The following is a 72,089-nucleotide window of genomic DNA, read 5'->3' on the forward strand; positions in this document are numbered from 1 at the left end:
GCAGGCTTGTGTTATTTGAATGCTTTTGCTGAGAGTTCCTGGTAAAAATTACCTTACCCCAGGGGACTCCCTGTGCCCCAGGGCCCACATAGCGTTCTGCTGAGCACACCGGGTGGGTGCTGCCGGAGGGCTGAGGCTGACTGCTTGTGTGTAGATGGGGAGCTGTGGGAAGAAACTGCGTGTAACTGGGAAGAGCTTGGAGCTTCCTGTATTTTATATTTCAAGAACCATATTATAATTGATTCTGAACACAATTCTACCTCTTCCCCAGCTTTTGTTAAAAAAGACCTCACAATTACTGTAGGGTAAAAAAATTGATCAGGTTCTGGCCACGCAGATTTTACTATGCACTTTGGGTACAGATATTCCCAAACTGCCTTGGAATCATCTCATTTAGAACAGCTTCAGCTCCTCCCTGCTACCCAGATAAATCCTTCCGAGCATTGGGTTCTTGGACACCAGGAGTATCATTAAGGATACCAGGATCTCATAGGTGGGAAAGAACACTCTGCTCTTTTTCCTTGTTTCTCCTTTCTGTGGAGTGGTGTACCACACAGGCAAGTGACTCTAGGTTATAAAGTTGTAAGACCCTAGGTTATAAGGGTCTAAGGATTTTGTGATATGCTCACTTCCTGTAGAATCACAGAATTGCAGAATCATTAAGGTTGGAAAAGACCTCTAAGATTATCTAGTCCAACCATCCACCTACCACCAATACTGCACACTAAACCATGTCCCTCAGTGCCACATCCACCCTTTCCTTAAACAACTCCAGGGACGGTGACTCCACCACCTCCCTGGGCAGCCTGTGCCAGTGCCTCACCACTCTTTCTGAGAAGAATTTTTTCCTAATATCCAACCTGAATCAAGTGGAACTTGAGGCCATTCCCTCTAGTCCTATCACTAGTTACCTGGGAGAAGAGGCTGACTCTGATCGTGCCGCAACCTCCTTTCAGGGAGTTGTAGAGAGCCATAAGGTCTCCCCTGAGCCTCGTCTCCAGACTGAACAATCCCAGCTCCTCGGCCACTCCTCATAATGCTTGTGCTACAGACACCTCACAGCTTTGTTGCCCTTCTCTGGACACGCTTCATTGTCTCAGTGTCTTTCTTGTAGTGAGGGGCCCAAAACTGAACATAGCACTCTAGGTGCAGCCTCAACAGTGCTGAACACAGAGGGACAATTACCTCCCTGCTTCTGCTGGCAATGCTATTTCTGATACCAGGCAGGATGCTGCTGGCCTTCCTGGTCACCTGGGCACACTGCTGGCTCATGTTCAGCCAAGCATGGACCAACACCCCCAGATCCTCCAAGCAGCTTCCCAGTCACTCTTCCCCAAGCCTGCAGCATTGTATGGGGGTTTTTATGACCAAAGTGTGGGACCTGTACTTATGCATAACACAGAGTTGGTGCTGTTGGATATTCCTTTATGGTTTCGGTAATCAGAAGAAAAAAAAAAAAGGAAACACAAGTTTAAAGATGACCTCTATTTCCCCTTGCTTTAGAGAGCTGATGGCCCAAGTTAAAACGCTGGAAGTAACCAGACTGATGGGAAAATATTACGTATAGGATCCAAAATTGGTGACTGTGTATTAAACAATACAATCAGCCATTGTGAAGATTTCACAGAGATGGGCATGTTGCAAAAGAAGAGCTGCTTTGGTGCTAGCCTCTAGCATAGAAATTGTTTATGAATACAAAGTACATTTAAACAAATAGTCCTATGAGCACCAGGAATACTGAATCCAATGGCTTCTTCCTGCATGAATCTTCTATTGGCTGAGAGACATCTCATGAGCTTTTCCCCTACCTCCCCTACCCTACTAAGTACTTACATCTTTCTATCTGATTATTTTCATAATGCTTATAAGAACACTTTTATTCTAACTCTCCGGCATGTTTGGCTTAATCCAGGGAAAGACAGAGAGATGTGGGGACAGAGAGGTCTAAGCATGATGTGCCTCCACGTGTCCCTAAGAAATCAGAGCTGTGGTTCAGCTGGTGGGGCCAAGGGGACACACTTATCAGACTTCATCATTCCTGTACCGTGCTGTGGCCAGCTCAGAGATATCCTGCACAGTGAGGAAAGCTAACAACATGTTCCCATCTCACTGCCACAGGAAAAGTGAACCTGTCTTTCTAGGATGAGGGAGTGCATGGAGCCAGCATTTCTGGGGTGTTTATAAGAGCCCTCAGTGTGGAGGCTTACCCAGAGACAGGTCAGTTTTTTGGGGATGTCAGGCAGTATTTCCCCCCACAGAGGTCTGACCAAGAGTCACGGTGTAGGTATTACCCACAGAGCTCAGCCCAGCTGTCCTATTGTCTGCAAGACCCTGCGCAGACTACCTTTCTGTAACGAATTCACATCACGCTTCAGCAGAGGAAAAAGAAGTAGATTTTCTTTGTTTCTTGAAGCCAATAGGAGGGGCAAGCCTACTTCAGAGGACAAATCCATTTTGTGAGCTGTCCGCAGGGTACTCCTCCAAATGCAGGAGGCTGACGAGCTACAGAGGTTCTTCATCTGCAGCAGCCCTGGAGGAGCCCTTGGAGATCCTCTGGGGGCTGTGAAGGTTGCCTAGATTTCCCAGGATGAGAACTCAGGAAGATAAGCTGGCCTTTTAATCTTATTTTTTTAATTAAAGAGGTTGATGACATAAGCTATTCTGATTACCAGTGATGAGTTGTGGGCCAATAAAAGATTGGATTCAAATCGGAGTCTCTTATAGCTCAGACCTATCTTTCTGGTCTCAGAGACAGCGTGTGCATTTTTATTTCCCACTTTCTTCAAGCGCATAAAAGCATTTCGCTCGGGAACACAGCAAATACAACGTGATGAGACCACATTGTTTCATCAGCTGGAAACCTGTGTAATCTCAAGTGGTCTCTGCTGAAGCTAGAACAGACACAGAAGACCGCAGTCACATTAGCTTGTGAATATACACATATTTTACATTGCTAGTTGAGTTTGGAAGCGGGTGCCCATCTGCAGCACAGGGGCATCTTGTTAGCAGATGTTATTTCTCGGGGAGGCTGAGCTTACTGTAATGACAGTACTTTTATGTCTTTACATATGCAAGACACTGAATGAATGGAAAGACATGGCTACTGCACTACGATCAGCAAATTGTTTTCTAGTTGAAAATACTCTATAAAGATGAGTTGGTTTTTATTTAGCAGACAGTTATACTCATGAAAACATGTGTGTGGTGGGCTGATATTGGGAATCTGTTTAAGTAAGTAGCTATTTCCTAGCATTCTAGGGAATTCATGAACGCAAAACTTACAGATAAAAATCTCACATTGTGTGGATGCATTTGTTCAGCAAAGCTGTCGGATGTCTGCTAAAAGGAAATAACACTTGTATAGCAGGTTCTCACAGATGTAGTGCATTAAAATTATTATTAAAACATTTCAAAGACATCTCCAGTAGAATGTATAGGGTGTGAGTGATGTATAGAATTATTATTTTGTGGTCAAAACACCCAAAATCAGAATGTATTTTATGTAGTTTTCCTTCCTAGGCAAGCAGTATGAGACATCTAAATTGTCCACCGTGAAGAAAAAATATCTCCAGATTCTTCTTGTGATAGCTGAATGTACTAATCCAGGGAATGTAAATACCAAAGTACCCCAAGGAAACTGAACTCATGTGGTCATTCCCAATGGAAATTTGTTCTTCCTGGTTTGGGGAGCTGTTGCCACTTTGCTGTGTCAGGCGAAACACATTCCTTCACCCATTTGGCTCAGGCTACTGAAACATTTCTTTCTGATGTCACACACTTTTGCCTCGGAGGAGACAGACTATGCCTACATCAGCAGCAGGAGCAGTTCAGGACTGCTGTCTAGTCTTTCATTCACAAGGAAACTGGAAGATGAACTCAGCGCTGGGCAGAAATTCCTCTCTGGATGAAGAGCAGCAGTTGGGGATTTTCCTGACTTAATGCTAAGCAAATGGGCTCTTTACATTGCTGAAATCTACTTTCAAAAATATAATGCAGAGCACGGTTGGCAGAACACATGCTTTGAGCTCTTAGGTTAAAACAACCTTTGGGGGACCTTCTGGGCATAGATCAGGAGATGCCTGTGACAGTCCATGTTGCCACCATTCTCATATGCTTTCTTACAGTAGTTAAAGATTTAATTGCAGCTCCTATTCATATTGGCTGAAACTTCAGAGTGCTGTTTTTTTAACTGGGAGGTGGAGGGGGACACATTGATTTGTTTTCGTTTCTGTGGTGAAGAAAGAGCTCTGAAGCTGACCCAAATGCATCCTAATGATGGAAAGAACAAAGGACACAAAGGACCACAATTTGAAAAAAGAACATTTTTGCTTAATATTTTTCATTTTTCTTTTTCTTTCTTTCTTTTTTTCTTCCTGTTTCCTTTTATATATGTATTTAAGCCAGTGAAGTGATTTTGCTCTGATTAATTATTTTGAATACTGGAGGTTCACAAACAGGGGTCAATCTAAATAAATACATAAAATAAATACAGCAACACTGATTAATACCCAAAGCATTTGTAGTCTCAGACATATGCGTAAAACAGCTCCACCCCAATTAATCAAGTCTGACTGTACTGCATAATACTTGCAATTTTTTAATTAAAACTGAGAGCTCAAACTGACCAGAGTGTGACGTGTCTGCTCTCTGAACAATTACAGCACAAGTAGAGGCCATGTGTTTTTCTAATCCCGCTACAAATTTCATACTGAACTTTGAAGGCAGTTTCAGGTGCAGCCAAATACTATCTGTTGTCTTTGCTGTACTCTTCATCAGAGGAGCATAATCTGCCTCCAAAAACATTTGTTCTGAATGGCTGCTGTTTCTGAAAGCAGACACTCTTGAAAATGAAGCTGTTGGTAGCTCCATTACCAGCGTTTTCTTACAAAAATAATTAAGTTAAGGTTTACTTGTATTTAACTAAGTGCTTGTGATCATGCTGGTGAGGTATAATATTTTTTTTGCCCACGTGCATAGAACAAATCAATAAGCTTCTTTCTTGCGACCCTGGCTTTGCTCTTGCTCCTGCCTGTATAAATCAGGGGGATCTCCAGTCACATGCGTAGTTACACCTCACTAAAATTGCAGGAGATGAGAATCGATGCCTTTGTTTGAAGTAGAAGCAGGCTTTTGTACAGGGAGAGAATAAACAAGTACTTCACGGTTGCCTTCTCTTTGTGCTGTTTTTTCTCCCTTTTTATTATTTGAACACACAAGATTTTACTCATATATTATACCAAACCAATGACTCTGTCTAGCTTCCCGTAGTAGTAGTACACTTTTTATAGGAGAGAATACTCCTTTCCTGTCTTGCTGAAGCACATATTTTCACATGATTTGCACTGATAATATAACTCCACTGAGTAGCTTGATAGAATATATCACTCTTCACAGTCTAGCAGTCCTCCTCCTTAAATAATGGAAGTGGTAGACTCCTGGTAGGCTTGATTTTAAACATTTTAAATATATATAATAGTTTGCATACTGTGCAGTGATTTGTAAAATGTGAATGCCTACAAAAACCATGGTTACCAAGCATAACATTATCTTATTTTTACTTACACAACCAGTAAAACAGCTGGAGGTCTAAAATCATGGCCTGGCATTAAATGCATTACTACATTTTAACCATGTAGGATGAGGCTGTCCTTTCAGTTGGGAGATAGGAAGAGAAAGAAAGTGTAGTGATTACTGAAAAATTAACACCTCCCATTTTAATAGACTGATTATACCAACAGGACTTAAATAGAAACCTTTCAGCTGAAGTGAATTGGAATTTTATCTGCCTATCTAAAGAGTGAGAAAAACACAAGTGGCTTTAAGCTACTTAAATCACAGTATCAATCTTTAGAGTGGAAATGAAGTATTAGTGGAAATGGAGTATTTTACTAATGGAAATTATGCCTTTTAAAAGACTCACCTGTATTACACTATTTAATTTTATTTTTTATTCCTGTACTTGAAAAGTATCCATACCAACATCTGTTCCCTAGTTTTCTTTTTCAAATCTTTTAAACATAAATAATTGTAATCAACTTGCAATGAATTAATCCATAAGCTATAAACCCTGATCATCGCAGCAGGTCTACAAAGTTTAGGACTAGGATACCTCACCTGAAGTAGTGATACCAAGCCGTGTCTTTAAATCTTCACAAAAGCTGTCTCAAAGATGAACAATTTTACTGCTGCGCTTGATACCTCAGAACTAAGAACTAAATATTTCTTCCAAAAATATGCCCCCATGGACCTTGTAGAGGTGTCCAGACTCTCCTGGGATGTAGCTTCAGTTGGAGATTTGGCTGGTGGGAGGCGAGGTACTGACGCTCTTTAGGACAAGGGAAGGTTCTTCTACGGCACCGTTTGTAAAAGGTTAAAAGGAAGAAAGCAATCTTTGCCTGGAAGTCTCAGGAATCAGCTGGGAAGGTGTTCTGTTCATCTGACCTACTGGTTGGGCCCACAATCATTTGTGAGCACTTCTATGACAGACCTATTCTTGTGGGTGGATGTCTGGAAGTGCCCTTGAGGTTCTGGTTCGAGACCCAATACCTGGAGAATTCCCAAATTTCTCAGGTTTCAGGAATCTGAGGACAATCAACAAGGCAAGGTGTCACTCCACACCTGATCAGTATGACTCCAATATCCGGTCAGTGATGCAGGTGCAGAGTGAAAACAGTCAGCACTTCCCGAATCAGCTCCGAAAGGCTCCATAGTCTTCCCCTGGGTGAGTCTCCTTTTCCAAATCTGAGCTGTACATGTGGGTGCTGCAGGGGGAATCAGTTGCACTAGGGAAGATCCTCCAGCCGCAATAAAAGTATTAAGAGGGTTGGCAAGGATTTGTTATGCTGCCTTCTTGCTTGGCTCACACTGGGGAACAGTAGCCGATTCAAGGAAAACTTGTGCTTGTGATATTAGGAGACCGAGATCTGATTCATCTGCCTGATAAAGCCTTGGACAAGGTGCAGGGGGAATAAAAAGAGTTTGATTCTTGTCTCACAACAGGAGTTTTACATTGCTGGTATTACTGGCTGTGTTTACACAGGCAGCCCAGCCAGCAATCAGGCTCTACAAAGTCCATTAAAACCAGCTTGTACCTTCCCCTGCAAAGCTTCCGTGCTGGCCTGGCTGATGTGCACCCCAAGGCAATACCCGTTGGGTGCTCCTCACCTTTCTGAGCACCAGCACCCTCCTTCCCCAGACCTGAGGTCCTCTCCTAGGGGAGGAGAGCCCTTTCTTTTTCCTAGGTAGCCAAAAAGGGAGTGACCATCATGGGGTCACCTGCCATAACTACTTCAGTGCTGTCCTGGGATGACAGTCAAGTCCATGTGGGTATAGTGGTGTGGGCAGAACCATCTTGTTTGCTTTAGGGAGGATCAGAGAAGGACACATTGTACAACCAAAAGGACGAATGTGGCCAATTAATAGTGCTGGCAAGTAATGGAGGAAAAAATTGCACTTTTATTCAAAGATGAAAATGAGCATTGTAGTAAACATGCAGACAATACACACCAAGTACAAATCTGGTTTCTGTGTGTAAATGTGTGGTCTAGTTGCAATCTTTGTGAAAGCTGTTTCAGCTTCAAATGAATGTAGTGTTTCTGAAAAAGTATAAACAAATGTGATTTGTCCGTGAAGTAAAACAATGGATGTAGTAAACAAGCAAACATGTTGTCAAGGGCTGAGTTAGAAGGATGCTAAATATTTTATCTAAGGAGGACCACAAGTGGGATTTCTGATGGTAAATGTGGACAGGGCCTGTGTTTGGTAGGTGCAGGGGTGGGTTTGTGCTCATGGAGAACACGTCAGCCCTGAATGCTCCAAAGTCAGAGGAGGGCTTCTAGCAATCTCCAGCCACATCAGTGGGGAGATGTTCAAAAGCAGGGATCATCTGCATGCCTTAAAGATGAAAAGTCTGTACTTTCCATGCAGTTCAGATGCAGTTTCACATTTTTAGCATCTGATCTTAGGACACCTTGCCTCAAAAAGAAAACGAAGCCATCTACACGCAGCAGAGCTTGGAGGGTGGCCTGACTCTCCTGCCTTTGCTATGCCTTACCAAGTTTTATTTGAGTATTGAGTACAGATTTCCCAATGCCAGGTGTTGTAAGGGAAGGCGTCCTCACATTGTTTGAGCCAAACCTGGTGCTGCCCTTGGTGATACCCGAGCAACAGTACAAAAAAAACCCATAAAGCTATTAGAGTGTGTCCAAAGGAGGGTTACAAAGGTGAAGGGTCTCGAGAGAAAGGTGTATGAGGAGCAGCTGAGGTCCTTTGCCTTGTTCAGACCAGAGCAGAAGAGCTGAGGGGAGGCCTCATGGCGGCTGCAGCTCCTCACCAGGGGAGCGGAGGGGCAGCGCTGAGCTCTGCTCTCTGTGACAGCAACAGGGCTCGAGGGAAGGGCATGGAGCTGTGTCAGGGGAGGGTCAGGTTTGGAGTTAGGAAAAGGTTCTTCACCAGAGGGTGGTTGGGCCCTGGAACAGGCTGCCCAGGGCAGTGGTCACAGCCCCAAGTGCCAGAGTTCAAGGAGTGTTTGGACAGTGCTCTCAGACATAGGGTCTGATTTTTAGTCCTGTGTGGAGCCAGGAATTGACCTGATGATCTTTGTGGGTCCCTTCTAGCTGGCAATATTCTATGATTCTAAGAATCCTATGATTCTGAGATTCTATGAACATCTTCATGCAGGCCTATGGGAGATGGCCTTTGAACAGTGAGCAAAGCACAGTATTTTGCTTTTGGAACAGAGCACGGGATTTTTTTTGGTAGCCTTTGAATTTCACCAGTGTTATTTTTGTACTTGTATTTATGCTTTTTGGGGTGGCAAAGAAGATTCTCAGCTTACTGCCCACTGCCAGCTAGCTGCTAAGCTCTTAGCCCAGTACTGGAAGGCTTGTGCAAGTTGGAAGGCCCCGTAGACTTCTTCAGGGAACCTCAGCAGTTTCTCTCCTTACCTAGTGGGGATGTGGATTTACAAACACAGTTTATGGAGTTTAGTCCAAAGGTGTATTTAAAAGCTCTGTTCACTTTTTTGTAGGTTTGCTTTCCCAAGTTTCTACAGAAGAGCTTGTAAATGCCTGGGACCAAATAGCTGTGCAGTTAATGAACTGTGCATGCAGAGGCACTGTGTCCAGCTATGAATTCACAGTTAATGGTTTAAGAAGGATGTTTGGCTTCATGTGTTTTTCATTCTTTTGCAAATAGTGATAGACTTGTCAATTAAATCCATCTTTAAAATAGATTTTACCAAACACATGTACTGCCCATTGCAATTCATTTAATGTTATCTTTTCAACATGCTTTACCAAGAGAAATATTTACTATTTCTCAAGAAATAATAAATTTGTTTATTTAGAGACCCAATATTCTACTATAATCAGTAGATTAAAAAAAAAAACAACAACTTCCTGAGTACCAGATGGCTACCAGCATAGTGTGAAACCCTCTGGACAGACTTTTCTTTTAGGGAGGGACCAGTGTAAAAATTTTCAGTCTCAAATACACACAGGGCTAGATTTTCAAAAACACATGTTGGCACCTCCCTTTCTGGATTTCAACTCAGGATGTCCAAAGTATAATTTTTAAGGGATGCTGAGCTAACATAACTCCTACTTACTCCAGCTAAATTTTTTCTTGTTCACTACTGCTGCAAATCAAGCTCTGCATTGCTAAGGGGATCAGAGAGTACTTCTTGAGCCGTTATTTCCAATATTTCCTTACTGTGGAAATAAGCGTAAGAGGTACTTGATGGCATTCACTTGCAGGTGACACAGTTCATAAAACCAAAAAAAGAAGCAAAATTCAGGTGGTGAAAATTCATCTCAGTGCGTGAGAAAGAGAGGAGGGAGAGAGTCTGTGAATGAATGCTTGACTCTTTGAAAAGGAGACAGATGGTTTGCATCTACCAGCATGAATATTGCAAGCTTCAGGTGTCTCAAAATGCTGTGAAAAGCAACATTAGAAATTAGTGGCAAATGTGTCCAAAAGTGTCCAAGAAAACAAATGGCTTTTGCCATTGCTGAAGGTAATTTGGGAAAACCTTGGGTGTATTTTTGGACATCATGAACATAATTTGTGCCTCAAATAGGACAACCTTCTTGTTATTTCCCCAGCACTAGGCCTACTTTTTTGAGAAAAATCTCTTTGCTGATTATGAGGAGCAGGAAGATAAGCTGCTTTGATTATAGCACACTACACTTCTGATCATATTTTTACTATTTATTTTCAGTATTACCGAATCGTGAGTCTCCTATGCCCCACCCCTCAAATTTCTTCCCCCCAGCCCCCCACCATTCCTTTCTATAACTTTTAATCAGATCCTTGATCTCCTCTAAGCAGGCAGCCCTTAATTACATTTTAGAGACACAGCAGTGCAGCACAAGCTGATCAAAACAGCTATGGGAAAGTATCTGCTTTGGAGGAAGTATTACTGGTGAGGATAATTTTGTGGCTAAATGGAGTTTTCCTTCATCTGCATTAACACAGCATCTTCTGTTTGCTCTCAGCCAGTTTCTGCGTGTACAAATGTGCTGCATTTCCTCCTAGACATATTCATTTCTGCTGTGGCTTTCCGTGTATTCAGATTCATGAGCCGATGTTCAAATGTGGATGTCTACTGCTAAGACTTTGAAGATCATAGAAGAATCCAACTTTCACTGAAAAATCTCAGTGAGGTCATTTAAATCAGTGAATATATAGTCTATGGGACACAGGACAAAACTTTCACCAAAATAGTTCACAGATCTTAACTTTGACTTCCTGAAAATCAGAGGGACCCATTGACTCTCCTTTGAGACAAAGGAAATACCAAGAGTTGGCCTTGCAAGAAGCTCTGATTTGTTCCTGATACTGCTTTTAAGTATTGCCAGGACCTGACTTATGGTTAGATGGGCTCTTACACCAGTTCATTCTGGTTAGTCTTGGAAACCTCTCTGACCTGAGCTCAGGGCCAAGCTAGAGGTAGCACTGGATTGTATTTGCTGTCTTATGAACCTGTCTCAGAAGACATGCAGAGCATGTTTGTAAGCACCTTCACAACAAACAATATAAAGTATGATCATCCTCTCCAATCAGGTTTACTATGGCATAAGTCTGTTTACTTGCATGGGTTTTTTGTAATTTACGGCAATTCAAGAGAACAAACTGCAAGACTCTAAGGGTTAAGGGTTCATGAGAGAATGTGGAAAAAATTGCTTATGTTGAGTCAGAGGAGTGTGACTTTGGAGCAAATGTTTGCAAACATCCTTTCTTAGCAAAACAGATTTTTTTCTGCCTCTGGAATCACTTTCAATAGCAAAACAGTGATATGTGAAGAAATACACTCCATAATTTGTGTTTATTAAAATTTTCTTCTCACATTACTTTTATGCTTCTGTTGTTAGATCCTTTATTGGATGCTAATGGATGTTATTAAGCTCACAAGGGAACTGGGACACTTTTTCACTAACTTATCTAAACCTCTGAATTCTACCATTCCTGTTTTGTTCTCATGATGCTCACTTCTTACAGTTCTTTTTCACTTTTTATCATGTAGCATTGCAATGACATCAAATTAGTAATGAAAAATGAAACCACAGGGGTCCACTGTATTGCAAGTAATGACTGATAAGTCTTTTCACTTGCCAGTGTTATGTTATAATGTCATAACTTTCCACTATATCCAGTAATATTTTTCATTATTGCACCATCCACTGTACAGAATTGTAAAGGCTTGTTTAGATTCCAAACATGTTTTCCTTAAGTAAATCCATATCTAATAACAACAGTTATATTCTCTGTTTCTTGCTCTGTAGTGAAAGGTGGAGCACTGTTTTCTCTTAGACCTCATATCGGCTTTACAGGTGCTCAAAGATGTCATCAACAGATATTAAAGGTGATACACCACAAAATAAAAGAGGCCAAGGTGCAGTACTGCTTGGGGAATACAAAAGCTTTAGGTTTGTGCTGTGGCACTAAGGGGATGAACTGTGAATTTACCATTAAGGAATGGATGGAGTGTGTGGGGGTCAGTGGCTTTTGAGCTGAAATCCTCCTCAGGTGAGTGTGTGGAGGCTACCCCCCAGGTGATTATGTTTCTCTTGCACAACTGCCTCCCATCTCACTCCATCAGCTGCTCTAGCTAAGGCACAACCTTAGCTTGCTTCTCCCCTGTGTTTAAGCTCTGTACGTTCGTGGTTTGCAGATTGGTGTAGGACTGTTTCTTTTGTTGTTGCCTTTGCCTGCCTGGATGTCCTTTCTTTTGGTGGCTTGCAGCAGAACTGAGACCAGAGAGGTTGTTTCTTTGGCTGAGTGCTGCAGAGAAGATGCTTTGCTGTGCCACGTGTTGCTTTGTTTTACTGCGCACCTTGCTCTCTAGTGTAAAATGCTCTGCTGCCTTTCCCTTCCTTGTAGCATCTCTGGGAGACATCACTGTGGTGATTTTAGCATGTGTTCTCATCCTGAATGCATCGCTTATGGAAGTGAATGTAGTCCATGCTCTTATCAGTCTGGAGGAAGTTTAACTATTATTGGAGAGAGTCCACAAACTGCTCAGAGCCTCTAAAGTCTCAGGGACTCCTTCCTGATCACAGCTGTACACCGTGGGACTGTTTGGTGGAGCAGACGGTGTCCTTAAACGGTGGGCTTCTTGGAGCTTTGAAGATATGGGGTGAGTAACTTCAGTTTCTTGTACTTTAATCACTTGAATGTTTTAGTGAGGGTAATGTGTGAAGACTGCATGTTTACTGTTTTAAGAATGAACTTGTGCTTTTTTAGCTTGGAGGAGAGAAGGCTCTCGGGAGACCTCATTACAGCCTTCCAGTACTTGAAGGGAGCTTACAAGCAGGAGGGGGAACAACATTTTATATGGTCTGATAGCGATAGGACAAGAGGAAATGGCTTTAAATTAGAAGAGTGGAGATTTAGGTTAGATATTAGGAGGAAATATTTTAGTGAGAGGGCAGTGAGGCCCTAGCACAGGCTGCCCAGAAAAGCTGTGGGCGCCCCATTCCTGGAGGTGTTCAGGGCCAGGCTGGATGGGGCCCTGGGCAGCCTGAGCTGGTGTGTGGTGTTCCTGCCTGCAACAGGGGTTGGAACTGGATGGGCTTTAGGGTCCCCTCCAACCTGAGCCATCCTATGAACTGAGGGTAATGTAAAATATGGGTGCAGAACCTCCTGCCTTCCCCAAAGGGGACATGGGGGAGGGATGATTTTCCTGAGAACTTACCAAGTTATAGAAATGTGTTCAGTGGGTGGAGGCAACTGAAAAAAGTTATGTGCTTAGCATATTCACTGCCAAACACTTGTTTTTCTGATAATCTCCATTCACCCTTAACCAAACTGTTTCCTTGTGAACAGAAAAACTCTGGAGGTACTTTAGAGGTATTTCTGTGGCCCGGCAAGACTGTCCCTTGTGGGTCCTCTCTTGAGGGCCTGTTCCTCCCTCTGTATGGGATAACTTGTGGGTGGCAGTGGTGGTGATGTGACTGGTGACATTAGGCCTGAGTCTTTATTTCAGTGTGGACACCTCAGGGACACAAAAAGCATGTTGGAGGGATGGGAGAACCCAGACACAGCCTCTTGCCTTCACTTGCTATCCTGTTTCACCCATGCCTCCTTTCTCTTGGTCTGCCACTGTTCCTTGTGCCTTATTTTGCAAATGGACAGGTAGAATCAAAGGGAAACTGTTAATGGCTTCTAATTCAAATTGTAAAGGCTTCTGCTTAATGTACAGGGGCACAAGGACACGACTGTAGTTTACATAAGTACCTGCCATTGCTTATGGTTATGTAAAGTAGGGATGAATCCCTAAACCTGGGATCAAAAGCCTCCTACACATGAATGTGTCCATTAAGGGGGGAAAGAAAACAAGGCAGAGCTGTGCCAGTGAGAGCACGGATCGCTTCACATTCTGGTTTGTGGGAGAGCTGGAAGCAAAGACAAACAGTGGCAGTGCATGTTATTTCTTAAACACCAGGTCAGCACTTAAACTAATGATAGAAAGTGTTCCCCTCTTCTCCTCCATGCATCCACACACATTATGCACAGAAAAATCTACTTAACAGCAAAGAGATGCCAGGCAAACCCCCCCCCCCCCCTTTTTTTTTTTTTTTTTGAATGCCTTCAGACAGTTTGGGATTGAAATTGCTGTGCTCAGAAAAAGTCCTCGTTGGGCTCGCTGCAGCAGGGGTCAATTTCTTGTTTAATTCAGAGTGGTGGCATGGGAGGCAGCCTGATACAAAGGGTTGGTCCTGCGCTGAATGTGGACCAGACTGAGAGCTATGGGAGGCAATTTTACTGCACGCAGATAGTTCTTCCTCGCGCAAAGAACATGGTTAGTAAGAGGGAAGTGCAAATCCTTCCCAGGAAAGTGTTGTCTTTGCTCTGAGCACTGTGCACGTGCCCAGCTCTGTGATCTGGGCAGTTGTTGCCAGTATGTCTTGTAGAGCACTTGTGGACAGAGAGTCTGCTGTTGCACTTTGTGATCTCAGATAATTTGTTTATGGCCCTATAAACCCACATAGGGGATGCAGGATGTGCTGGTAGCTTACTCCTACAGTGCTAGAAGTCACAGATTGCAGGTGGGTCTTCCCATTCTCACTGCTTCCTGCTTGTCCCCAATGTGCCTTCAGCCCCCTCTATTCCTTAATTTCCTGGCCTATGCAAAGCTCCCCCAGAAGTATGTTTCCTTCTACATCTCCTACCATGGACATCAGCTTTGGGAAAGCAAGGATGCGTGCCTGTGTGTTTGCTGCTGGGGCTAGAAGCCATCCAGCTCACTAAACTTTCTAGTGTGGACCCTCTAAATGGCATTTATACACAGTAAAATTCCTTATTACAAATTAGGATTTTAATTCTAAGCTTGGCTTGATAGAATGTAATTTAAAGCCATTTAGGATGGCTTAGCCTTCAAAGCAAACTCAAGATTGTTTAATTAGTCATGCAAGCCACTGAACGCTAACCATAACACAAAACAACTAAAGTATTTATTAGCTTTAGAGCTGAGTTAAGCTTTCTCTGTTCCAAACTTTCAATAAAGTGCATTCAGTGTTAAGCAAGTCTTGTTTTTTTTAATCTTCCAATGCTCAGTAAATTTTATCTGTGAATAAAAGCGTAGCCCAAGTGTTGCAAGACATAGAACAAAGAGTAAATTTAGCCAGCTCTCCAGCATTAGAGGAAATAGTGGCTGTAGCAGTGCTTGACATGTTCTGAGACTCTTCTGCCTTATTTTTTTAACTCCAAAACAAGTGCAAAGCTGTCCAGACTTTGTGTTATAGCTTCTGATTTTTCCCATTTTCTAAGCTTTCTGAAGCAAAATGTGCTAAGAAACAAAGTCCCAGCAATTAGTCCTATAAAGGCCATGAAATGCAGCAAGCAAATAGTGAATAAATCTCTCCATGATTCCTTAAGAAGGTGCTGGCGTGGGCAATGCTAGAATTTGGAGGCTTAAGTCAGAAATGTTTTTGATACAGCCAATACATAACCAAGTCAGTGTTAACAAACTTCTTATTGCTTGCTTATAAGTATTTGTACTTGGATCTAGGTGCACTGACCTGAGAGCAGGAGTGGTATTCAGAACTGGGTTATCTCCAGTCCCTGGAAGAAATGTCCCAGCCCTCTGACTTTGGGGCTGGGATGCAACCTCTTTTGTACATGGAGTAAGGTTTTTAGGGTGGTGAGGCACTGGCACAGGTTGCCCAGAGAGGTGGTGGATGCCCCATCCCCAGAGACATTCAAGGTCAGGCTGGACAGGGCTCTGAGCAACCTGTTGTACATGTAGGTGTTTCTGTTCATTGCAGGGGAGTTGGACCAGATGGCCTTTAGGGGTCTCTTCCAGTTCAAAGGGTTCTATGAAATTGTAGCTCTTACACTGTTCAAATATTTTGTAACTGACTGGGGAAAAAATAAGGCTTTTTGTTTTACAGTTTTTGATTTTTCTTCAATGCCTCAGTCATTCTCTTGATCACAGCCTTCAGCTCTTTTACAGGTGAATTGTTTCCTACATCCTGTTGGTATTTACAATGAATTGTGTTCACACCACCAGTAGCAATGGCAGGAAGTAAACTGCGCTCTGCCATAAAAATCAAGCTTAAAACAACAAATATCCCTTAACAAATTAGCTAAGCTGTATTTTAACTTTTTTTTTCTCTCTCCAGGATTGTGATAAAATAGACATAAGACAGCTGTTACAGGTGTTTTTCCCTGCTTTCATAAGTGACTTCCCCTAACTCCCTTCTGCAGATTGTGCTGTATATTGCCTGTGGAGGTCTTTGGGGAAATAGAGACCTGAGGTGGTGAGCTTGTGGCCAAGGGCAGTGGCAAAGGAGGTGGTGTGGGACCAGGAGCCATTTAAGTGTTTTGTTTGCACGCTTCTGCACCGTTGGTGGTAGGCTTTCACTAGGAATTGAAAAACAGCTGTCTTGGTTTTCACAGCAAGGTTAGGAGTTCTCAGGGGCCATGCTCTGAGGTTGGGTTTCCTGGTATTTTGCTTGGATGTTTTAGACTATATGCTCAGTATTCATTTGCAGCAGGATTTCCAGGGCTCTCTGCATCCTGCAGCTGAGTGGTTAAAAGCCCTGACGCTCCTCACCTCATTTGGGGCTTCTAGAGCCTTTGGGTTGTGAAATAAGCCTTGGTTGAAGTAGAGACTTCCTGATGAGGTTGCCCAAGCCTCTGGCAGCACCAAGTGCCTGGACACGAAGCACCCTGCCCAAGGTCACTGCTAGGACCATTTCTGTGACAGGGCAGAGCTTACCCAGGCCTGTCACATCCCATGGAAATAGCCCCATTTGGTGAGATGAAGTTTCCCAATGCAGATGTTTGGAAAATCCACTGTTGTCTCTGCCTCAAAGGGAGAACAGCAAAAACTAAGGTTTGGGAGGCTGTTGGGTATCTTTTGATTAGATGCTACTATATAAGGACAGAATGTTATAATTCTATTTCTTGTTGATTTCCTGTCATGTGAAACGTTTGTTTCTGTGGTGAAAGAAACTCTTGCACGTTATCACTCTTTAAGCTGCTCTGCCCTAAGGCTTTGGGAATTTAACTTCTTCCCTTTTCAAAGGTTTTTTTTTTTTTTAAGCTTGAAACTTCAGGGGGGAGGGGGAACCCTTTCCAAACCTGCCCCCACTCCCTCAGGTGATGTTCTTCTGAAGTGTAAATGCTCAATTATGCAAAGATAAGAACATGAGAAACTTTGGAAAGCAAAAAAAGGTTACCTTGATTAATGAGCAAAGCTGTGTTAATAATGGATTTTTAATCTCATGGCCAAACCAAAGGAGGAGTGGGGGAAGGGAAATAATCTAATCTAATTGGAAACAGTACTTGTGCAAAGCCAGTGTAACACCAGGAACAGAAAAAATAAAATGCAGATGGCTGAGAGACCCCTTGTTTCTCTTCTGTCCCTTTCCCACCCTTCTTGTAGGGAGAGGGACTCAGTACTAACAGGTGTGCCCAAGGATGTGATGCAGTCAGTGCTGGGTGGGAGGCTGCAGAGATGTTGCACACTGTTGTTATCCTATTCCCCTGGTGGATTGGGTCAGGGCTGCTCCTCCAGCACCCACAGCCTGCTTTTGTTCCATGATCCAGACAAGCTGCCCCACAGGCTGCATCTTGCTCAGTGGAGGTGCCAAAAGGGCTGAGGGAATTATTTTGGAAGGAGTGATTTTAGGGGATGGAAGAGGCACCTGGGTCTCCAAAACTTTTTCTCCTGTGCCATCCACCACACTCGACACACTTTTGTAGTCATACCTATGTATCTTTAAACAGGAAAACGTAGGTGCCCCAATTAAAAGTGGTCAACTCAAACACTAGTGACTGCTTCTTAAACACTTCAGAAATAAATGTTTGGACTTCTTTAACATCATTTTCCTAATCATGCTTGTTTCATTTCTAGTAGAACAATCCAAACTCTGTTATCTTGATAGTGGAATTAAACCTACTTCTCAATATAAAATTACCTGAAAGCTGCTAGATAAGCCTAGCAGGTAAAATGATTTAGGTCACGAAAAGCAATAAAGCAAGCTTGTTTATAGGGTTTTTGTAGTCAAGATAACATAGATCGTGCACTCAGCACAGAGTATGAGATACTTTGAGAGGCTGGTGTTTGGGCTGGTACCATCTATCCTGCTATCTGCTTCAGGTCTGAGCAGATTAAGGATGTGACTGTGTTCTGGGACGTTGATGCTGGGCAGTTCTTCCAGGACGGCAGCAAGCAGTGTTCAGTATCTCCTTCTTCCCTGGCTATGCTTCATGGATGGTTTTACCTTTTGTAGAGGGTCTATTCCTCACTCATCTTTCTGCCTTTCTGTTTCTCTTTTCCAATTATCTCATTCTGCTGTAGTGTGTATGAATCTCACCTGTTGTTTCTCTGCCTTACAACTGGTGTCCTGCATCGTTTTGTTGGTCTGTGTGTTTCATGTTCCATGTAAATTATATTTTGTGTTGCGAGTGGAGGAGATCTGCTTGCAGAAAGACCATGATGTTCATTTTTGAACCACAAGTATCTGCAAGTGCCTGACTCTTCATGGGCAACTGTTCATTAATTCATATCAGCTTGATGTCTTTTGATTTTTTTAAAACCTCTTTCTGTTTAATTAAAATGGATACAAACTTTCCCAAGCTTCAGAAAGCTGCATCCATTATCGTATGTAAAGTCATCTGTGATAAGGAGCATGCGTTTATGCCCAGCTCAGCTACTCAAGCCTAACAACATTCAGTGTAGTACAGCAGTGGCTCAAAATACCATGTGCATCTTTTGACACGTCTGCTGCAGGTCCTGCTGTCCCATGGCATGTCTTGTTCCGTGGTTATCCCCTGTCACTAGCTTTGCATATTTGAAATTTCTTAAGAGGGAAAATCACTCATGTTAGAGTTCTGTGGTTTTTTTTTTTTAAATCAATTTCTTAATGTGTGCAAACAAACCACTCACCTCTCTGGGCAGAGAACCTGGTGGTTATCACTCACTTGATTGCATATCAGTGAGTTGATTAAGTGAAGCTGATTTTGATGCTCAGGCCTAGAGAAACAAAGATAATTGTACCTTGAAGCAGCCTATTGACCACAAGGCACAGAGACTTCAATCCAGAAGAGATACTTAACTGAAATTCCCTCTGAATGCTGCAGCAATAGAGACCACGAGGTTGAATCTATCTGGAAGTATATAGAAAACATGCTGAAAAACACAGAGCTCTCCAAATAGTGCAACAGCCCTAAGTTATTCACAACAGGGCGTAACATAATTTAAATAACGTTTTGGGGTGTTTAGTGTGTAAATTGATTTTATCCTGTGTCTGCGTCATTTCTGAGAATTGTTTTGGGAGAAACTTGGGAGTTTTGAAAATATTACCCTCCGAGTCTCAAGGTAACTGTGACAGGGGTACTGATCTGGACTCAGCTGAGTGCTGAGTTCTTTGCATTTGTTCTTTCTTTCTTTTTCTCCTTTTACAACAGCTTACCCCTCCCCCCCCCCCCCCCCCCCCAACACACACACAAAAGTCTGTCTTAAATTCCTGCCCTGAAAAACCCGATCCCTTCTGTTAAATGCTATGTGGGTTTTCTTGTGCTCAAGTGCTTTGCATGTGCTCGTGCTGTGGCTGGGACAGCTGTGCAGCGGGAGCTGTGCTCCAGCCATAAGGCTCCCTGTCAGGCAGCTACCTGCCAGAACTTGAAACTCTATTTATGTCCTAGTAAAGCATGAATAATATAAAGGTGTCAACACTTCTTTAATTTTTTTTTGGCTATGCCAAGGTGCAGTTGTTTTATAGTTCCATATGAAGAGCACTCACAAAGCATTCAATAGGGGGACTCTCTAATGGACTCTTACTGCTTTGCATAGGAGAAACGCAAATTCACGAAGGAGGAACTTGGACACATACAGCAATAATTGAACTAAATGTGTGTTCAGCATTTATTGAGCTTCAAGGTGGGAAAGAGCAAGCCCGCCAGCCCTGCCTTATGGCCTTGGTTTCCTATGAAATCAAAATAGTGTGGTTCCTCTGGAAGCATCTCTTAGTGGCAACAGAAAGCTAAAATAATGTGTAGAGGAAACTTATCAGTGTGATGGAAGTGAACTGAGAATAAGATAAATGTTTTCAGGTATTCGTGTACTCTGAAATAATGCACGTTCCTCTGAATGAATAGGCAGCAAGTCAACCAAATTATTCTATATCAAAATATTAATAAAATAATTTTATATAAATTATATATGACTTCATAGTCTTTAGAAAGCCATAGCTTGAATAAAGAATGTCAGCAGAGCTTGAATAGGCATAGCAATAGGCCCTTCATAGCACTCTGGCTATGAAGATGATCAGAGGGCTTGGAGCGCTTCCCCTGTAAGGACGGCCTGAGATATGTGGGGCTCTTCAGCCTGGGGAAGAGAAGGCTATGGGGGGACCTTAGAGCGGCCTTCCAGTACCTGAAGGGGGCCTACAGGAAAGCTGGGGAGGGACTTTTTATAAGGGCATATAGCGACAGGATGAGGGGAAATGGTTTTAAACTGGAAGAGGGTAGGTTTAGACTAGATATTAGGAAGAAATTATTTACCGTGCGGGTGGTGAGACACTGGAAGAGGTTGCCCAAGTGATGTTGTAGATGCCCTCACCCTAGAGGTGTTCAAGGCCAGGCTGGATGGGGCTTTGAGCAGCCTGGTCTAGTGGGAGGTGTCCCTGCATATGGCCATTCTATGATAATATACAGTTTAGAAAACCATGGTTAAAAGCAGTAAATGTCTCTTGTACAACACAGTCCACTTTCCTGGAGTGGGATCATCTCTCTGGAGAGGCGAAACTGAAGTCCTGATCAGCAGTGATACTGTTCGGGCTTTCCCTGCAGTGCCAACTATGAGCTCTACCTGTCCTTTGATGACATCCACTGGTTAAGGCTTTCTTTACCTTATTAAACTGCTGCAGCTCTTCATTACATGATTAGAGATATAGGGCTTATATCCTTTCATGAACACTGAGATTCTCCAAGATGTGTGATACTATTTGTAGTCCCATGGTGGTTGGTTATTAGCTGTAATTATTTAATGAATTAAGTGGTGGTCAGCTAAAAGTACTGAAATGATAGTTCATCAACAGCAGAGCAGTGGTGAACAAGACGGTGAATGTAATTTGTTACAGCCAGAGATCTAGTAGATAGCGGGCCACTGGAATTTCGCTCATTTGCCTGCCTCCTCCCAGCAAGGTTTTGATGTTCTGATGCCCTTTTGTCATGCATGATAGTATCTTGAAAGTAGAGATCATGTATGGCCTTACTGGTGAATCAAACTGCTATGGGTTTCTTTTCTGAGCACAAGGATGCATGTCTGACAGCCTGAGGCATGTGAGTAGTTCTGGTGCTGGAAGTGAAGGACAGGGGCTGGGCTTGTGTGTGAGCCCCCCTCTGACCTTGTAAAACCAAGCCCGCAGAACCAGCTTTTAAACAAATCTGGAGAAAGCTGGTTCCTTAGGCCTTTGCAGTATGCATGGGCTCAGGACAGAGCGGTTTAGTGGAAGAGTAGGTAAGCTGTGAGCTGGATGGGCTAAAGTAGGTGACTCCGATGCTCCATCTGCCCTTGCTTCCATCTCTCAGGCATGGGGTGAAAATGTGTAAATGTAAAGGATATTATAATCTGAACGTGGTGCATGGGAATTCATGTATTGATGGTATGCTTAGGAATTTTGGTTTCCAATTAAAAGGCAGCTTTAGGAAGTGATACTATGAGCTTGTCTTTTTTTTTTTTTTATTTTTGGCTAATCTACAGGCATGTTTGAGGCCTGAAAAATTAGACTTCATAGCTAATCTGTGAAGACTTGTTTCCTCCAAGTCTTTTGTGTTGGTAAACTATAGGAACGTTCTTTTGTACCCATATCTAAAGATGATTTGCACTAAATCAGTTTTTGTTCTGAGATATGATAATGTTATCATAAAACTTCTAAAGAAAATACATTTTTCAGGAGTATCTTTAAAATTTAAATGAGTACTAACTTATTATTAGCCCACAAAGTTGCTAATGAATTAACTGTTTGGTCAAGAATTCCTTGCTCATATATTATATTCTAGATTCCAGTGGTAACAACAGGAGATGTTAGCACTCTTTATAACTGTGTTGCATTAAGTAATTTTTCAGCCAAGCTAGAGAACTAATTTCTAGTGAAAGTGGAGTCAAAATGGACCTTTGAAATTACAGTGAATAGAATTCCTCCTGAAGAGGAAATACATGGGTACAGGGAATGCATCTGAAGCACTGTCTCAGTGTTGGTTACATGGGAGGAAAATCCATACTGCTGTTTTCACCAAATTATTGCTAGCCAAATTTGGAAAGTTCAGTATTGTTGTATGACATTTCTTTTCTATATAAGATTTTTTTTTTTACATAATCCTTTGTGCACTACTGCATAAGTACCACTTGGCAGGTTGTTGGATTCATCCTATATTAATTAGTCAGTACTTCAAGATGCACTCTGATCCAAATCTAGTAAACTGACTATAAACTTGCACAACTTCAACTGTGTGAGTGGATCCAGTTATAGGACTTCAAGTTATTCCTGATTAGATCAAGGCCAATTTCACTCCTGATTAACTCTAAGCAGTAAAAACAAGATAATAGATGAAAAGGCTTTCAAAGTAAATACTGAACTTTGCTACTGTGTAGAGGTATGAAACCTGAGGTGTATGGAAAGTAATGCTGTACTGTTCCCTTACCTGTGGCTGGCTAGTCCATTTGCCCTTGCATGGGCTCGGAGGTAAATTTCCCTTAGTTTTATACCAGGAACCTAGGTTAAACAGCACATTGCTAGCATGAGGTGCTGGGTTGGAGCAGAGAATAGTGAGGTTAAATGATGCTGGAATGCAGCACTAGTGTAGACTTATGACTTGGTTAAGGATAATAAGAAGGAACAGGAAACTGCTGGACAACCCTCGTCCAGCAAGGTAAAACTTGTTTGAGATCCTAGAAAAAGTCTTCCTTGGAACCAGTTGTCTTGGGGTTTCTCATCACTTGTAGTTTGCTGTTCTTCAGCTGAGGCAACTTCCAAGGTTGTTCCTCATGGTAGGTTTTCCTCTGTTGTCAGGAGCCAGTGATGGGGAAGTGTTCAATGAACTGCTGGCAGTTTGGTTTTTAGACTCGTGTCTTGTGGTGTTGCACACCTCAGGTAAGGTATGATGATGAGAGTGTCAGAGGGACATTAGTTGAATGAGGCTGATTGGTCAGGGCTGAGAGTCGGGGGTGTTTGGATCTTTGAGCATTTTCTGTTGTCTGAGGAGGTCTAAGGCTGTACTGAACGTTTGTTTCTATGTTAAGAGAATAATGGCAGGATTAATGAAGGACTACGAAGGAATATATGCAGTAGAGGTGTAGGATGCATGTTTGATATTTGGGTGGGAAGCCGGGAGTGTTGGAAGTGGGGAGTAGGTGCTAAAACAAAGGATGGTTAAAGAGGAACAGTGAAGAAAAATACTGCTAAACCTAAATATTGTAAGGTTTTTTTTTTTTAAGAAAAAATGCGTGTACAGAATACTTACTTGTTTGTCACTAAGCATTGTATACAGATCTGCCATCCCATTTAAGAGGTCTACTTTTTTCCCATTTTATAACGGGTAGAGCCTAACTAAAACTGTCATTCTGGACTTAAAGTGGAGTTATAAAAATCTGATTTGACCTGATGTTGAATGAGTTTCTAAAAAAAATTAAATGGTTTTTCATGTAATTTTTGTGTTTTGGACAACTAGGGTTAGCTCTCATGTGAATAGACTGACTTGAAAAAAAAAAACCCAACAAATTAATTGGATTCTTTAAGAAAACACAGTTATGCTTTGGCTAAGGTTGCACCAACACAAGTTGTAAACTCAGCAGCGCTTCAGAACAAAACGCAGAAGTAAATGTTTTCTTAGCTCTAACAGTTGTTAAGGCCATCCTTGGTTGTCACATTTCCTGCTCATATATTATTTTTATGTTCCCAGCATACAGAAACAGCAGCTAAGGGGAGTTTTTTTATTTTGCATTTGACAAGCTGCATTTTTGCTATTCTTCAACTTGCCTTTTTCCCTCTTGCTGTGAGGAATTATGTTTGGGGCTTAGAAACTACAACTGATTAGATATGTACTCAGAATTTCGACTTTCTTTACTACTTCTGTAGTGCTGTCATTTATTGTTTAGGTATTGGTTCCACTTCAATTTAAGTCCTTTACTTGGGGGCTTTTTGAATTGTGTAGTTTCTAACAATTTTAGATGAGAATGCATTTTTTTAATTGAGATTATAAAGTGGTGTACTTACTACAGGAGAAATAATTTAAGAAAAAAAATGTAGTTATTAAAAACAAAAAATTAACCAAACTTGGCAGTTGCAAATGCTTCCTTCTTCCTTCCAAACTAGCTGAAATTAATGTTTAAAAATTAATGTTGAAAATTAATCTTGATATACACCATATGCTTGACATCTTTCCAGTCAGTCATATTGGATCTGTTTCTCTCTGCCTTTGAATCAGGCTATGATCCAAGGTGCATCATAGCATATGAAAAATATGGAGGATATGAGTGCTTCATCTAGTTTGGTTATGTATTACACTGCAATTTTCTCAGACCTTATCTAATGAACCCTGATTCTACTTCAGCAGTGGGACGTCTGAATTACTGCATTTGGAGCAGCACAGAAACAGCTACGCGAAATACAGTAACTACTGGGGAAAAAATGGATTCTGCAGTTAGTCAGGTGTTTTAATTTGCACGGGTTGGATTCAGTCTAATGTAGAGAAGACAGGAAGCAGTTTAAAATTAAGAGTGGTGCTAGTTTAATGTAAAGGAATATATTAATATACTGTACATATTTAATATAAAGAGTGTCCTAGGTGAATTAATGTGCTTTAAACCTTACACATGAGGAAAATTGACAATGCCATTCTGTAGAGCACTTTTCCAAATCTACTTGATGCTTTTTTTTTTTTCAATTCCATGTGAGACTTAAAGCACCGTGGAAAGCAAGCCAAGCTTTGCGTAAGGCTGGCAATGTGCTCTCCTGGCCAAAGGCAACCTGATGCGTTTGCAGCAGGCAGAGGGAGGATGGGGAGATTGGCCAGCTCGTGTGCTGCGTAGGTGCTCCTTGAGCGTGTACTTGCGTAACCTTCCCAAAAAATCAGGCCCTGACAGCTCCAGAGAAACTTGGCTCGTGGGAGTGCACGTATGCCACCTGAATTCAAGGGAGCTATTATCTGCAAGCTGGCACCTCTTGCAGGGCGGTTGCGTTAGCAGCGGTGAGGCGAGGCAGCGGGCGAGGGCAGTGCCTGCACCAGGGATGCTGCATGGCTCCCTCTCTCTGTGGCATGAAGCTGCCTGTGGTGGAAAGGGGCTGGTGGAACTCCAGGGAGGAAGACAGTAGGTCACTCTTGGGGTCTCCTAGAGTTAATCATTATTTTTTCTTTTTTTTAAACCAAACAAATATGTGTTGCTTATAGCCTCCTGTTACTAGGTCTGGTGTGGTTTTTTTTTTTTTTTTTTTTTTTTTTTTTTTTTTTGGCCCAGAAGAGAAGAGAGTGCCCTCTGATTCCTGATGGCAGTACCCAGGGCCATATCTGCAAAGTGGCGGAGCTTCCTCCAGTCTATATGAGTGCCTGAGAACAATTGCAAACCTGACTTGGAATCAGTCACCTTGCTTTGTTGACTTTGGTGAATATTTAGATACCTTACCTACTTAGGTGCTTTGAAGGTGACATCTAACATTTCTGAATGTCTAAACAGCTTTGAGAATCCTGATCTTCCTCTTCTAATCTTTAGCTTCTAAGTGCTTCCACGGTCTGGCAATTCTAATCATTCTGAATATATTTCAGGTCTGTGAAACAAACAGTAACTTCCTTGTGATGGTTATACATACATATGTTTGTGTTAAAGATTGTGCAATCACTCTTGATCATAAACCATAAGCACAGTGAATGCATTTCAGATTCCTAGATACCTTCTGCAGTTCCAGTCTCTTCCATGAACTACTGAAAACACATTATTGTAAATTAATGAAATTGCCTTTGTCCCATCTGATTTTAGATTACAAAATGCAGATATCAGCCCTAGGAGCAGTTGCTTTTGCTTCTTAGTTCTTACCAAAATTTAGGTCCAGCTTCCTCCTGCTCTTCTCACTTCACTTGTTCATTTTTGGTCTTCTACTCAACCATTTCAAGAATTTTATTAACAAAGTAATCTTCAACCATTTGTTTGGTTTCCTGGTGTCCTCTTGATTTCAACCCATTTGAGTCTTGGACATAATTTTTCTGAAATGAGATGGATTTTTTGACGTTTGTTTAAATCACTTTATATTCCTTTAAAATTCACTCCATACTTGTTCTTCCTTCAAAGATATCACTTCTGTATATTCTAGGACTGAACTGTTTCAGTAGTTTTTTTTAAATAAGAAAAAAGTATGGCCAAAAGTCAAGACCTCAATTGTGGGAGGGGGAAGGGCAGATGGGGGTGATGACTATCAAATGGTAGTTGTGAATTTCTGTGGAAATACTGTACAACGTGTCCTCAGCCATTAGCAGGGAACACGAAGTGTTACTTTACCTCTGATGGGCTCAGGTGAAGGGAAGGTGTCATCTGGCAATGACGTGGCTAGAGACACGATGGGACAGGAGCTGAGTTTGCTTGCTCCCTCTTTTTCTTCTTGATAAGGGATAGTGCTTGCACTTCTTAAGTAGACCTTGAAGGACAGCCAGTTGGCCCTTTCTCTGTGTGTTGAGCATGCTGAGAGGGGAACTGCTCTCGATCCTTTCACTCCTTGCTGTCTTATCTCTCTGCTACTTATTAAGTCTAGATATTCTTCTTCTTTATACTTCAAGCACAACTGTGTAAATCCTTCAGCAGTCTGCTTTGCTGATGTTTTGCAGCAGTGGATTATACAGACATGTGCTATGTATTGCATGGCTGGGGGGAATCCATGTATGTGTGTCCTATTGTTCTTGTAGTAGTTTAAGATTTTCATTTAAAAATCTCAGAGACCCCTGATCCTCCCTGCAAGGAGCTGCTCTCTCCATTCCTGCTTATTCTGTGTTTAGGAGTTTAATTAAAATAAGAAATTATCTAAGTGTAGAAGTTACGCAGTCTTTTTTTTTCCCACGTTAATATTGATCATAATTGGGGATAGAATGTCACAATAAACGTGGCTATCAAAAAGCTAGGGAGGATGCTCAGTCTGATGTTTAAATGAATCACTGCAGCACTCAGAGGACTGTAAAAAATGTAGGGTTGAATGTAAGCAAAGTTAAACTAAGATACACCAGAAGGTAGATTCTTGTGCTGGCAAAATGCCTGGAACTTTTGAGGGATATTGAGGAATAGCCTAAGGCCCCAAACCTTGTGGCTTTCAAGGTTTGCTTCATTCTGTCTTACGCTGTTTGTTTGTCTTTGTTTTCTTTTTAAGAAAGGCTTTCAAGTAAAGTTCCTACTTGAGACGAGTACTTCTGGTAAGGTTAACTCAGCCACGAGGTTTGTTTGTTCAGATCAGGGCAGCTTGCTAGCCTGCTTTTTTTTTTTCGTGCATGACGTATCTTTCTAGTGAAATGCTCCTCACTGTGTACGTGAGCATTTTTTCCCTTTTTTTCTGTGCTGCCCAGTCTTTTAGTTTCACATGCTTGCAAAATGCTTCAGTGCTGCCTTGTAGAGGAAGGAGGTCAGGTGTCACAGCTGGTGCAGCTGAGGACGGGGGGCTAAATATTGGATCCTTGTGTATTTGGATCCTGTGTGCTGCAGTGTGTGACCATGCTAGTGAGGAGCTTGTGGCCTATAGACCTCCTCTGCCCTTGCCATCAGCATGCTGGGCCCGATGCTTGTGTAACTCTGGCCACTGTGGCTTGCAGAGGCTCAGGAGGAGTTTCGGGAGGTTGTGTAGCCTTTATGTAGGACAGGGTGTGCTGGAATGGAGCTTTCAGCAATTCAAGGCTTGGGTTTTCTTATAATTAAGCTCTAAGGCGATTAATATTCAGGTTTGGGGAGGACATGCTGAGCAGTGAAGTGTGCATTAGTTTGCCTCATCTGCATGTGTGTGAATGCCGTTTTGTACATGTGCTCTCTGCATTGTGGGGGAAGAAGAGGGTGTGAAATTTGGAGTGTGTTCCAGGAAAAACAGTTGGCTCCTTCTCCCTCAAGGCAAAACCAAGCTGGCCTGTTGCCATGTTTTGGACACCTCGCTCCCCTCTGCAGAGCAAGGCCAGTGTTATGGGAGGAGGAGGCTGGAGGATGAAGCAGGGATGTGAAGAGTGAGGAGATCACTAATGTGGGCACCAGAGTGGCAATGTCCCTGTGCATCCGCTGATGCCAAGCACAGCCAGGAAGCCACCAAGAGAGCGGCCAGGAGTGCTCCTTGCAGCCTGCTCCCTGCTGTGCTGTGTGTGCAGGCATTTTGAAAGAGGCAGGTTGGGGCCTGCATGGAAGCCTCTTCCACCTTTTATGATCGGAACAGCTTGTAAGGAGAAGCTGTCATTTTTTCCCAGGGTGTGTGGAACCAGTTTCGCCGGTCCAGCATGCTGCTGAGCCAAGGCCTATCATGAAAGGGGCTGTGACGTACCTGTGTGTGGTGCTCCTGATTTGTGGGAAGGGTGTGCACTGAAAGCTCGGAGCCCTTAAGTACTGTTTCAGCCATCTGCAGAGCCACCTATTTTTCTCCAAGGGCTGTCCCCATACAGAATTATGAGATATCAGCCATTAACTGAGCACAGTTTCAAAGCACTGTTATGGAGCTGCTACCCAAGTATGACTTCCCAAAGGGAGGCTTTTCATTTCATTGCTTTTTTTTTTTTTTTTTAGTTATTGTCATAAGTGGGACCTCTGATGCTTCTGGTTCTCTAGCATATTTCTCAGGGTGGTATTGCTGGCTTTCCTGATTTTTATCGTGACCTGTGGCATTTGATGTTTTGCCTTAAACTGCAAGCTCTTCACATCTTCTGAATGCGGGAATCTTAGATTGCACAAAATATGGTTCTAATTCTGGTGATGAAAAAAAGATTAAACTTGCTGGAGAAAAATAAATTTATAAACAAATCTGTTTCCACTGTTTCATTTCCGAAATATTTTGTTCAGAAGAGTGACTCTTAATCATTTTAACCCTTGCCATTGGCAGTACTGCAGCAGCCACTGCAAACAGCTCTCTTAAATGGTTAGATCAAGAGTTAGGAGGGGATAGTCCAACTTGTCTCACTGTGACACTGTGCGGGCAGTGACAGCTTCTCTGGGTTCTGCTTCTGCAGATATTTCCTTTGTGATTGTTCTATGTCTTTGAGGGCACAGAAAACCTGAATCTTTTTTTTGGCAAGGTTCTTGCAAAACTTGCAGTCCTGTAAATGAAGCTTCAACATAAAGTTGCCTTTACAGTTAAGCATTGCAATATTTAGGGCTTCTGTCTTGCCAGACCTTTGCTTGCAAATGTTTTTTACTGAGCTAGTCTTCAAAAAAGTTTTGAAAGCCCATAACTGTGGTGTAGTCAAGTAGAGCTGGTCTAGATCACAGGCTTGCCATGATAAAACAAGGCTATATAACTTACAGGAAAAGAAGTTTCTTCATCCTGCTATGATCCGTGTCCTCTTTTCCACTCCCTTCTGGTATTACTAACATGCCAGGTTTGCCAAGAGGAATTAATGGATATGGGCTCAACCCTGAAACTGAAGGGGTGTTGGGAACCACCTTCCATTTGATTCATAAGTACTGTGTTTTTGGTGTTCCACTCTGTCAACCTTATATTACTAAGAAATTACTCAGGATTTTGGGGATGATTAAAAATGTGCAAGAACTTTTGAGCAATGATTACTTGTTAAGAAAATAAATGGAGGTATGTTTGGAACAATTGGAAGCAGTCCAGCTTTGGGCCAAAAGTTGGAATGCTGTATTCCACTTTAAATTCACTCTCTCTTGGCTGGTGAACTTTAGCATGTTAAGATGCTCAGTTCTTAAGTTCTTGTGAAAAGAATTGAATCTGTGTTTCAGACACTGAACCATGCATTTCCCATCCCTTCAGAGAAAACCACTGTTTCACTGATGTTAGCAAAAGAATGGACTTAAAACAAAGTTTTATGAATGCTTATGTATGTGTGCAAAGTGCAGAGAACCCTGCTCATGCAAATATGATGGCATAAATGCAAGTCTGCAGCTTTACATCCTCTATCACAGAACTAACTAGTAGTTTAGCTATCTTGTCTTGCTGCTCTCATGCAGCTCTGTATATGAAACTGGAAAATACAAAAGAAACAGCTTGAGTGGCATATATAGGTCTATTCACTCTTGCTACCTTCATTTTCGTCAGATGTATTTCTACCCATCAATGGGAATTTGCAAGGTAGGGGTGGCAGAGGAGAGTAAAATCAATGAAAACTGAGTCGTTTTTTTTTTTTTTGCCATGTAAACACTGCACTGAAGAAACATCAGTGTCTGTACAAGAAGTCCAGAACAAATCTTGCCCTGTACTGATGGGTTGTTTGAAAATATCAGCATGCCCAGAACAGTTTTTTCCTATCACAATTTGTTTCCTCCAGACAAACAAATTTCACAACGGTTTACAACCCATCCCCAAAGCCTCCAGGCTGCTTTACTTGCTTTAGCTGTAAGTATGTGTGCAGCCTGCGGGGTGGGATAATGCCATGATCCACGTGCTGTGTTTGAAAATACCGTGGCTGTGCTTCTTGGTGGCTGCTGGAACATCAGTGTGGTGATAAGTCCAGGGCTGGATGCTGAGTGCTGTGCCAGCTGCAGGGATTTCCAAAGGAGACTGGTGCTGCTGGGATATGTCTAAGATGCCCACATGCCCCTTGGCTGAACAGGGTGCACAAATTGTGTAGTTGTCCTCCTATTCTTGTAAGCCTGTGTAACAAGAGAGTCATACATTCTTAAGCATAAAATAAGAAAATGAGACAGCGTAAATAAACTTGTGTTTCAGTTCCATATCTGTGTGAAACTGAAGAAATATCAACCTGTTAGGTGTTGTGTTCTAAAGCATAAATATTTAATTGCCACTCTAAGGATAGACTGGTATGGGAGGATGGAAAAAGTTAACCACACGCTTATTTTGCCTGTGGGCAAAAGTCCAGCAAATCTTTCACGAGAGAGATAATTATGATACGACGGTGCAGAAACGCATGTGGTAGCACGTGTGGATGCTGACCTGGCAGCTCCCGGCAGTGGTGGTGAGGCTGCTGCGATGCTCAGAGTCATGTTTCCTTCTGGGAAGCTGGAGGAGGAAGGACTGGGGGAATGGGGTGGAGGCAGGAGGGGCTGGCCCAATTGCAGACCCTCAAGTTCTACATCATAAAGTATTTTTGAGAAATAATGGATGCTGATGAAGGACTGGGGCAGTGGGTGGCTGGTCTGAGTCTCTGAGCATCTTCTCTCTCCTCTCACCAAAGCCTATTCTGGCAAAACACCTGATGGGAAGTGATATAATTTGCAGTCAGATAAGGGTATGCATATTTATGCAGGCTGTGGTAGAAGATGGAAGGAGGCCCTGTGCAGGAAATGTTATATTATGTGGAGAAACAGGCTCCTTGGCTGCTTTAATTGGCCTTTTCATTGCAGCTCTATTTCTGGCTTTCACCAAGGGATTTCATATGGATGGAGATTTTTTCCTTTTTTTTTTTTTTTTTTTTAAATGTTTTCCCCCTAAGAGAGGGCAGGATGGTGGGAGAGCTGCAGAGGGTGCAGACCTGGCAGCACCATGATGATCAAAGCTGAAGGGAGGGCAGTGATGTCAGGGGGCTCATAGTAAGCTGCTGGGCAGTACAGCCTGGCTGCGTGCAGAAGGGTGACAGGCAGCGGGGGAGATGTAGGGGTGTCGAAGGAACAATAGGGTGCAAAGATATCTTTGCCTCCCCTTTGAATATGTTTTCAACCCTTTAAAAAAAAAAAAAAGTACTGTGCCTAAGCAGTAGGCATACGTACCTGTAACTACAGAAACATGTTTTGAATTGCTGAAATTACAACAAAGGGGCATGTTTTACATGCAAAACTTGTGCATGCATTTTTGTATGCGTATGCCTTTTATTTCATTCAAAAGAAAGGCCTGTGAAGACTAGGAAAAGAAGAGGATACTGTCTCTTTATGAATACTAATAAGGAAATCAAGGGGGACAATGGCACTTCAAGTTTCATCTTTCCATTTCCTAGAGGCGCAAACTCTGCAAGTTGTCACCTTGGTGTATTCAGTGCTTCTTGAAGCACTAGACTCCTCCAGAGAGAATGTCAGCCCCAGCCCTGGGCAGTTTTGACAAACAGAGTATATATTGATACATGATAAAGTATGCTAGAAATCACCCCAGCGCTAAAGGCTACTATAGTTTTAATATCATCATTTGAATTAACAAGCATTCTGTGGAGAAATAATGAGCTTTCATTATTCAGAACATCATCCTTACCCCGGGAACTCAGAAACCATTAGCTCTTGAGAACTTAATGAAAAGATGATAAAGAATGTTTTAGATAAAAGTTTGAACGGGTGCACTTGGTAACTAAGGTAAAATATTAATGTTTCTCCCGGTGATGAATCGATGTTGCTAAACTCGTGCTGTGGGAGGAGGTGGAGCAGCGGGCAGGTGTTCCCATGTGTGGTGGTGGGCAGGACGGAGGATGCTCTCTGGGCACGAGGTGGTCACTGTTGGAGTGCTGAAGGGATTCCTGGCTTTGTCAATGACTCATGGCGTTTCTGTGAGAGCAGGAAGGAGTGGAAGGACCAAAACAAAACAAAGCATTTGAAAATAATAATAATAAAAAAATATCCTTCTCTGAAGACACTGACCAGGTGCTCTGTTTGGGCAGGTTGGAATGTGGTTGCCACTTTGTGAAATTCCATATGGGTGGCTTGCTATGTGTCTGCAATAAAAACCCCGGGTGCAATAAACGAAGAAAAAAATATATAAAAGTTTAAATTTTATTGGGTGTAAAGCTCTTAAAGAACTGCTGCTCACAAAGAGTATAAAGATTGCCGAGTCTCAGCATAGTACCCCTACTGAAACGTGTTAGTCCTGCTGTTTTCTTCCTTTAACTGTAGCAATTTGCTTTCTTGCTGTTCGTTAATCCTCATGAGCGTGCAGGGCGGCAGCCGGGCCTCACCTGTGGGCAGTGGGAGCGGGTGGCTGTCCTGCCTGGGCAGAGGTGGTCTGGGGACCCCCAGGTTCAAACTGCAGCAGGAGATTTGTCAGCAGCAAGCACAAATTGGGGGAGGAGGAAGGGAACAAATAGGAATAAACTATCACATAAACAGTCTTAAGTCACGGTGCTTGCCGCTAACAGATGCATTTAGGTAAATGCTGTTACCTCAAGAGGTGTTATCTTCTGGGGATCCTTATCATAATTTTGTTTTAAATCCGAACAGCTGTTGTTTAACTACCACAGACCACAATTTATCTACAGCTTGAGGCCATAAAGGTACCTTTATTACACTCTTTCCTTTTTTTTTTTCCATTTGATTTAATTTCAGTGTGTCTGACACCAAAATGCTATATACAATTTGCATATTACAATATGCACTATTGCAGATTCCATGCACTGCTAAATGGGAAAATCGGAGAGGGATGGTAAATGGGTAAAGCTTGCAGTGACAAATAAAAGAGGAAGATGAGCTCCCATGTTTCATTTACATGTAAAATATTCTGACAATAGTTGTTTCTTCAAGAACAAAGAGCTGGTTTTTCTAGGGTGACTGGTTTATGATGGCTGCAAGAAAAAAAAAAAAGGATGTTTTTTCTGGCACCAGAACAGAAGCATGCTTATCTGAATTGAGCCCTGGGGCTTGCCATATAATTGGAATAAAACTTAAGTCTTACTTAAGAAACCAACAAATATGGAAGCACCAACCATATCCAGAAGGAGCAGCCACTGTGTGTGAAGACTGAAAATCACCTTTCTGCAGGCAATGTCCTGTCTGAAGTTGGAATCTTGAAAAGAAGAAATTGTGGCAAAATGTAGCTTTGTTTGGGGCATCTGGTCTTTTGCAGTTGATCTCTAAAACTGATTATCAGATGACGAGGGAGAGGCATTGCAGGTGTTATATCGTGTGTGGTGTGCATGGGCAGTTGTGGTTCTTAGAGGGTATCCTTCCAACCTCTGCAGTTCCATGCCCAACAACCCAGGGAGGGTATCTTCCAAACCCAGTTTACTGCTTCCAGTCCTGCAAAGAGATCTGTATGTATAGACTTCAGTTTCTCACATTCGCCATGCAGGAAATGCTTATTACCCTTCTATGTACTCCCCCCTGCCCTCAGGGAACAGGGAGACCTTTGCCTATGGAGTTGTTCATCCAGCAGCTGTTACTGGTGCACAAATAGTGCTGAGAAATGCTCCCCAAATGAAAAGCTTTGAGAGAGAATTTGGATAGACCTTCATGTTTAACCCAAAAACCTCTAGCGTCCTACTTCATATTAGTTTTTGTTTGGAATAAATAATAGTAACGACAGCAGAATTAATTATGTATATAACAGCTTGATGACAGAATACAGCTCGCTGCCTATGCTATCCTTCCTCCATCCTAGCTGGGAATATGAAGGCTGAATGTGTCTCTGGGACTTGGGAGTGGAGCCTATGTTTTGAGCTGTTTTCTTAAACACAGAATACAGTAACCTGTTGGCACTTATTAAAAAAAAAATACCATAACTTAGGGAAAAAGTTGATCTTTCATACTGTAACATCCATCAAGTAACATGAGACTGTTTAGCTTGGCTTCTCAAGGACATGGAGAAAACCACTTGGTGGGGTGGAAGTAAGCTGTGAAGGTATGACTGCTCAGTGACTGCCTCTCAGTGCAGTTCTTGGGTGCTATTGACAATCATCTTTTGACTCTCAGTGCTTAATAAGAGCACGGGTAGAGTGGACATGCTATGCAGATTTTATTCATTTCCTCTGATTCCCCTTGTATCTGTCCTAGTTAATCTGTTTGTTTCCTTGTCTTGGAAAACTGGAGAAATCGGGTTTTCCCTCCAGGAAGGCATTACAAAGAATCAGCAAAATGCTGTGTTAATGTAGCAATGGAGTTCACAGCATGGAGCACTTGTCCTTGCAGATGTTATGCAGCACTTAATGTCTTAAAATGAATGGTAGTGGGACTTTTTAAAGAATGTGAGAGTATGTACCGGTGGCTAGTGTCTCTTGTATAGTATCTCTCCTGAAAGTATAACTGCACAAAGAATATTGTCTAGAATTACAGGGCAGGAGCAAATCAACAGTTAATTGGCTGTTCTGTAATTACTTTTAGATGCGTGATGTGCTATACTTATAGGACATGTCAAAGTGGCATATGCGCTTCACAGTGATCTCCTGGTTCTTTTTCAGGTGTGGAGGATTTTGGTAGTCTCTGTAGGTTTGGGGAGTAATGACAATGTTATTATTTATTCTTGATCTGCTATTTTTAAAATGGGGTTGTTTTTGTTCCCCCTCTTCCTTTCTTTTCTAAAACAAAATCTTTTTCATTGTTTCATAGTCAAGAGGAAAAAATAGTACAGATGCTGTTCAGAAGCTCTATTATTCTTTGATAGAGTGGAAATCTTTCCAGTTGCTTCTTGTCTGATTGGAGTGGTTTATGCTTCTTGCTGTGTATTGATCTTACACAGAGCGTGATGGTACCATAGCCCAGTGGGCTGCAGACTGAGCGAGGGTAGTGATACGTATGGAGACATAGATGTGGCCTTTGACTATCTGGCACCTGATTTTCCCCACCTTTAAACCCAGTGTGCATATACTGTAATTCCATGAACCCAGTGAAATGCTTGTTGCCATCATAATGGGTAAATAGCTCAAAACTCAGAGCTGCACATGTGGGAATACAGATGAGATTCTTCAAAATGAGTGCAGGCAACAGTAAATTCTTGACCTGGCTCTGTCTCATGGTTTCAGCAGTCCCCAAAGCTGTGGATGTCTGGACTTCCTCCAAGTCTCTGAAGTCAGCAGTAATCTTTCCCAGGGCTGCCACAAAAGGCGTCTGTAGTTTGGTGACACAACAGGAATGTTTCAGAGCTGCTGAAACCAGGCTTGGGAAGGGAGTAGGACCTGTGTGTGCACGAGGTACCTTCTCCGAGTATGCAGCTTGTGCTGTGTGGATGTGAAGGCCACTGGAAAGCTTTATAATATGGACTTTGGAATCCCCAAAATGTCATTTGTATTTTACCCGATTAAATGTGGAGATCATGTCAAAGGTAAATGGCAAGGGGCTATAAAATTACCCTTCTTATCTCCTGTATGTTTATCAGTTGATAAATGGAAGGAAGCTGGTGCCAAAATAACTGCAAATGAATAATTTATAAATGACTAATGCATCGTGTATGTTGTTTCAGGCAGAAAACAGTGGGACATCAATAATCAAAAGAAGTTGGATTAATTTAGCAGTATTTTGCAGTTAATATTTTTATCTAAATGCTGCAGTCTGGACCTTCGTCATCAGGAGATCCTTCTTTTTGTCACTAAGGACTGATCCACAGATCACTGAAATCAATAGGAGTCAGCTGTTGACTTCATCAGGCTGTGAATCAAATCTATAATATGCGTGTCTTGCTCTTCTTTTCCTTCCTGCTTTCATAGATTTTTGAATTTGAATTTCTTTAGTGTTGTTCCCTAGGATGGAGGGTGGTTCATACGCCTGAACCATACATGTGAACCTCCCTCCCCATGTGCCTGTGGGTTGAGTGTCCCTGGCACAAAATTTGGAGAACTTAATGGAACAAGGATGGGGGAAATGTGGCTGGTGAAAGAAATAAAAATCTGCTCTCATATTTTGGATACTTTTGTTTCTGATTTATACAAATGAAACTGATTTCTTGCAACCTAGGTTTCAATGTAAAGCAGGCTTTTTTTTTTTTTTTTTTCCCCAGCATGTATTTTTCACATTCCTACTCCCCAGTAGATAACATTTGACAGATTTTCAGCGCTGGCCGCTGTGAATAAGGTTAAGCATTGAAGAAGTGAACTAGATTTTCTTCCTATTCCCTTCCATGTGATTTAAATATGGCCCATTTTGCCATCACATGACAGAGCTGCCAGAGATTGCCTCAAGGTAGTTTATGGCTTTAACTAAAGGTCATCTTATGGGGAGGGGTGGGGGTTAGAATCTTATAGAGTAGGGGGAGGGGACAAATGTATTTTAAAAATACATACATTGAATAATAGCTTTTTTTTCTTTATTCTGATGATACAAATGCAAAAGTGAAGCTGACTTTATATCTGAGTGAATCACTTAGGAGAAAGAAATAAAGTCACCAGTAACAATAAATGCTCTCCCTCCTTCCCTCCCCACAGCACGATACCTCACGAAGGAAAGGTGTGTGGAGTGGTTGCCTTGATTTTGGTCTACAGCTTTTGGTGCCTGACCTAGATATCTGGGTAGCAGCTCACTGCTGCAGAAAATGCCCTTCTGCAAAACTTCTATCCCACTGGCTGCTAATAAGAGCAATTCTCACGTAGCACTGTATCCATCCCAACAATGTAATTGGTCTGGCTCTCCCAGCCGGGCTCCGTTCCTCCTGCAGGCCCACGCTGTGCGGAGAAATCCCAGACCTCCCGAGGGCTGAGGGGCTCCGAAACCGTGCTATGTTATCAACAGCTACATGGTTAGCTAACTGCTGTGACTAAATGGAGATTGGGAAGCACTGCAGGCGAGGGATGAAAAGTGATGCCCTCCCATAGCACAAGGCTGATAATGCAGAATTGGCCAAAACAACGAAACTTCACAGACAGCACAGCAGAAGGCTTTGGCTCTCTTGTTTGGGCATTTTATTACCTGGAGCAAAATGTGCAGAGAAGGGAGATAATGAAGTACTTGACTAATTCAGTGTGATCCAGCTGGCTAAGCCAGAGGGCCTGCAGAGCAGGAAAAGCTACAGAACTCACTGCTAGCCATTTTCCCTTGGTACCTGTGAAGCCAAAACAAAGAAATGCAGAGATCAAAAAACTGAGCAATATCAATATCGGGAATGGGGAAGAGGGACAACAAAAAGGGAGGAGAAACCACTAAACTTCCCCTTCCTCTCCCTTCTGCTCTTTATCTAATAGGGGAAAAAAAAATGTCACTTTCATTGTCTCATGCTAACTTCTGATTCACTTGAGAAATTCACTGAACTCCCAAATGTTTAGCACCCTGTTTGCTGCAATACTCAATGCCAACTTGATTTTTTTTAATATTAGCAACCTTTTGTGTTCAGGAAAAAGACAGGTTTTGTCATACAGCCAGATGCATTGTAGTGCCTTCACAAACCCGTGTTCACCCACAGCCTAAAAAGCTAGATTCTTTCTCAGAGGGAGACTAGAAGATGTACAGTGTGTTCGTTCCCCTCCCCAGCCGCTAGCCACTGGTGCATTTTTGCCACTGCATGTTTTTTCTCTGACAGCCTGGCTATTTAAGCACACGAGACGCATTGCTCCCTCTCCGCCCTTCCCTTCCCCTTCCCTGCAATCCTCCCACGGAGTGCCGTGCAGTTCCAGCTGCCCTAGCAAGCTGTTCCCCAAACAGGAGCGTGACGCTAGCAGAAAGCTGACAGAGAATCAAAAGTGGCTACTATGCTTATTTGAATATCCAAGACCAAACTTTGTACCTGATGTAAGGTGGTAGCAGTGCTGGGAGAGGAAATAAAGAAATACCCACCTCTGTGCAGGCTGAATTTAGCCCATGGTTCTCATCGTGGCTGCCAAGGAATGAATCACTGCTGACCAGCCCTCTTGCTAGCCACTGCTCACACCATTTTTTTAACAGGCGGCGGGCAGACACTATGCATCACGGAGAGATGAGCATCGCAAACATGCTTTGCAGGGAAGGCAACCACAGCAGACTGCCAATGCTCTTCCAGCGCCAATTACAGCGATGGTTTAATCGTAAAAGCTGCTTCGTTAAAATGAGATCAGAGCCAAAGCGTTTGTGATTTGGAGGCTTGTACTAACTTTTGGTAGTTATCATTGGGGGCAGCTGATGTGACATCACCCTACAACTCTATGCGACTCGTATTTTTAATGGCCCACAGGCCTCTACATGATGATTTTGCTGCTAGAGTTAGCTCAAGAGACAGAAATACCAACATCCGATTGTGAAGACATGTTGGGCATTTGCAATTGTTATAGAAATCGGAAGCAATGACTGGAGCTTGCTCCCTCATACCTCTAAAATGGAAGTCTCTATTTGCTACCTTCTGCCTTGAAGCTAATACAAAGGAGTAGCTGAGATAGCTGCTCTCTGACTCAGGAAGCCTCTTTAGGCTTATTGTTTAAGTTCTCCAGAAACACATTTTACTCTCAGAAAACATTCTTAGTATTAGAAATATATGCTCCCTGCCCATTTCTTCCATATGGTGCTGTTGAGACCAAAAGTGCCTGGATAAAGCCTTGTACAGGGTGCTCCTGGATGCTGACAATGAAGGGGAAAACATGAAGCATTGGCTTGTGATCGTGCTCTATTGTGGTACACTTGGGATTTTACTGTAGGCAATATATGTTTGTAAGCTCCTTTTGGGAAGGGAGTTAAGACTTTTATTTAAATCTCACAGTGAAGATGTTTTGACATCTAAAGTTTAAGCTACTGTTTAGATGACGTGAAGGTTACACTTTGGTGTCCGTTGCCTAATCAGAAGTATCCATGTGATGCAGATTAGCATCTGCTCATACATAAGTCATGAGTTCAAAGAGTCATTGCAATCCTGTATCAATACAATTATCAATAATGGTAATAAAAATTATTCATACAAAGCCTCTTAAGGCACTACTGGATTTAGCTATGCAGGGAGAAAGGGAATGTGCCTCTCCCTGGAGAAATGATAACCTGGAGCTATGTTGTGTTTAGAGAAGGGGAAAAAGTGGCAACAAACATATTCCTGCTTAGGAAATGGATATGATTTAATCTGAAAATATATGTGTTTATGTACATTAGAGCATCTTTCTATAGGTGCTTTGCTGCATTGCTACAACTGTCAAGTGATAATTTCACAAAGAGATCATATTTCAGAGAGTTTGGTACCAGTAGACCAATAATCATGGTCTTTCCTGCTCTTTGAAAGCTTGCCTTCTGAGCCTTCATGTTACTCTAGACTAAGTCTGTTTGTGAACCATTACAATATTTAAAACCAAAGCTAATACGATAAGACTTTAATGAAGTATTCAAATAGGAGCTAATTAGGCAGCCTCATACAATCTTTGGTCAGGATTGTGTCCATCTTGGTGGTCCCAGGTACAAGGCAAGACCCATACAACAGCTCAGCTTAGGGGAACATCCAAGGGAATAAGGTACGTGCTGCAAATCTTAGTGTGTTATGTGGTTATTTGGACATTTTAACCCTGAATTAAATCATGCTTAAATCCTGTTCTGAGAGCAGTAGATATACAGAGATTTCCTTAAGAGTGTTAAGCACCTCATCTCTGCTTATTGGGATGATGATATACTTGAATTGCGGTAGAAGCTTGCAACTAGCTTTCATTGAGTCTTTTTTTTTTCCAAATGTTGTTTTTGGCATAGGTGGCTGTGACACCCTCAATGCTTTTTGTGATGTTCCCCCTGTTTTATGAGAATTTAAAACTGGAATAGATAGAATCGATCAGTAACAATCAGAGGGATGGAGCTGAGAAAAGGAAAGCTTGTGTTGCTGGCTCCTCCTTGAACACAGCTTCCATTCCTGTCCCTTGCAAGCTGGAAGCACCACAGGTCCCAGCATGCACAGCTTGCTGGAAGGGCTCTTTGAGAGATGCAAAGCACTGAACAAGAGTTTTGCTATTGTAGGAGAACCCAACAGGAGGCTGCCAGCATAAAATTTATTGAGGGTTCAATGCCATGCTTGTTTCAAGGAAACAAGACTGGCTCTTGTTATCCCTGCATGCTTTTCTAGGTGAGATTTTCTCTGGGTGCCTCAAAGCAAAGTGGCACCAGTGATGGGAACCACTGGAGGAAGCAGCACCACCAGTGCCTGGGTCACCTGAGGACCGGTGTGGGTCAGAGAGTCCTCAATCGGGTGAAAGCTGTGTGCCCTGCCTTGTGTCTCTAAATATTACACTCATGTTTAGATAACTCACAGGTCAGTTGTTCTTCTATTTTGAGCATGCAGCAAACCATGCTGAGACAGCTTGTAAAGCGTGTGACTAATTTCCCATTTTTTTTCCCACTCCTCTCTTCCTGCTGCTGCTGCTCTCCTTGAAGGTGCTCACAGGGCAGGCTTTCCATAGCAAATGGGAACACTGAGAAAATAAGAAGAAAGTAATGGCTTCTGCCTGTGTTCTTACTGTGTTTTGGGGTGCAGGGGGCAACGCCTCCTATTCCCTGCTCTAGCAGAGAGCTCCAACTGTAGCTGCAGCTCTGCAGCAGGAGAGTGGAGGAGGGGAGAGGGGGAAAGAGCACCAGAACCAATTCCTAGGGGCGTATGCTTCAGACCTTTTCTGCCTTCTTTGTAACCTCTGTCTTCCAGCCATGGCTGCCTGCTTGCATTAATTACTCCTCGCTCCCTAGATGCACTCATTTCAAGTTACCTTTAGGGTTCAGAGTGCAGAAACTAACTGACCAGGGTTGAAAGCAATTAACAAACGGGTTATTTTAAATTAATGACTTCTTTTAACCAGCTGTCCAAAGCTGTTTTTTCCTTCTCCTCGCCTTGCTAATTTTGCACTCAGTGAAAAGAGGAATTGGGATTCCTTTTGCTATTGTGCTGCCTTTTGCCCTTTCTTAAATCTTTCGTTAGTTCAATACTAAGCATTTCCCGCTTAGGCCTATCCCACGTGTGAGAACAGCATGAGAAGGAACTCACGCCAGTCACCTTGAGCTACTTGTTCAAAATACAATTGTCTTAGGTGTCCAACTCAACTCTCTAATATGCATTCTCACTTAGCTTCAAGCCTTTAAACCCCACTGTGTCAGGTTGTTTCTCTGGTAGGACTCATCCTGTTGACTCATTGATCTCAGCCTTGAGAAATGTTTTCCAACAGTTTAGCCCAGATCTACCTCTGAATTCTTATTCCACAAGCTCTGCTCCTTTTTGCTGTGCTAAATTGGTTTTCTCCTACTTTGATGCATCTCTTTAGAGGCATCTACATTGTTATGCTTTTCTCAGCTGTAGTCTTAGCCAGACAAAACTTCTAGGGTACAGCCGGGCATGTGACAGCTGTTCTGGAAATAACTGCCCCATCAATGTTAACCCCAACTCAGACTCTGAAGTGCTCAGATTCCAGGTTGCTTTTGGTGCAAAAAGCAGGCAGGTTTGCCTAGCCTATCTTCAACAATCAATTGTTTTGTCTCACCACCTTATATCGTTCTGTCTGCTTTACATGAGAATTCCTGTTTCTTGCCTTTTGGCAGCTTTTCATCTTCCTGGTTAGATCTGCTAACTCTCCCAGTTATTCTGTGGCCATTTTGTATGAACTCCCTCCAAATTGCTACTAGTTTTTGTTTACACAAAACACAGAATTGAGCATTTTTTTTTTCCATAGTAGAATGCACCCGATCAGCACAGATAAAAACCATTACTTCCCTGTTACTTGCTGTCTCTGCATATGCATCCTAAAATTGTAGTGACCTTTTTTGCTGTCAGACTGCATTGTGGACTCCTGTCTAATTTACTATTTGCTGCTGACCCTCAGTCTCCTGCCCACTGCTGCTTTCTGGGTTTGTTCTGGAGTGTTTTTTATTTTGTTGTAAACTATGGTTTCTTCTAAGTTGAATTTCATCTTGTAATTTTTCTGCCTGTAGGTTTGGTTTCTCCAGATCTCAGCTGTCTCTTGTTACTGGATTTCTGACTCCTTTGGGTTTCCTATTCTCCATAAATTTAATTCAAAGAAATTAGGCTTTTAATATGATTCTGTGAAAAAGAAATGACACGATTCACTTCCCTACTTATGTTATTTTGTTGACTTTTTGCTTGCATCTACTACATATAGACATCATTAGGATAGTTAACAAGTGCTGATAAATGCAAGATGAGTGACAGGTTACCACTGAAGAGGCAAATTTGAGAGTCACTGGCTTTGTGATGATAACTGAATCCTTTTGAGTGGATGAGATCACCAATAGGACTGTAAAAGTGGAGGAGGTGAGCAGAGCAGAGTGCTGGAGAACTGCTGAGGGACCAAAATCCAGCGGTCTGGCAAGGAGCTACAAAGAGGTGCTGGCAGACAGACTGGGATGGAAGTAGAAATGTTGGGAAAGTATGAAATAACTCAGTGATGGAGGGGATTTTTAGATAAATGGAAAAGTACCCTTATCTTCCGTGTTGTTAATAGAGCGTTGGTCAATACAGTGCCTGCCTCAACGTGAAGACAAGGCAGTGTGTGCTTCTAATGTGGAGCAAACATCTTGTTGATGCGCTGTTACTGATTTAGCTGGCTTTAAACCAATTAGGTCTCACCTTGTTTTCTGTAGCACAGTCTCTTCTCTCCTGTGAAGACTGAACATAGAGTGCATCCTGGTTCATCTTCCAGAAAGTCCAGGAGGAAAGGGAATTGATTTACACCACCTTTTAGCTCAGAAGAAGATTTATTATTCTACTATCACTAAAAAGTACTCTGAACATACGGACGTATTTGAACCCTGCACACAAACTCCACAGGGAAGTTTCAGATGTCCAGGTCCTCCTGAATTTATATTCAGGAATTCGTGCAGTTCTAGTAATATGAAATGTGTATTTAAACATGGGTGTTGAGATAAAAGAAACTGACTTGGGAGTTTTAATTCAGTGGTTTAACAAACTCCAAATGTTCTCTCAGATTTCCTGGCGGCTCTCAGATTAAAAATTGTTGGTTGAGCTAGAAAAAATTAACCTCGTGCTGTTGATCTTGGGGAAGCTATGGTCACTGTGTGCCAGCTCAAGAGCTGGTCTGAAGAGTGCACATTACCGTAGCTTTATGCTTGGCATGTCAGCTTTGCTCTTCATCTGCCTGCTATTAAGGTCAGTGGTACAACATGGCAGGGTCTGTGGCCAACACAGTAACTTCAGCAGTAACGCTGTGCGATGAATGTTTCTATGAGACATACTCCTGCTATCAATAAGGATTTGCTTCTCTGTTTTTTTTTTAATATTTCACCTTTGTGCAGATTTAATAGCAAAGCAGTAAACAATGAAAAAAAATGGCATTATTAAAAACATAATAAATAGGTCAGGAAAAGGAAGGTGTTGTCAGAAATTCGGGCCTTTGATGTTCCCCAGAAGTTCCTAATGATGTGAAGAAAGGACTATGATCTTAGATATGTAAAACTGACTTTTGGCAGGTTAAGATATCTTCTCATCAGTGCCTTCTGAATTGTCAAAGCCTGATATTGTACTTGACAAAATACGAAGGTACGACTGTATAGCCACATACAGTGAACATGCCATACATACCCCAAGGGTCTTAAGACCAAAAGCTGGTGGACAGATACAGTAAGCTACTGTTCCAGTTTTCATTTCTTATCTTCACTACAGAAGATATGGGACTGGCTTCATCCTGGGTGTAACTCAGTAAACATTTTCCACACCTGAAGAGTCTTGAAAGATGTCTGTCCTGTCTCCTGGAGATGTGACTATTGAATAATTTCATAAAGATGTTTACCCTTGCTTGCCAGGGTGCCTGATGAGAGATGTGATGTGCAATCAGGCAGAACCAGCCTGAGCCCCTCAGCTCCTCAGAGCTCTGAAGAGCCACTGAAGCTCTGTGTCAGCTGAGGGGCTGATCCAGTGCCTGATCCGGTGCCTAGCAGCTTTCCATTTTCCCCAGCTGATCTTGGACCCTGTTCACTCAGGGTCAGCCAGCTGCTTCTGCACAAGCTTTTGAAGGAAAGCTGGAAGTTATTTTTTTTTTTCCCCTGGAACTGAAATTAAAATGCTTTCTTGTACGATGCTCATGTGAGGCTGCAATTTGGGGTGTCCTAGCCACGTTAATAATGGGACCTGCATCTCATGTTTCTACATGGCAAGATTCATAGATCATGGCCTAATTTTGATCTCATTTACTCCTGATGTTAGGCTGCTTATACTCTGTAGAACTTGTTGATTTACTCTGGAATAAACAGCAGCAGAATTGATGCCAGCTGCCTATGTGATGCACTGGGATATGGCATAGGATGCAAAATCACAAGGCCCGAATGAGAGATTTTAGTTATTGAAAATGTACTTTGCACATACCTTACTATGGAAGTTGTCCTTCACATCCTCTGATTGGGAAGGTGGAAGATCAATTTCCATGCAAATTGTGCAACTTGTGCCAAATTATTACAGATAGATTCATGATACAGAGAAGAGACTGAAAGGAAACTGTATGTCAGAAATGAATTAGAAGCCAAGAAGGAAAAAGAAATGTAGAACACTTGGGCTGCCTGTATCATTTAAATATTTTAAATAGGAAATCATATTTCACTTGCTCAAGGCCTTGGTGTAGGGAACATACTAAAACCGATTCTTAAATTTAATGTGAGCACTGAGGTACTTGAACAGCTTTTCCTCCGAGCAAATGTAGAGTCTTGCACTTGGGGAGGAATAACTGCATGCATCAGTACAGTTTAGGGGATGACCTGCTGGAGAGGAGCTCTGAGGAGAAGGACCTGGGACTCCTGATAGACAACAGGTTGGCCATGAGCCAGCGGCGTGTGCTTGTGACCAAGAAGACCAATGGTATCCTGGAGTGCATTAAAAAGAGCATGGCCAGAAGATTGAGAGAGGTGATCCTCCCCATCCACTCTGCCCTGGTGAGGCCACATTTAGTCTACTGTGTCCAGATCTGGGCTTCCCAGTTCAGAAAAGACAGGGATCTCCTAGTATGAGTCCAGCAGAGGGTGACAAAGGTGATGAAGGGCCTGGAGCATCTCCTGTATGAGGAAAGGCTGAGGAACCTGGGTCTGTTCAGCCTGGGGAAAAGAAAACTGACGGGAGACCTGATTAATGTTTATAAATATCTAAAGAGAGGTGGGAGGCAAATGGATGAGGCCAGGCTCTTCTCAGTGGTGTGTAGCGCTAGGACAAGGGGCAATGGCCTAAAACTTGAACGTAGGAAGTTCCATACAAACATATGGAAGAACTTCTTTAGGGTAAGGGTGAAGGAGCACTGGTACAGGTTGCCCAGAGGGACAGTGGAGTCTCCTTCTATGGAGATATTCAAGACCCATCTGGATGCCTACCTGTGCGACCTATTCTAGGAACCTGCTTTAGCAGGGGTGTTGGAATCGATGATCTCTTGATGTCCCTTCCAAACACTGCAGTTCTATGATTCCGTGATTCCTCTGGTGCTTTCTTCGGACTGGATTTAAGACTTCAGGGAAATGTTGCCAACAGTGTGTCTTTTTATCATTTACAAATAGCATTTATTAAGGAATAATCCACACTGCTTTCATCTTTTGTATTATTTAAATACTTGCAAAGCGCACTGTCTAGAAGCTTTATTTGGCAGGGTGATTATATGGCATGTACTATTGACAAGAACAGAGATGAACAGCATATCTGCTCGAGTGAAGGGTGAGATTTCCTTGTGGGAGCTTGCCTCTGTGTGTGTGAGAATTTGACTGAACTTCGTTGTACTGAATAATTAAAAAAAATCAAATTCCAAGCAACACCTCAATATCTTCATGAGATGGAGCACATTCTAGTCCTTACAGAGAAGGAATTAGACAAAACAATTCTGTGCTGTTGAAGCTACTCAAACTTTTTATGCCTTGTTTTTTTTTTTTTTTGGTGAAAGCATAAAACAAAACGCAAACAACTGCTAAAAATCTATAGGGAAGAACACTACCAAGGGAAAATCAACTCCTCTGCAGTAAATTTTACAAGGATCCTTTTCCTAATGCAAATCATATGTGTATACAGAAAACATTGAAAGGTATTTCATCTCACATGTTCTAGTTCTTATTTATGACCTCTGTTACAGACGTTCAGACCCTTTTTCCTAATGCAATATATGTCTCCAGTCAGACCAATGACACCCACCATATTTGTGACAAACTGCAATCAATAGAATTCAAGAATTTCTTCTGATTATTAGCAGCAACATCTGTGGTGTAAATACTGGTAATATGGATAGCATATATCCTTCTCCATGAAACAAAGTGTTCTGGGAGTTTTGGATGTAAGAAGGTATTTCCAAAGCCCTTCCCGTGTGGTTCCAGCAGTAACTCCAAGTCAGTCCTGCTGTATGAGAGATGTGGGCACTAGCCCAGATGTGTACAATAACTGACCTCCTGGCCAGGATGTGCCAGATTACCGGCTTGATGGAAAGAGTGCAGTATGGCTAAATTTAGACTCAATGGGAACATTAATCTGAGCCTTTCCCTCCTGCCATGTTGTTGCATTACATGAAGCGTGTAGGAATGCAATGATCCCTGAGATGTCAGCTCCTCTTTCAGATTTGGTGGAACTAGGTTCAAATGTAGGTTGGGGAATTAGAGAATATTTAGCAGACCAGCAAAGCTTCCCCATTTTTCTCTAGGAAAGTGGGCTGATTTTTTTTTTCCCTCAAAGCCATGCTGTGCTCAGAAGGTCATGATGATAAGAATGGTAAAAAGTTATCACTCCTGCTCATTCACTGTAAATGATTCTCTTGACTTAAGTCAGACTTTAATGCGCTTGAACGACTGCACCTCCCACGCTGTGCTGCTCTGAGTGGAAGTGGGTGTGCAGGAGATACTCTGCTTTCCCAGTTTCATTTTCTCTTCTAAGCCAAAGCCTTTGTTAAATCTAGGAACTGTCGTAGACTGATTTTATGAAGGATCATAAGAAGTTAGGGTTTGCAGAGGCCAATTAGTTCTGCTCCATCTCTCTGCCAGTGCAGTAGTATGCAAAGTAATTTCTAGTGCTTTGTCTAGCTAATTTTTAACGTGGGCCTGGAGTGTTTTCACAGTTGAACAAAAGTCTTTTTTTCCTGATGTTCAGCCTAAAATGTTCTTATTCGCTTTCATCCCATGACCTCTTGTTATACTGCCATGTACCACACTCAGCAATTTGATTTGCTTTTTGGTGTTCACAGCGTGTAGGTGCATGTGGAAGGTCATTGTATTTTGGCTGTGTGGACTTTCTTTTTAGAAAAGGAAGGTCAGAAATATGTGCAGTTGAACCCCTACTATGTGATATGCAATCAATTACACTGCTTGGAGGAGTACTGGTGACAGACTTTGAAGGCTTAACAAGTCACTTTGTTGCAATGAGCTGCTTTTTTCATGTATTATTCCATGTTCTCCTCACCCCTCTGTTCACAGTATGAGCCAGCCTTTTTTTAGCCTCTCCTTATTTCAATTCTTTCTCTCTTCACCACCCAGCTCTATAATAAACTGTAACAAGGCAAAGATGTACACACAGTAAATCGCTTCTTTTGGCAGAGGAGGAAAGTTTATGCTTTCTTTTATAATCCTCTTTACGTATTCCAAATTAATTTGTTTCCACAGCTTTTCTCCTTTGTATATTTTTAAAAAGAATCTATTGTCTGTTACCCTGGAAAACTGCTGTCCTGTACACACTGTGCTGAAGATATCTGCTCAGCCCTGCATAATCTCCATGGTTTTACCAGTATCTCCTCTACTTTGTGTTAGAGGATGCAGTCAGATCAAATTTGGACCAAAAACCAGCCCCCAAATTCCTGTGAAACCCAGGAGTTTTCTACTAAATTAAATTTTAAATACATAAATCTGAAACCACAACTATTGTATGTCATCTCAAATAGATATTTTTAACAAATACAGGCATAAATATAAATTCCTACTTTAACATCAGCTATTGCACTGTCAAACACCTATTTGAAAATGGCAATAAGCAAACAAAACTAATTAGTCTGCTTTCTTGTTTAAACAGGAGATGCATACAGAAGCAAAACAAATGATGCTCATCTAACTGTGCTCTATTCCATTGCACTGACCAAAATATGACTTGTTTTATACATTCTTATAATCTTATTGATACTGCTCATCAGGAGAGATCCTCCTCTGGAAGATAACTCAAAAGCCTGATTCATAAATACAATTCCAAGAGAAAAAACAGTGATGTCAGTTCTGGTCTTAATTAAAGTTGAAAAAGACCACTAAGGTCATCAAGTCCAAGTACCAACCCGTCTCTGCCATGCCCACTGACTACATCCCTCAGTGCCACATCTATGCGTTTCTTGAACACCTCCAGGGACGGTGACTCCAACACTTCCCTGGGCAGCCCGTTCCAGTGCCTCACCACTCTTTATGAGAAGAAATTTTTCCTAATAGCCAACCTGAACCTCCCCTAGTAAAACTTAAGGCCATTACCTCTAAATATGTGAATGCCTGATGTCACTGAGTTATCGCTCCTTGCAAAGGACTGTGGGTTTTAATGGGAGTTTATTTGTTATTTGTCCTTTAAAGATAAAGCAGAGAAGCTTCAAATTTCTCAGTAGATCAAGGATTATCCAGAAGTGGTCCAGGAGTGGCACTTTTGGTCATCTACGTTTCTGGAGCAATTTTAGCAAGCTCAAAGATGATATGGGCTTTCCAAAGGAAGCAAGCACCTAGAAAAAGCAATTGAGCTTTATATGGAGAACTTTAGTGCTGTGAGTTTGGGAGAAGGCTGAATCCAGAGTTTGCATCGACCACCTCTTACTGTGGCCAGCCGTGTACCCTTAGCAGATGGAGCAGCTACACATTTCACCAGGTCCTCAGAACATTTTCCCCTGCTGATTAGCATCATTTCTGCCTTGTCCGGGTTGAGCAGCAGCCAGCTGGCCTTCTTCCAGAAATCAGTTTCTGCCAGGCATTGTTTGAGGTTGACAGCAGCCGTGTCTGGGTCAGGGAGGAAGGAAGGAGCGTGCTGGGTGTCAATGGTGCACTGATGGCAGCACTTGCTGCTTCAGAGATGCCTTGCAGCAGCTGTTGAACCAAAGAGGTGAATGGAAGTGAACCCAGTAGGAAAATAGAAGGCTGTGCAGTTGCCCAGTGAAAGATTTGAAAGAGCATATCAGCTCACACCTGTGGGTGAGGAGGAGAGTGTCTGGAATTTCTCCCTGTGGATTTTTGTGCTCATTAGTATATAAATCTCATAGTGAGCAGGTTGTTCTGGGCAATATTTCCACTCAGCCATTGCAAATCCCTGTGGCTAACTGCTACTTGAGTGCCTGGGCAGTGAGCGATGCTGGCGTTGTTCAGGCAGCTGGAGGGAAAGGATGGTGTCCCGCTTTTTGAAACACCCCTGATTTCAAGCATTTCACAGGTGTATGTCAGACATGATTTCAGGCCATGATGGATAGCTAGCAATTGAAGAGATTTAGGTGTGCAAATGCATGGTTTCCTACTGTTGCTTCAGTTTGTGGTGTGGGTGCAAAGATCCATATTAAAGTGTCATCCTGTGAGACTGTGTTTCTCTTTAGGTCTTCACAATATTTACACCTTCAGGAATTGCTTTTGTGTGATTTTAACTGTTACTTCTACCAAATAGTGCAAAAAAAGTTGGATTTTAGGGACAGAAAATGCAGCTAGAATGTCTGTCAATCTTCAGTTAGATGAAACAGAGCAGGCAAGCCTGAAACTCCTGACCCATAATGGTCATTATGGGTCCCTTCCAACTCAGGATATTCTATGACATCCCAGGGGCTCTCCAGAGGAGAGGAAAGAAATGGGAGCAGAAGTGGTTTGAGCCCAGGGATAACATCTCTCCCCAAGGCTTCATTTAAAACAAATATTTTGAACAAAAAGCTGAGTCCTATGAGTGGATTAGTATTGTGTAAAATCTGAGATTCAGTGAGAGCTTCTACGTTAATGCAATATCTTTAGAACACAAACTCATTATGATAATGATGTGGTTGGTAAGGAGAAATTCAGAGGGTTTAGCCCCAAAGAACAGGCTCTTAAGAAATAGCATTGTGAATGTTCTTAATTAATACATTAAGCTGAGTGCCCATAATATGCAATTTGCACATACTTATAGTTCTTACACACCAACAAAATTGGTGCTAAGGGTCCCGTGTTCTTACTTTACCTACGGCAGAAGCCTACTAATATCAGACAGCAAGCTGTACTTTTTAGCAGAATAAAATGCCTAAGAATCAGAGCCTGCCTGAAAAAAGCATGGAATGCAATGCCAGAGAATTTTCAGATAACTGAAAATTTCAGGTACCTTATTTTTAAGTGTGTGTTCAGTTGTGCATAGAGCTTAAACGCTGTGGCTTTAGTGAGATGTGTATGTTTCCATTTCTGAGCCACAGGGAAGTGTTATGATTTCACAGATCTAGGCTGTCTATAGATACTCTGACTTTGATGGTCTTCCTGGAGGTCTTTGTCTTCCCGGTGTTCAGTGGAGCATCTTCCATTTGAGAACAGAAGTCAAACAGAAAATCATATTGATTCAATCATTATCTTTTAAAGTGCTGGGATGAATATTGTTAACTGCCATATGTTCATAGAATCATAGAATCATAGAATTAGCTAGGTTGGAAAAGACCTACAAGATCATCCAGTCCAACCATCCACCTACCACCAATAACTCCACTAAACCATGTCTCTCAACACTATATCTAAATGTTTCTTGAACGCCTCCAGGGACGGTGACTCAACCACCTCCCTGGGCAGCCCATTGTTTTAAATTATCCAGATTTGGTAATGTGTAAGCTATAAGTTCAGGTTTTTAAAATAATTTCTGCAAAGCTTGGTTATGGTTTGCCGAACTGTCAAACAAATGGAAGTTTTTCTCTGAAGATTTTCCTTAAATCCCAGAAGATTGGTTCCATGCCTGATCCTGTCCAGGCAATCTCTGAATTATGTATAAGAAAACTCACATTCTTGTTGAAAATTAGGCAGCGTTCCAGTTTAAAAATTGAAACTTAAACTTCTAGCTGCCAGAATGACCCTTCAGATTTGTTCTAGTAGACGTGAAGATTCTGCAGTGTGTACTTGTTTAGAGAAAGTGTGCATTTATGGTTGTATTAATTTACATTTCAAACAACATAAGATATTTATATAAGGTTTAAAATACCGTTGTACACTCTGCATGGTGCACCAAAACACCAGTGATATCATTTAAAGAATCAATCCAAATAGAGCACTAATAGCTGTCAAATAATAAAAAATAAAATAAATAATTCTGTTCCCATTCTTCTCCCCTGCCCCCTCCTTTGTGCGTTTTAGAAGACTAATCAATTGCTCATCTTGTTTTATACTGCATATTTCTGATGCTCCATGTTATTGGCCAAATCCAGCAACACTGCATTTATTCATCTTCCACTGAGTGTAGTCCTCAGCATCACTCCACATCAAGTTCTCTTGAGATTTATTATAATATAATAGAAAATAGCTCATTATTATTTAAAGCAGCAGCCTGAACAGCACACTTGGGCAAATGTGGAGTCTTTACTGGCTAATAGAATATCTGTGGTGAAGTTATGATTTTCTCCTGCATTCATATTGTCGGAACCTTCAGTGGTTTAATTCTTCCGTTACTCTGAGTTAATTACCAGTGTCTTAGTGGAAGTATTCAGTCAGGTTGTGTGGCTGCATGGGGACTGATCAGATGAACTGCACAGCACTTCTCCTGTCTGGCAGAAATCAACTGTTACTAACCAGTGGGATGGCTATTGGAATTGTCGGAGCTTGGGGGGTCTCAATGAGGGGGGATGGACACTAACAGGAGCCTTATGCTCTTTCTGAGTAGTTGCAGACGTTACTTATTTGGCAGGATTTGGGAGCATTTGGAGCTTAATTTGCCACTTAGCTGCAGAAATTATCAATTTCCTTAGATTTTTTTTTTCCTTAATCAGTTGAAAATTCAAGAGCCTTTGTTTCTTATGAATGATGTGTCAAATTAGAAGAGTAAGTGTGTTTTCTTTTTAATTTTATTTTTATTTCTACTTAAACTAGTAGGAAAAAAGTTACTGCTTAAAAGAGTTTTTTTTTTTCTCCCAAGGCAGGAACATCTAGTGGCAAATTTGCAAAGAGCTAATGTGACCAGCCTCCTTGTTCATCTTGTAAAATCTCAGCTTGAGAGAATTCTGTCTTTCTGGGCCCCATGGGCTCTTGCCTAGAAACCATCATTTCTATCAAAATGAGGTTCCTGTGAGACTTCCTAAGTAGATGCAGGCTCAAAAATAGGACTTATGTCAGGTTTAATAATGGGGCCTCCTTTTAGCTGTAGAAGGATCAAAGCACCGCCATCACAGACATCTATCTAGGGAAAATGATCACATCTATGTATGAAATATACTACATTTAGAAATATTGACTTGTAGCATAAATCCAAGGTGAAACAGTCTTGCTGATGAATACGTCACTGTTAATGATGACAGTCAATAATGTGCTCTAATAGTTTCGATGTAATTTACCCAGAGACCCATCAGCCATCTACATAAAGCCAGCGTTTTCTACACTAGCTTGGAAAGGGCATTTTCCTCATTGAGAGATGGATTTGACTGGAGAGCTGTGAGAAGTTGTGTTCACTTACTGGGTGTAGGATGGAAAGGGGCCAGTGGTGCATGGCTCCTACCCAAAGCACAGGCAGGTTGTTCCACTGGCAAGGAGAAAGCCAGGCAAATCAAAATGAAGAAACTGGATAAATAACCTTGATTTTCAAAACCAGCTGTGCCCCTGCAGTGTGGATGAATCCTCACTGCTCTGATGACCTGTCCCCTGGGGAACGGCACCAGGACCCAGGCCCCATCCTGTATGCTCTGCAGTGAGTCAAGGAGTGGCTGACTCCATCCTTCTGCTGGAGAGGGCAGGCCCAATTCCATATGGATTAAATAGCTTTTGTTTCACCTTAATTTTGAAGATGACACCCGGATTTGGATGCTTGGGTTCATTAGGAGGAAGCAAGAGGTTGTGTCACAGTTACCAAGACCAGTGGTGTTAATGCTCAGCATGTAATAACTGTATTATCTTCTGGCATCTGATGCATTTTTAGATTTTATATTATGATGGTGGGAGCACTAATGCCTTGTACGAGGAATGAGACTGTTGTATTATGCAGTGGAAAGGTGCATCACTGCTTGGGGTTGCTAACCTAGGGAAAGGGCTGCTCTGTCCCTGCAGAAGACTCCTGGCTCTGCTGTAGCTTAGATCCCCACAGAAGTGTGAGCTGCTACCATTTAGCAAGGTGAAACATTTAGCTGTGTAAATCTGAGTGTCTTCCCGAGAGAACTCCACCTGGTTGTGTAAAGCAATGTTGCAGACCCTTGTTCAAATACTGAAACACCCTTTCCACAGTATTACTTTCCTACTTTAAGCTGACTCCTAAACTGGACTTGTTTCTTAACTAAGTAGCCAATTGTTAAGAACTAGATGTTCTTTCTCGCTTGAGCATGTGTAGAGAAGAGAATCCTCTAGCTGTGGTGATGTGGTATGTAAACAAAAAACCTTGCCAGTGTTGAGATAAAAAAAAAAGTTTTCTTTTCATAGAAAAACCGTTGTTCAAGCAGATCCTGCCTTTAACTCCTTTTGTGGGTAGCAAATGCAAGTCTAGAAGGCTACTTGCTTGTGAGTCACAAAGTGGCTTTAGGGGCTAAAGTGTTTTTTTTTGGGGGGGAGGGGAAAAAGTAAAATTGAATGAATCTGAAACTACTCTGTTCATGCTGATAACTAGGCTGCATAACATAACTGCAAGTGCATTGTTAAGATGAGATTTATGTTCTTTTCTGTGGCATTCCCAATGTAAACTCATAGAAATAAAGAAGAGTAAATGTGTCCTATGTTTTCCAAGTCCTGTTTAGTATCTCAGGCTTTGATCCCTCCCTTTTACTTTCTTGAGGAGAGAGCGCCTATCCTCTCTTTTGAGTTGTTCACTTTTTAACAATCTTTCTGCTTCAAATCTATATCCTATCTATATTATTAACTCACTCCTGAGCCTAGCTACATTAAAGACTAAGCTTCTACATAAATCATTGGTTTTGTATCCTTTAAAGATTTCCATACCTGGCCACACAGATGCTGAACTTGGTGTAAACTGCTTGGATGGGTTGGGGACAGCCCCACTGTGTCATAGTGACCCATAAGTCTGTGTTCAATATAATACTTAATTGAAACTATTATGCAAAAACATCCTGTTACTCAGCTAATGGAAAGGAAAAATGTGTCTAGAGGGATGCTGTTGTCATTGTGAATCCCTGGCACTACTTATGCTTGGTTGTGTAGCCATAAGCCTCATATCATTCTAGTTATATACTGCAAGGCCTGCCCCCTAATCATTGCCATAGCTACATGCTCCAAACGTGCAGCTTGGATAACCTGTTTCCATTAAGAGTACAGATATTTGAGAAGCAGGGAGGTGATCGTGCCCCTCTACTTTGCACTGATGAAACCTCACCTGAATTACTGCGTCCATTTGTGGAGTCCTCAGTACGAGAGAGATGTGGATCTGTTGGAACACATCCAGAGGAAGGCCACAGAAATGATCCAAGGGATGGAACACCCTATGAGTACAGGCTGAGTGAGCTGGGACTGTTTAGTCTGGAGAAGAGAAGGCTCTGGGCAGACCTGATAGAGGCCTTTCAGTATCTAAAGGGGGGCTGTAAGAAAGAGTGGACAGACACTTTAGCAGGGTCTGTTGTGGTAGGACGAGGGGAAATGGTTTTAAACTGAAAGAGGGGAGATTTAGATTGGATATAAGGAAAAAGATTTTTATGATAAGGGTGGTGAGGCACTGGAACAAGTTGCCCAGAGAGGTGGTGGGAGCCCCATCCAGCCATCAGGCTGAACAGGGCTCTGAGCAACCTGATGTAGCTGTAGGTGTCCCTGTTCATTACAGGGGAGTTGGACTAGATGACATTTAAGGGTTCCTTTCAACTCAAATGATTTGATGATTCTATGAAGTAGGTCCTTTCATAAATTGCTGAAAATTAGAGGTGAAGGAATTGCTAGGGTAGAGAAAGCAGCATATGGAAAGGCTGCTTTAGGGAAAGGAAGAAACCTGATGATAGTGAGGAGCTCACATTATGTACCAGTAGACTGCACTTATTTGCCACCTTTAATTCCCCTAAGTAACTTGCAAAATTGTGTACGAAAATGTTGCAAGCCTCACCCAGAGAGGGGAAAAAATGAAGAGCTGTGTTGGTGGTAAGATTCAGTGGGAATTCTTTAGCCCACATAAGAGGTCATCAGATGAGCATCATGTGCCCTATTTGTACATCAGACAATACGAGGTACTTGCCTGGAATGAGCTTCAGCAGTATCTTGCTCATGTATAACACCAGGGCTGGAAAGCCTATCCTGAATGCACACTGCTGAGAAAGATCTCAATCTTGGGCACTGTACTCTTTACCACCTATAAATTGGATAGCTTGTTATTGAGGGGAAAAAACAAGAGGTGTACAGAGGAGAGAAAAGCCTGTTGCCTTTGCTTCTATTAAGTAGTGTTGCACATTTAATGGATGGGTAACAGGAAAGAGTATAAGGGGACGCCATTGTTAATGTGAGCTCCTGCAGCTTTTATTATACTTGCACCCGCTATAGTTAGGGTTGAGCAGCTGTTTCCATTATGAACTCCTATTTCAGGGGTTTATAACTTGGTTGTAAAAATTTGCTCCAGGCTAGACTGTAACTCACCGGGTCTTTGCCTGGGAGAATTTTTTTTTAAACAAAACTTCAGAAGAAGAACTCCATCTAGTCATTGTTCTGCAAGCTTGCACAGAAGCCAAATTTTACTGAAAAGCCTTGAGAACTGTTTGAAACTAGGAACTGATTAAACTTCCCTCTGTCATAGTTTTAAAATAGCCATTTGAACTACTTTGCAAAATGTGGCTGAAGAATGCAGGCGACCAAGAAAGGAATGCCACCGTGACTCAGCTGATGTCCATTCAGTCTGGTAGCTGCTCAGTTACAGGAATTTTCCTTTGAAAAGACAGCAATGCATTGTGACTGTAGGATGGAAGAATGCTGGATTTGCTTTCACTCATAGGATCTATGAAGGTTTAGTGCCTATATGTATTAAACCGCATCTATATAATACAAGCACTGCATTCACACTTTGTAGCATAATGTTTCTGCAGAGGTGTCTTATAACATGTGCTTAGACATACACATGTTTAAATCTCCTGGGCATATGACTTCTTTCAGAAAGATCTTAGAATGCCATCACCAGTCTGCCTAAATTGTGTTCAATGGCCTTTGAATAATGTGTTACCTAGCTTTTTTTTTCTTTTTTAATAAGGTGTAGTCACACTTTATAAGGACACATTTTCATGTCTAAAAAGTATTTTGTCTTGGCCCTTCGAGTTTGTTTCTATGGCAGCAAGCGTGCATTGGAAACTGGCAGATCTCTCCAGAAAAAAAATCAGCAGAAGTTGCAGAAAGATTATGGAAAAACTTGAATCTTTTGTTTGGATTGCTAAATTATACTTGCAAGACGTTAAGAAAATGTGAAATTGCTGCTATGACTTGTGTCGACATCATCTATTGTCAGATTTGTAAAGCTGTTTTGGTATGTGAAATGGCAAACCACCTTCCCTCAGTTTCCAGAGACGGGAACAATTTGTAAAACCTGACTGAACAATGTAACTGAAAATATGTGAACAATTTCCCCATTGGCATCATCCTTAGGTCATGGCTGACTTGAAGAAATCTTGCAGTGACCACTTGGGCTCAGTGCAGAAATTATGGCCTAAGCTGTATGGAAATACAGGATGGAAACAGATTTGGTACTTAAACCTGAAAAGCTAAATTTTTAGTACAATGGGTTGCTTTTAATGTTTTAGATATTATTCTGAATCTGAACTTTTAAAGTAGCTAAAAATGCTTACAACTGTCCTAATCTTGTAAAAAGAGGTAGGAAAAATGCAAGAACCTAGGTTTCAGTTTGAACTTCTTCCATTAAACTACCTATAGAATCATTAAAGTTGGAAAAGACCACTAAGATATCTAGTCCAACCATTAACCAATCACCACCACACCCACTAAAACACGTCCCTTAAATACCTGCACTATTCAGAGTCACATTGTGTTCTGTGGTGTTTTTCCCACAAGGCACGAAATTGTCCTATCCTTTATAAAACACAGCTGATGCTCCATGGCTGACTTGTCCATTCAGCTACTCAGTAAGGAGATGGTCTCTGGGAATGCATATTGTAGGCACTGATGTTTTGAAGTGTCTCGATACCCTCTTCTCCTGGTGTGGTGAAGAATGCCACTATTGAGCTTTGTCTGTTACTAGCTAAGCTTCTGTAACTCCATCATGTTTCAGACTACAGTATGAGAGATTTTGGTTTGTAGTGTCTTTGTTTAGAAGTATACTGAAATAAGACATGCTGGCTATGGGTTCTTGACTACTTAGCTAAAAAGGTAAAATATATTATGGTTGTTACCTGCTTAATAACACAGAAATGCCATACAATCTAAATCTACAAAACTTGGTTTCTTTATGGTTTCTTTGTCCTACTCATCAAGAATTTAAGAAAAGTGGGGTAACAAAGTCTGCTTACATGAAAAAATTGAAGCTTTCTTCATTCTTCTGTTCAGAATTCACTTTGGATTTTGAGATTGAATCCTTTTAAGTCTAACACTAAAGACAATCAGATGGCATCTTCCTCTCTGGCACCTTGGAGAGTCTAGTTTGAACCTGACTGCTCTCTCACAGCAACAGCAGCTGCACTAGTTAAAGACAATTTCACACAGGCAGAGCTATGTAGTCATTATAGGTTTAAACCAACACTTCATTCTGTTTGAAAATGAATAATCGAGTAGGGAATTCTGGCACAGAGAACTCCTGTCAAGATGAGACTGCATTTACCAGCAACTTCAGTTTCTGTGTTTAAACATGTACTTCGGGTATGACAAATTGCAGCAATTCAATGAGTGTCAAAACACTTTATTTAAAAAAAGAGGAAAACTTATATTCTTGACTTCAAGGATAAGCAGAAAGTAGGCGTTTTCTGAATTGTGGTGTAGTGATATGTATAATAAGGGTAGAATACAAATCAGCACCTTCTAAAGAAACTTTCTCCCCCCAAACCATTATTCTGGGTAGTTATTTAATAACTATAATTAAACATAGACTAAAATTACAGGTTGCAAGTGGATGAGTTGTGCCCTGATCTGTCCCTTTCCCATGAATTATGTCCGAGATGACTAAAATCAGGTGAGTGACTGCAGTGAGTCTGCCCTGAGATAAGAGAGGGTTTCAAGGTGCTTGTAAAGGATGTCCCAGCCCATGGCCTGTACTCAGCACATGTCTGATGGAGCTTCTGCTGACAGCAAACCACTGGCGGATGAATCACCCAACCAGAAGAATGTAACAAAAAAAACCCCCCAAACAACAAATAAACAAAACATTTTGTTGGTGTTTTCAGCTCTGGTATTGTAGAGGAAAAGCCTTGGGAACTTGTTTGAAAGAAAGAAAAAGGAATGAATTTGACAAGGAGGGGTGACGTGACAGACAGTAAGGGCTAGTGTAGTTTTCGGTATTCTGAGCGATTGTGAGTGTACCTGGAGTGGCATGTCAGGAAAATTGTGCTTCCTGACCTGCAATTAGGACTTCCCTCAGTTACTCTGACCACATGCACACAGCACAGCTGCTAAGCTAGGACCATTCAACACTGACTCAGTTTCTTCCAGAAATACACATTTTCTTGCTGTGCTCCTCCACGATGCTTTCTATGAGAGGTGCCTCTCTTTTCTCCTTCTGGCCTTACTCTTCTGCTCCTCTGATGTCCATCCTGACCACCACTCTCCCTCATCCTGCCCTCCAGCCAAACCTTCATCTCCACCATCTTGATTCTGCACTTGAGCTTCATCTGTTGCTCAAAGCAGTTGCTTCTGTTATCTCCATCATGCCATCCTTTCTCAGGTCCCTGCTGCTGGATTCTCCCACTCAAAAGTCCTACTGGCCCTCTGATGCCCTTCCCTCTCATGTGTTGGTATTTCTCCCTCCTTTGCACTCCACTGCTGCTTCCCTCGTCCCTCCCACAGTGGCTCTCTTTCAAAAGGTCTCGACAAGGAGACAGTGAGCTTTTATCTGCCCCTCATTAGGAAAGCAATGTTCTTTGTAAGGTCTGAATTCGGTTGATGGTCTTCTCACTTGCTTTAGCTAAATCTGTTACCCACTCTGACTAATTCCAGGATCAAATACCTCTTATAAAAGCGATCAAGCCAACAAGCAGAATAAATTACAGTGTTTTAGCTCTAAATGTAGTATTTCATGTTTAGATCATTTTTACTGCTCAGGTAGGGTACTGTAGGAGTGAACTCAACCCAGTTAATGACCATAAATAATAATGACGGCATTATTCTTTTGTCTTGTCCTTTGCACACACTAATCTGCTCTGACAGCCAGCTTTGCTCTTTTATTAACTCTCCGTCAGCTGTAATCAGTGATGGTGAAGTCAGGCAGCAAAATTTACATGTGCCAAGTCTCACAATTTTTTTTTTCTGAACCATTTCAATCTTCAGTTTGCACATCTTTGGGATAGTGGTGGGGAGAGGGTACAAATGTCTTTTTTGACACGTTGACTGATCACAATGAACAGCATTCATAGCATCACAGGATAGCACTGTCTTTGGTTATTCTTCCCTCCTTCCTCTCTCCAGCCACTTTAACAAGGAAAAAATATGCAGCAGTAATTATACCTACCTTGAAAGTCAAAGACATATCCTTGATTATATCTTTTGATTATTTTATTTTTGAAGCTAGAAACCAGTGTTTGTTTGTTTGGAGAGAGGCGGAAGTACTTAATGGATCATTTTCTAGCTCTTGTGACAATGCCTCAGCCCATTTTAATATATGATTTATGCCAGTTGCTAATAGATTACCCGGAAGTTGATGATTAAAGTGGAAGTTTCTTTGGAGAGGGGTGATATAACTGAGGTCGGGACCTCCTAGTGACCTCAAATGTAACTATTACCCTTCTAGGTTAGTTGCAATTGAAGATCAAAGTGCTAGTACAGGAAACATATTTGGTCCTGAGGTTGTCAGCTGGGGGCTGCTGTTTGACAACAAGGTAGACATGCTCACTGGAAAGGAAATAAGTGTTTTGCAGTTTCTCCTTTGCTCATGCATAGGATAAAACACTCAAATTACACATCAGAGTGTGGTATTTGAATTACTTTTTGTAAGGAGCTCTGCATCTCAGCTGAGTAAAATATTGCTTCATAAACAAGCAGGAAAATGGTTCAGGCTGGTGGATGCAAGAAGCTCTGAGTCTGGCAGCTTTTTGCTTGCTTGTTTTGCAAACCTGAGTAGCTTTGCTTTATCTCTTGGGATCTTATTGTTTCAGTTTGTGTGGATATACTTTGCAGAGAGTGAAAAGGGGCAAGAGCCTCAGTACTCGTTATGGATCACAGAGCATATTATAGTTTGTCTTACAGGGGTGTACATGCTGGTCATGTGTCAGTACACCAGCGCTTGGCTTAGATGCAAAGGGAGGAAGAAAACCCCAAGTCTTATTTCTGACCGGGCATTCAATACCGAGTGACTGCTATCTTCCAGGCATTTCTATAAGCCTTAAGGTAGGAATGTTTAACACTCCTGGTTACTACAGGTGCCTCATTTGCAGCTCATGCTCATGTGTCCTTATGTTTTTTAATGAAGTGTCTTTGGATTGGAATCCCTCTCATCTAAGCTAGTGAAAACGGTGAGGAACAGAAGTTCATTATTTAATTAATCAAATTAGTAGAACTACTTCTTTTGAATCTCTAGTATGAGGGCAGAGGAGCCAAGCCATTGTTTCCTACTATAGAAACACAGCTGTACTTGCAATTGCCAGGCAAGCTTAATACTATCTTTCATATCTTCGCTTTTCATAAGCCTACTCCTTTTTCCTGGTAGTGCTGCTGTTACATGATCCTTAAGTGCCATGGGCATAAGGGGCTGGGAGTCAGGAAGAGCTCATGTGGACAGTGTATGGCTGGGGTGCACTCCAGTTCCTCCCCTTTTCATTGTGGCGGCCCTACAGCGGTTAAGGAAGCAAATAGCTGTAACACCTGAACCACAAAGCAGGCTTTTGGAGTACTCACTTTATTTCTTAGCAGATTTCCTAGAGGACTGCACTTTTATTTTAGCTCAATTCCAACACATTACTTGGTTTTACTGAGATGCTGAACTGCGTTGTTGGTGTGTTAGGGCAGTGTGGACATAATCTCTTTGTAATGCTGTTAACTGGTGTAGGTTTCCAACTGCATGAGAGTCCTGCACGTAGACGCAGGCTCTTTTGCACATGTGGAGCCTCATGTAGCATCATCTCAGCTGAAGAGAATGCAGTAAAAAAAACCATTATAATTGTGAAAACACAAGCAGTTTCTCACACATTGGAAAGAATCTACTTTACAATTACTTTTTCCTGTAGTATGTTTTACTGAGCTGATCGAGCCATAGGATAACCTTAAGTAAGCAAGGCCTGAGGTTTGGTTGGGAAGAATGTGCATGTTGCAATGCTGGGATTTTAATCCTCACAGGGAAAATAAGTTGCACCAGCAGGCACCCTGACAATAGAAGTGCAAACTTCTGAAGATGATCCAAGCAGCTCTGCCAAAGTGTCCTGATCGTGTATTTTTTCTTGATTTAGATTGAAGGTACCTTAGAAGAGACAGTGACTAAAAAGTGACTTTGAACAACAAATACTTGTAGAAGAGCTGGTCAAAAAGGTTTTAAAATCTGCAAGATGACAATACCCTTTTATTTTAGTGTGTAATTTTTCCCATTTTCCACTCACTTCGCTGGAATACCCTGAGTTTTTGTTGACCATTTCTGGAAAACTTTATTTTGCTCTAAGTTATTGCTCTGAGCTTCATCAAGAACCAAAGCAAGGTTTTCTTGACTCTCTTTTATTTAACAAGTTAATGATAAATAAAATACACAAATGACTGACCACCCAGCTGAAAGAAAAATGTGTTCAGCTTCATTTCAAGTGAACATGACAATTTGCATTCAGACATGCTGATGGAAGCAGTTTCTGCATCCTCCCTTATTGCCAGTAGTAGGCAAACTCTGCTTTTTTTTTTTTTTTTAATGTTAATAAAAGCTAAGGTTGACATCTTTAGGTCTGGTGCAACCCACCTATGTGGTGTGAAGCATTCTAAAAGCTGTGGATCTTTCTCCAGGAGAATTTCCAAATTGCTGCCGACACTTAGCTTCAAACTGCTTTTCAGAACTGCCCTTCACCACCCCACGTAGACCTAGCGGAAATAAGACATGTGGCCCCATAAAGAAAGGCAAACAACCCCCCCCCAACAAATTATTTCCAATAGTAATCCCATACATCTTAACACGGCTCACTCTCGTGTAACATAATACTAATGATACCAACCTTTTCTGACATATTTATTCCCAACTAGAAAGGCTGACCAATTTCCTTTACAATCTAATGTTTCCTATAAGACTGTGAGGATAAAATATTCAAACTGTGCCGTGCATTGGAGGAACAGCTGTATCTTTCAGTATTGCTGTGACAGAGGTTGACAGCAATTACGTAGTTGTTGGTTCTTTGTGTTTGCAGTTCGCATTTTGTAAATGTTATTCAAAACTAGTTGAATTGAAATCTTACTTCTGTTTGTGGAAAGCTGAGAATTTGCCTAAGCTTCAAGAGTCAAGACGTAAAATATCAGATGTGCAATAAAATCATGCACCCTGCAGAGCTGTTTGTAGTCCTGCGTGATGACTTTATTGCAGTCCGCACAGTTGCCACACGATAACACTAGAAAGAGGAGGAGAAAGAAAAATCTTTAGACAGTAAATCAGACATATTTAAGCAAGGTAGATGCAACTACTTGCCACTTCTGCGCCATGTAAGCACATAGATTTGGGGAACCCCATGGACCGTTTTCAACTCAGCATTTCTTGCTTGCAAAATGAAACTTGAACTTAGGATGAGAGGCTTTCTCCCTATCCTTTTGCAAGTATCTGAGAGGATTTCAAAGAATCTCAGGGATTAACTGACCTCCTCCCTTTATGCATTAGTGCTCAGCATGACAGGGCTAGTACTTGGGGAAGGAGGCTGTAATTCCATTGTGTCCTATTCCACAGGCAAGTTTGTGGAGGAAAGTCACTGTCTTCCTTATCTCCTCGCTCAGTGCTAAGGGGACGGCAGGATTTGCAGTTACACCTGATCATATCTGAGGAAAGGCGGAGGAATTTGCTCCTTTGCCAGAGCATGTTTTGCACTTCATTGCACTATTATAAATCACTCTTCTCAGCTGTAACTCATGAATGAGTATGGGGAAGGGGGGAGTGGAAAGGGGAGGGTGTGGAGGTTGAGTAGGGTTAACAAAATTTGAAACAGATTTATGGAAAGCCCTTCAAGAGTAAATAAAAAAAGACAGCCCAGCTGCTGCTGTTCTGCAACACAGCAAACTCTGAGCAAGAAATCCTAGTAATTAGTTTCATTTGTAGGTGAAAAAAGGTCTTTGAGAATGTCTGGTATTAATTATCATTAAGGGTTAGTCATCATTTCCATTTGAAAAACCTATATTTTTTATTTTTAGCTTTATGTGTTGTCAGCTTACATGCAATTAAGGAACCCTCAAAGCAACCGAATTGCATGTATCACTGGCACAACTTTACAGGCTCTGAGCCAGCAGCCTCCATTTGTCCCAGGCCCTTCGTGTCCCTGGCTCAATGGGAATTAAATACAGTGGCAGCTGCTCATTTAGCACTGATGGAGGAGACCAGCTCTCCTTCCCAGCTGAGCACCTTGCTGTATGCCCTCCAGACTACCTGGCTGCAGCAGCAGCACCGCTTCAGGTGGCTCCGAAAGAGGCTGTAAATCTTAGTTGAGGTATGTGGGTGGAGACTTTAAACAGCAGAGAGAAATGCTAGGTATCCACATCGTTTGAACTAAAAAACGACATGCCTCTGTGCATTTTCATGCCGACTTTAAAATGATTAAAATTAGAATTCTCTCAAAAACACACACACCCTATTTAGAATCAGACTCCAGATTTGCTCTTCAACTTCGATTGTGCCAGGAAGGGTTTCTTTTTTTTTTATTTTTTATTTTTTTCTCCTTAAATGCTATTTTGCATTCTGAATTACACCAGCTTCATGTCACAGCACTGCATGAATCTGCTACAGATTATCTTTGTTTATCTAGCATGTGAATTTTAGAGTTCTATTGATTCGTGTTGCATTAGTAAGGAAAGGTTTTACAGCTGATAATTGCTTTACAGCAAGCAATAAGGACTGGAAGGATTTGTGCTGGTTTACTAAATACATGGGTAGGGTCCTGCTTCTGTTGAAGTTCTGCCACCGATTTAACTATAGCCAGGCTGTTGCTCCTTTTGATTAAATCACTGCAAGGTTTTGGCAGTTTAATTACCTTATCTTTAAACGGAACAACTATTAATTCTCTACTAGCAGATCTTCCTAACCCTGTTTGGTACAAGAGGAAGTGTTTTCTAGCGTAAATGATGTAATGTTTGGCTCCCGCGCTGTTCACTGGAGCTTGTCAACAGAAAATATTTTGTTTGGCTGTTTCTAAGACCTGAAGTAATACAATATCACTTTGGCTCATTAGGGCATTAAAGATTTCTTGTGTTTCCTATAGACTTAGAAGGAAATGAATAGGAAAGTTTTACCAGTGATGTGAAGAAGCAATGTTTCTAAGGGAGCTCTACCTGCTGAGGATTCCCTAGCTGTGGTGCACTTCTACGCTCCCAGCTGTGCAAAATGCAGCAGCTGTGAAGAGAGGTGTGCAAAAGAATTGTTTTGAAACATTGCTCATTGGTATTAATAACAGCAGTGCTAAAAATAGTTTCCTCATTGTGCTTCTTTTCATTACGTATTTATAGTAAATATTCTTTGGAGTGTTTACATATATATGACTATAAATGTAAAAATATATGTATGGGTAATTTGCAGTTTTTGATTTGTCTGCATCTCCCACTAATATCATCAAGTGGTTTTGTGGACAGAGACCTTCCATGGCATGATATTTTATTCAGAGGAAAAGCATTAACTAAAGAATATGAGGAATAAAACATTAATTACATTAAAATTAACACTAGACCAGATTATTTTGGATGATTTCTGTATTAGTTATTCAAATCTCCACTCATACATTCATGTTTTCCTCTCTAATTGTGTAAATTTAGCTGTTTACATACAAAATGTGGGTCAACTGAGAACTGTGTAAAGTTGAATCAATATAATATTGTTCTGCAACATCATCCACGCTTTTATCAAGATAAAAATCCTTATGTATAAAATCTGTGGGTTGATATTACTATAAAATCATCCCTCGAGAAAAACCCTCAGTGCTAATTAATGAATTATGAAACTCAGTTTTAAAGATAATCTTTGACACCTATATCTATTCATAAGAAGAGCGTTTTCATCAGCAGATTCCATCAGAAAGTACTAATTAAAGCTTCCTCTTCCTGCTCTGTGTTTGGAGACAACACAGGCGAAAAATGGCTGCTCGTGCTAGGATTTTATTCAGATTTCCAGTGCAGTCCAATTTGCATAAATTCTAATAAAGCATTATTAAAATCTATTAACACTTGTCTATGGCAATTAAGTTAAGTTTGCTATTTTGAAAGATTGCATTTCATGCAAACTGAGATAAGGAAGCATGGAGGGCTAGCAAAGAATGCAGTGTAATGCAGGGAAGTGTGTGAAATGAATGTTATTCACAAGCCACAAACTTTAGGAAGGAATAAAGCTCTGCTTTCTAAAAGGCAGTAGAAAATTCTTGATGCTATGGAGTTGAGATTCAATCATGGCTGCCCTCAGATGTTTATTTTACCATATATATGATATACAAGACTGGTGAACATCATGATACTTTATTATAAAACCTGGAGGGCACTGTCCTCTAGAGAGAATTGAAAATTTTAACTAATATTGATTATTTAGTACAGACTGTAAGGATCGTAAATTAAAACAGAGAAGGGAGGGGAAGGTGGAACAAGGGAAAATTTAAACTTTTTTAAGGGTTCTTGACGGTTTCATGGGAATTGGTGAAAATTCATGTAACATTAATTCACAGAATTTCTTTAGTTGCTTCTGTGTTAGTTGGATTTGCTTGTTCAGGCAAATTACAGCTGAAATGCCCTTGGTGCAAACCCAGGGAAAGAGCTGGCATTGGAAGCCAGCTTGCCATTCTGGCTTGAAACACCACTTGACCCATGTTTTGATAGAACAGCACTTCATGCTCTGCTGTAGATGTATTAAGGAATCTCCAAACACTCTGACTAGTGCCCTGTAGGGTGTCTTAGATTGGACATAAGGAAGAAATTTTCTACCACAGTAAGTGTGGTGAGTCTCTGGAGTATGTTGCCATGAGATGTTGTGATTGCCCCATCACTGAATGTATTCAAATCCAGATTGAATGGGGCTTTGGGCAGCCTGGTCTAGGAGGAGATGTCCCTGCCAAGGGCAGAAGGTTGGAATTAGAAAGTATTTAGGGGTCCTTTCCCACCCAATCCATTCTAAGACGTCCCACCAACCTCTTTTCCACTGCTGATCCAGGCTGGAAAGGGATGCAGTGACATATGAGGATGCAGGTGGCTCATGTGCAGTTCAGCCCCTAAGTACTCTCTCTGGCTGTTTACACCCATTGCTGAGCCCCAAGGAGGACTCTTCACGTGTCCAGCTCACCCCAGGAAACCAGGACAACCACTGTACTGGTAGCCTGAGTTGGGACCCTCCTCACGCTCTTTTCTGCCACAATTGATACTGTTGCCACAAACTTGAAGCTGCAGCTGCTCAGCAATCTGATTCTGCATTTTTGCAGCCTGTGGTTTCTAGATAGGGAAAGGACCTTTTACTGAGACTAAAGAGAGAGGACAGATACTAAGAATGCCTTGTTCAAATCTAATGAGCAATATCACTTCTTTCAGGGTTTCCTGGGAGAAGATTTGACCCTTTAATTCCCAATAACATATGTGCTCAAGCTGCAGAGAAGCTGGAAACATCAGTTATCCAGAAGGAAGATATGCACAGAGGATATGCACACACTGTACTCACCCCAGTATTTTGCATTTTAAATCTGCACTGGACAAATTCACCCAAGCTCTGCTTGGCAACCCACTTTCACGAGGACTGTTTTAAGGGCTTTTAAAAGAATTAAAATAAACAAAAGAAATTAAAACCCTTGGCAAAACTGACAGACCAAAAGCAAGAGAAAACGGGTCCTTTCTCCCATATTTGGAATTCTTCTGTCCAAATTACAGTCTTTGGACTATGAATTGGGACTGAGAGCTGGAAGGTTCTTAGCATTAGGGAAAGTTGTTTGTCAGCATACCTGGAGAAGTCAGGTTTTGCTTTGGTCTCTGTGTTCTTGAAGACTTCTACTCCTTCAGTGTTCTGGGAGTTCCACATTCTGGGAAAAGAAAAAAAGTAACAGGACTATAGTAGTTATGCATTTACTTTGCAATGACCCTCCAGGATTACATCACCCTGGCAGTTAGCTATTTGGCACTCCATTGAAGAAATCGTCTGTCTCCAACTCCAAATTTCTGTTAAAACCACATAAAGGTTAGATTTAGTTACCAGAGATAACCTTGGCAATGACTTCCTACCAGTGCTGGGTATGCTTCACTGGAAGCAGAATTTGTGAAGCAGTAAAGAGAGGATCCTAGGGTAGTAGATGGTGCTGGGCTATTAAACCTTCTTTATTAAAGGACAGGACAGCACTGTGCTACTGCAAAGGTCATGGCTTTGAATTTGGCTCTCTTTCTTGCCAGCATCTCATACGCTAATTCAGAAGCACACTATAAAATAGAGTAAAAAAACTTACTTGTCACTAACCATGGTATGTTCCTTAAAAGGCTAGAAAGGTTTAAGATATCTTGCTTGCATGTATTTATTTTCTTAACCAGGAAGGTTTTTTTCTGTAGTGAAGCCATAGAAGTGTCTCAGTGGATGGGATGACATTATTTATATAGTTTTCAGAAGAATTAGCTGTTGGACATTTTTTAGAAGTTTCTCTAATTTATTCATTAACATTTTATTTTCTGTAGCCTGCTAAGTTGGACTTATGAAAACAATACCAGCAACATTTTAGAGCGTTCTTCAAAGCATTTTTAAAATAGTTTTTCAGTACTATGTGGCAAGAAGTGAAACACACAATATTTTTTCTATTGTACAATAGAATACACACAAGCATAATAGAATATGAATGTTTTACATGCATTTTTTTTTAAATGACCTTCTAATGCATTGAGGTTGTGCCTCTCGCAAGCAATGCTGTCTCTCCCAGCTTTTGCTAGGGGACAGTTTATCCCACACCATCCAGCATGGAGAACATGACCATTTCCTCTTTTGATTTCTATATTCCCTGCATGACCCAAGTTGCCACCAGAGCTGACACTAACTGAGGACAGGAAAAGAAAGCAGGAGTTGTTCCTCTGTAGTTGCTTCCCAAAAGAATGGTGTAACGTGACGTTTCCTGAAGCTCTGATGTGGTTTGAAGGGTTTTTATGAGGGGGGATTTATTTTGGTAAAGTGAGTTCTCCTCTCTGTCCGTAAAATAGTTATCATGAGAATGATGCGGAGCATCCTGACAGCTGGAGCGATGTTGCTCAGATGCCATTAAGGGGGAAAAAAGCGCCCTCCGTTACTCTGTGAATTGCCTTCCATGGTGATGGTGGGAAGCTGCCTGCCCTCCCTCAGTTTCTGAACGAGGCAGTTGGTGGCACCGAAAACAATTGGAGAAAATTTGCTACCAGTGCTGTTCTGCTGCAGCCCAGACACAGAAATAAAAACAGTCTCTCTGACTAGTATCAGATTTCTCAGCTTGAGTTAGGCCTTCTGCTGACTGTTAGAAGCATACAGTTAATAATGCATTAAAAACATAAATGCTAACGTCTACGCGGAGTGACCAGTGAAAATTTCCGTGACAATCTTTTCATTTACTCCTGTCTTCAAAATTATTATTGGGTTTTCTGTTTACTTTTCCCCATCTGGCTGTTTCCATCCATCTGTGGTAATTGTGACTGAAGTCTGTGAGACTGTTTCTTAGATTGGTGGAGACTTTAAAAGTGCTGAGCGATATGTATTTTTTTAATGTAATGTCTGTTGTGCTTTCCTACGGCTTGCATGCAGCTCTCCAACTACGTTTTCTTGTCTTTCCTTTTCACTCACCCGCCCAGTTCCTCTGTGACAACTAGCTGCCTTGGCAAAATGCTTCTGCGTTTGCTTCATACCACATGAAGTCTGGGCAAAGGAATGCTTTCTAATACATTTATGTAGCTTATTAAGAAGAGAACTAAACCTAGGACAAGAACAAAATTAACCACTGGCTTATTAGTTTGGCATTGTTTCTTGCATACAGAAGTGTTTTATCAAACATGTTTTTTTATAAGTAAATAAATGACAAGCAGGAGTATCAAGCTTAGCCCAGCATGAGTATTAACAGTGGTTACTGCTGACAGCTTTTTGCTGTTTCAAAACAACATGTTTCATTCCCTTAACTCCATTGTCAGTGGGAACAAGGCAATACCAAATCATTCAGCAAAGATGCATGCAACGGGGAGCATTCGTGGCTTTACTTTTGTCTCGACTAGAAGACGTTCTGACTAAATTGCGCTGGGAGACTTTGGCCTGGTACCCCCCAGAGCTTGAGGCTGTGTCTGTGGCAGAAATCAGAGCCCCACAGTTTCCCTGCAGCGAGACAGGACAGGGCTGTGGTGGGAGAGCACTCCTTCTCCAGCCCTCTGGTCCTATGCAATTCAAAGCTACTGCACAAATGTGGAGAGAAAAAAGGTTCCAGAGTTTACAGCTTCTGGTTGCAGGAGCATATCTCTTGGCTTTGGCCAGAGCTCTCGTTAACGTTGAATTGGAAAATTCAGCAGAAGGAGAATACACAATTTTACCTTGACCCATGGCAAATGGAGCTGTGGCAGCAGCCCCCTGGATTTAACAGAAGTCATGTGTGGACATGGGTTTATTGCATTTGCTTGGGCACAGTGGCATATGATAATAAAGCAGGATGCAGCAAATAAATTCACTCTTGCTGTTCACCCCTGCTAGGCAGGAGTTAGGCTTTTTGGGAACTTGCAGTGTGAAAGTTTTGTACACTCAGATGTGAACGGAGAGCCCTTGCAGTCCTGAGTGATGTGGGTCCAGATGTGGCACAGGCAGACTGGGCAGTTTTCCTGTTCTCTCCCCCAGAAGCCAGCTAGTAACTTCAAATCTCTTAAGAGATGATTCTGTGAAGTGAAATTCTGGTATTTCTCCAAACTGTCATGTTTGTCTCAGTCTGCCTCCCATCCTCACTGGCAGCCTTCTGATGTTAGCAGCAGTCTACCTGGTTTGTCTTGGCAAAATTTGCCACCCTCTTCTCTCTTTTTCAAAGAATACTTGAATCTTTGTATCTTCCTACCACTATTTTTTTTTTTGCTTTATTTTGTTTTATTCATTTCACTTCTTCCAGACAACCTAAAACCTGTTCCTTTTTTCAGGAATTTAAAATCTGTTCTTAATTGCAAGGTTTCATATGAACTTAGATAGAAAGAGATAATAGTGTGACAAGGGAATTTCAGTCTGCCTTCAGTCAGTTTAATTTTACCTGGGAGCTCAGGCACATTGACTACAACTTGTATACCACAGTTTCACTACAGAAGAAAAGAAGCAAAGATTCTGTATTCTCCAGTTTATGGCTCATTACACTGATGAATAAAAACACACGCACACATTCGGGTGCTTCCTACTTACTTAGCCACTTACAGATAAAAACAAAAAAAGGCAAACCAGCACTACTTTTGCTGGAATGATGTTGAATAGAGTTGTCTTAAAATGGCTGTGAAACAGAACGAAGTTTTCACCCATCACCTTTACATTTCTTTTTAGTATTAATCCGGATAGATCATTTCACTCCGCTTATTCTCTTATTTTACAAGCACCAAAGAAGTCCACATTTTTTATGTTGATTCTCTAATTTTTAGAGGTAGAAGAGCATTTAATCTGAATAAAACAGCAATTGTGATAACCTGATAATCAAGTAGGGGAAACCAAGCAAGGGGAAAAAAATATTACAATTCAATTCTATTTCTTTGCAAAGCATTTGAGATGTTATTCACAAACAACCTTAGACTAAAGGACTTAGCTTTGCTGACATATCCAGTGTATGTTCCGGAGGCCCTTTCAGAAGTGATGTTCTTTGATGTAAGTGTGATATTTAAGATACATGCGCTGAGTTGTGCTAGAGATTCAAACAGCTCTTTTTGGGAACGCTGTTGACTTGAAATCCCTTGGATTAGACCTTGAGATATTAAAATTATATAGGATGCACAAGTGGCATATGTGAATACCAGCACCACAAACTATGCTAGCAGGGAGTATGGAGCATCTGGATTTGGGGACTTGCTGGGAATTTTTCTCCAGGATGCCATGGCTTGCCAACAAGTGATGTGGGTGGATCTA

The 72,089-nt window shown here is 41.7% G+C and overlaps 1 protein-coding gene and 1 long non-coding RNA gene across 8 annotated transcripts in view; both read left to right on the forward strand.

Annotated features, from left to right (window-relative positions):
* Window positions 11,693-38,946, forward strand: LOC110394385. The gene is made up of 3 exons (XR_002435586.1): window positions 11,693-12,027; window positions 12,561-12,637; window positions 38,642-38,946. It is a non-coding gene; the product is annotated as an uncharacterized LOC110394385 (long non-coding RNA).
* LOC110393701 overlaps window positions 61,110-72,089 on the forward strand; it is a 219,892-nt gene continuing 208,912 nt past the window's right edge. For 6 of the 7 annotated variants that reach the window (XM_021386865.1, XM_021386871.1, XM_021386870.1 and 3 more), the window contains exon 1: window positions 61,110-61,237. The gene's annotated coding sequence lies outside the window, so the exon portion shown is untranslated. The remainder of the gene's footprint in view (window positions 61,238-72,089) is intronic. The other variant, XM_021386867.1, reaches the window with a different exon arrangement.

The sequence above is a fragment of the Numida meleagris genome, chromosome 2 (assembly GCF_002078875.1).
Source record: "Numida meleagris isolate 19003 breed g44 Domestic line chromosome 2, NumMel1.0, whole genome shotgun sequence".
In the NCBI taxonomy this organism is placed as follows: Eukaryota; Metazoa; Chordata; class Aves; order Galliformes; family Numididae; genus Numida; species Numida meleagris.